The sequence below is a fragment of the Quercus lobata genome, chromosome 11 (genome assembly GCF_001633185.2).
Source record: "Quercus lobata isolate SW786 chromosome 11, ValleyOak3.0 Primary Assembly, whole genome shotgun sequence".
NCBI classification, from domain to species: domain Eukaryota; kingdom Viridiplantae; phylum Streptophyta; class Magnoliopsida; order Fagales; family Fagaceae; genus Quercus; species Quercus lobata.
Window position 1 is genome coordinate 36,853,557 of NC_044914.1, and position 72,089 is coordinate 36,925,645.

The 72,089-nt window shown below is 36.4% G+C and overlaps 2 protein-coding genes and 1 pseudogene across 2 annotated transcripts; all 3 read left to right on the forward strand.

Moving 5' to 3' along the window:
* Window positions 1-28,130: 28,130 nt before the first annotated feature.
* LOC115966799 lies at window positions 28,131-29,756 on the forward strand. Its single transcript, XM_031085956.1, has 2 exons — window positions 28,131-29,549; window positions 29,669-29,756. Exons 1-2 carry the CDS (start codon window positions 28,291-28,293, stop codon window positions 29,754-29,756), a joined length of 1,347 nt encoding a protein of 448 aa, XP_030941816.1. The 5' UTR covers window positions 28,131-28,290.
* A 9,059-nt stretch (window positions 29,757-38,815) lies between these two features.
* On the forward strand, window positions 38,816-40,366 carry LOC115969193. The gene is made up of 2 exons (XM_031088782.1): window positions 38,816-40,097; window positions 40,217-40,366. The coding sequence occupies exons 1-2, from the start codon at window positions 38,833-38,835 to the stop codon at window positions 40,302-40,304; spliced, it is 1,353 nt and encodes a 450-aa protein (XP_030944642.1). The 5' UTR covers window positions 38,816-38,832; the 3' UTR covers window positions 40,305-40,366.
* Window positions 40,367-53,886: 13,520 nt separating this feature from the next.
* Window positions 53,887-67,083, forward strand: LOC115966800 (annotated as a pseudogene).
* Window positions 67,084-72,089: the final 5,006 nt, after the last annotated feature.

Below are 72,089 nucleotides of genomic sequence, written 5' to 3' on the forward strand. Positions count from 1 at the left end.
AATGTTTAAATAAGATTTGTAGTGTTGATTACCAAAAACATGTTAACGGAAACCAACAATAATATTAACTAGTTTATATAGTAGCAAGCAGAAAGATTTACAATTTATCACTCTTCAGTATGGAAGAGGACTAATCCAAAGCTATTCTTAAGTAGCAAAACCAATATAATATTATTATTCAGTAATCTAATAAACTTGGGATGTATGATTTAATTTTTTTGCTACATGGAAGGGAGAACAATTCAAACATTCATAGTTATCATTAAGTTGCATTTTCTCAAATACTTTATATGCATAATTATCAAACACATTAACACATGTAAATAGGAAAAAAAAAGTCATCCCCTCACATAGACCTTATTCAGAAAAAAGTTCTATATAGATGTTTTCCTCTTTCCCCCCTTCCCATAGCTCTATGAACACCATTACACCACATAGCTAAAACAATATTACCACAAATGACACCACTGTATTACCATCCACCAAAAGTGAGAGCATAAGACAATAGACAATGCCAATCAAATAAGCATTTTCACAAACCCCTTGCAAACAATATTTCAAGAGAGTAATCGTATGGGCCAAGCCTATTTATTTGACCTTCCATATAAAATTTTACCAAGATTCAATGAAGCAACATCAAATTTATGAAATATTTAATTACACAAATCCCGGGGGGGGGGGGGGGGGGGAATCTGAGAATAGGGAAGAGTCTAGACCAATAGAGAGAGTAAAAAACTTGTACTACTACAGCATAAATCAAATACTCATATCTCCATTCCATGGCCAAAGAACAAAAAAAGAAAACTCCAATTGAAATTTTCCCAACTTATGCCTTTTTTTTCATCATCTTCTATACATTCCATCTCTTGAATTGTTCATAGATGCCTATCATACTTAGAAACAAGGTGAAAGATTGGAAAAAATAAATAAATAAACACACAAACTAAGTCCCTTAAATTCCTGGGAATAGAGGCCGAGATGAGAAGGAGTGAGTTTAGGGCGATTTGTGGCTGAAACTTTAGGCAAGGAGGAGGAGACAGCATATTACCCAACCTTATTCAGAAGACAGAAAAATAAAAATAAAAATGAGATTTGAAGAGTTTTTATATTTCCAGATTTTTCAATTACCCGCCCATTCACATCTAGATTTTTGAAAAAATTTGAATTTGTTCTAATAGAGCTAACAAACTTACAAGGAGATAGCTATATTGGGCTGACATGGCAAGTATGGTGATGTAACCTCATTTTAGTGAGGTGGCTTAATTTTATGGGCTGGGACTACAAGATCAAGTTGCTGACCTTGTAGTCCCGGACTACTTAATAATTTCCCCTATTTACCTTAGAAAAATATAAATGATTTGAATATCCAACCTAAAAAAAATTATATATATATATATATGTATATTAAATAAAAATTTATTTATAACATTTACCATAGTATCTAAAATTGATGTCATAGTTATCAAATTAAAATACTGGTTGGACGATGCAATGTATTGGTAATGTAAAGGAGTTCAACAAATTTTTTTTAGAGAATTATCTCTTTTATGGGGGGTTTGAAAAGCTCAATTTTTTGAAAATTTTGTCCTAAAACTCTTTAAAGATCCATTTAGGTTAATAGGTTTTTACCCTAAAAAAGACACATGATACTTAACGACAACAACAAAACATTAACCATAAATTGGATTATTTGAATTCAAGTATGAAAAAAATATATTTATAAAAGAAAATATCCATAATTAGTAGTAATATTGTAATGTCTTCTTCTCTATATTTCTCACATCGAAAGCTTTTTATTGGTTTGGTTACCAGTTGAATATGAAATTATTAAAGAGCTTTATAACAGTAGTTTACTTAGTGATAACATCATTTGTAATAAATCTTTTTTCACAAAAACTTTACAATTAAAATTACTCTACCTTAGCGCGGTGGTCATTTTAAAAGTACGGATCATTTTAAATTTGGATTATTTAAAAAATTACTCAGACAATTTCTATTCATATTACAATATTATAATCTAGCCTCGAAACTGAAATCCCATAACAAAGCAACTGATGAACCAATTGCGTACGACCTCGGTTATATATTGTTCTTTTTCCACGAAATTTCATTTTCCAAATTCCAAGTATCTAATCTAAGCAAATCTCTTAGTTGGTTGGTTGGCTGTCGGGAAATTGTACGTGGACCATTTGTGATTACAATTTACAATACATACGTACATGGTACCTATCAATATTTTGTGGATAGTTTTCTTTCTCTACCAATCCAAGTTATCTTGAACTTAATGCAAATGGAAGCTTCCAAGAAGATTTTGTTACCTAATTGTCAAGCTATCTAGGAAATTAGATTACTTGTTACTCGTTAATTAGGTGGTATTTTTAAACTTTTATCAATATAAACGTTATGTATTCATCGATTTTAATTAATTCTTTAATAGGAAAGATATCAGCTTGAAATTTACATTTGCTATTTTTTAACTCCATTTTATATACAAGTATAACTTCAACATTTAACATAAAACATTATTGATAAGAACTGTTTCCATACGTGTAGCACCTGCTAAAACATTATGAATCCTATATTAATATAATAAGGCAAAGTTTGGGTCCAGTGTCTAGTTACACTAGACTCATCTCAATGATAACACATGTCTACTTTTAGTCACATATCTTCATCTCAACAAATTCAATGCACTAATTATCACTAATCCAAGCCAAGTACTATGTATAACATACTATTAATTTGTATAATAAATTAATTAAGCCAATAGCCGTATTTTTTCTTAGGTATGATATTTTAAACTTTAAAGCCTTATTAATGATTGATTTAATGACTTGTGACTTCTTCAAGAGAGTAAACCTCTGATTAAAAAAAAAAAAAAAAGAGTAACCCTCTTCAATACTCCAATGATAAGACTTCTTCAAGGGTTTCTCTATCTCCAAATCTATATGTTTATAATAACTAATAATCGATACGTTTGACTTTTTGTTGACCGTTTCTTATCGCGTCACATGGACAATTGTGCCTTTTGGGGTTTGAACTTACTTCGTCGTTCCAACAAAAAAAATGCCAATAATAAACTAGAGACACAACGTTTGGTCCCTTGGGCAGTAGTTATAAAAAACCAAACAACACCATCTGTTACTTTTTTCTTATGTCTATGCCCTGCTCTTGCTCCATCTCTCCGAAATTTACATTCCCTCGCACACTAAACAATTTCGTCAAATAACTATTCCTCTATTTGCTGAACAAACTCGAACCAAGACTTCACCGGCTAGCAAAGTTCCAAATCATTTTAATGTTTTTAATTTATTTAATTGTTTAAGTAAATACCACACAAAATCTTTGAAAAAAGCGATTTTTTCCTGCCCTCTTTATGCTTATCAACAACTTCAAACTTCATAGCCACAGATGCTTCCATAGAATTATTCATCACCAAGAAACTCCACCAATGGCTTTCCCTCTGCAGTGAGAGAAGAAGCAGTGAACCGTACAAATTGATTCGGGCACTACAATCTATTGAAATTTTTGTCGGGTTTGATCAAGCACATGGAGGAGACCATCAATTTCTACCTGATTAGAACAATTTGTATGTGGCTTGATTTTACTCTATGAAAAATATCTAATAGACCATTGATTTCTCATGAGAAGTCAGATTCCTCTTTGATAATAGAACATTCTAATGTTTATTTATTTATTTTTCAATAGATCATTTTGAAGGTTTTTTCCTCAGTTTTGTATTTTTTGAGTGGATTCATGTTGTTAAACTGTCATTTCAATCCCATTTAAAACATGTACACCATGTGTTTGTCTCACTCACTCCTGCATTTTTGTTTTCATTCCCATTTAGAACATGTACACCATGTGTTTGACAAAATGTCTCACTCACTCTTGCATTTTTTTTTTTTTTTTGATAATTCAATAATTATACTCCTACATTAGTTTAAGTCAACTTCATGGTTTGTATCTTTTTATTTTAGTAGTCAAAGGAATCACTAACTCACTGAAACACCACCCATGTGACAAACCAAAAATGCTATTGACAGTTGACAAACATGGTAGGTGTAACTTAAATGCAACTTGCACGAGTCAATCTAGAACAACTCATAAGTAGTTTGATTCATTCATCAGCACAACAAGCAAACTAATTGCCCAAGAAAATAATATAGAACATTATCCCATTGCTTTCAACGTTTTTCTCCTTCCTCCAATTCTAGAGAAATATTTTGACATATTTTACCAAACAAGTACCTTTTTTTTCATCTTTCCTTTCTATAATAGAAATAGTTTTATTCTATTGTATTCTAACATAGAGTGTAATGTGGGGGGGGGGGGGGGGTTCGTAGCTTTCTCATTGAGTCTAAATCTTTTCAATTAGTTGTAGAGGAAGGGGGTCGTTTTTTCTTATTAAGGATTTTTGAGAGGGGCAAGTTTGCCATGAGATCAGTTTTCATGAGCAAGAATGCAGCCCATTGGCTGATGTTTTGCACCGAACACTCTGTTGTTGGGAAGAGCTTTAAGCAGTTTTTCACTCTTAGAGATGGTGACACTGCTTTCACTCTCCAATGGTGTTCCAACTCCTTAGGCCAGTTCTTGCTGTTATCTGAACTCAAAGCTGGTGGGCCTAGGAGATCGATTATTATACCTGAAGGCAAAGAGAGATATGGTTGAAGGGTTTTTGGTCTAGAACTAAGGAAATTGTTGTTTCCTTCTCAATATGCAGTGGGTGGAAATGGTCCTCCAAAATTCATTCCTCAAGCGCGGAAGTATAACTTGGAGGATCAAAACTCTAGAACTTTTGCTGAAGTTGTGCAAGGCTTTCATGGAAGAACTAAGGATAGAAAGCAGCTGTCACATCTTGAACTCACAACCAAAGAGAAGTTAACACAGCTAGGAAAGGAGAAAAAAGGGGAGAATCTGAAACTCTCAGGTGTAAAAGTTGGGGAAATTCCAGTGAGCAAGTCTGAAAGGTTGGAGGTGGTGGGAAGGATTTGGAGGGAGCAACGGTTGAGTGAGGTGGCTGAGGTGGGTAAGCATAAGCTGGCAGATACTAGGTTACATTTCCCAAGCTTTTTGAATTCAAAAGCTGATGAAAAGGGGAAGAAGTCTGATTTTAGGAGATCTTGCTGGTCAGGGAGAGGCCTTGTCATAGAGGTTGATGTGATAGGGAGGAGACGGGTCTCTTGGGTTAGAAAGAAAGGGGGAGTTTCAAAGATCAGAGGGGTGGCACGTGAAGTGGAATGGGAATGCATCTCTGATGCTTCTAAGGTCCTTAATTGGGCTCCTCAAGGAACCAAACAGGAAGCTCTTAGGCTAAGTTTGGGCCGTGGAATAAGCCCAGTGATGGGTTCTTTTTACTCAGGCTCAAGCTTGTTTGAAATGGGTGAGAGTTCTCTGGCTGGGGAAGGTAAATCAGCCCAGGTTCTGGTAATAGAGGCTTGCCCCAAGGCTCGTCACCAGCAAGGAGCATCGGACCGGAGCGCTATGCCTCTGGTGGTGGCCGATGACCCCTTCGTCACCGGTTCCAGCTCCGACGAGCTCTTGGAGCCACCGGGAAAGGATGCTGGTCTCCCCACTACTGGGACTGGGTCCGTTGAGTCTTCATTGCAGCTGGTGGAGGCCGATGGCCTTTCCTCTGTCGGATTCAGCTCCGACGAGATTCCGATGACATCGGGAAAGGCCGGTGAACCCTGCACCGTCGGTTTTGGTTCCGGTTCTTGCTCCGACGAGTCTTTGATCCCTCCGATCAAGGCTGGCGGCCCCTCCTCCGACGGAATTAGTTCCGATGTGCACTCGGTGTCACCGGGTAAGTCTGATAAGGTGCCATCGTGGTCATCGGCAGAAAGGTTTTTATCTGATTTCTTTTTGAGTTTATCAAGGGTTGGGCTTGTGGGCTTGAGGGACAACATTGGGGCTGAAGGTGGCTGGGGCAGTTGTGTCATCTCCAAGCCGAATGCTGTCCTTGCAATTATGCAACCCAGTTCAGCGGAGTCTCCCACGAAGGCTTTATGTGCTGTTTCTGAGGTGAGTGATTTGGTGGAGGACGAACTGAACAACTCAGATATGGGTTTGGGGGGAGAGGATAGTTTATTAACTCCTCTGTTATCTATCACGCCCTTTGGGTTCTCTTTGGCAGCTGAGTTGAATTGGAGTAATGAGGCAGTGGAGAGTGTGAACATGTTGGATATTTCTAGATGGGTGAAGAACAGACTTCCTGGGTTTAGTAAACTGGTGGGGCTACCTTTGTGCCGGCATGAGAACTTATGTATTGCCTTTCTACAAAAGATTGAGAGGGAGACGGAGGCTGCCAAAGAGTTGAATAGGAAAGCTACTGCTACTAGAAAAGTTGTCATTTTTAAGGAGAAAGGGAAGAGAGAAATGAGGAATTTGCAATCTTCGGTTAATTATGATGGTAGGCAGCATGCTGGCTGCTGAGTTATTGGTCAGTTGGGGTTTTATTGTCTTTATGAATTTGAAAATTCTTTCTTGGAATGTTAGGGGTCTGAATGACGGTCGGAAATGTTTGATAGTGAAAAATTTATTGCGTGATTGGAAGTGTGATGTAATTTGCCTTCAAGAAACTAAGCTTGTTGGCCTAGACAGATAGTTGGTTGGTAGCTTATGGAGTTGTCCTTTTATGGATTGGGTGGCGTTAGATGTTGTCCAGACGGCAGGTGGGGTTTTGTTGATGTGGGATAGGAGGGTCTTAAAGAGGTTGGAGTGTTTGGTGGGTTCTTTCTCTGTGTCTGTTCGGTGGCGTGGGGTGGGGGACGGTTTCACTTGGGCGTGTTCGGGGGTTTATGGCCCAGTTGACAATAATGAGAGGGGTCTAATTTGGGACGAGTTGGTTGGTGTTCAGCATTATTGGAATGTCCCTTGGTGTTGCATCGGGGATTTTAATATTGTCTGTTTCCCTAGTGAACGGTTGGGTTATTCTCGTCTTACTCCGGCCATGGAACTATATTCAAAGTTCATTGGGGATCTTAACTTGATTGACTTGCCTCTGGAGGGTGGGAGATATACTTGGTCTAGCAGTTCAGATCAGCCCTCGATGTCTAGGATAGACAGAGTTTTGGTGTCTCATGATTGGGACGAGCACTTCTTGGATGTGACCCAACGGATTTTACCTCGTCCTGTTTCAGATCATTTCCCAATTCTTGTGGAGGTAGGGGGAATGGCGAGGGGTAAAAGTCCGTTTAGGTTTGAGAATATGTGCCTAAAGTCGGATGGGTTTATTGATAGAGTTCATTCTTGGTGGAATCGTCATTCCTTCTCTGGTACTCCTAGTTTTGTGTTTGCCAAAAAGCTGAAGGCTTTGAAAGAAGATATCATTCATTGGAACCGGTTGGAGTTTGGTCATGTTGGGCGCAAAAAGTCACATTTATTAGAGGCTCTGAAATCCTTTGATGCCAAGGAAGGGGAATTTGGCCTCTCTGATGCTGAGGCTTGTGAGAGAGATGTGGTGAGATCTGAAGTTAAGAATCTTCTCTCTTTGGAAGAAATCTCATGGAGACAGAAATCAAGGATGTTATGGATTAAGGAAGGAGATAATAATACTAAATTTTTCCATAGGGTGGCTAATTCCCGCAGAAGGTATAATAATCTGAGTATTTTGGAGGTGGATGGGGTGATTTATGAGGAGGAATCCGAGGTGGCTGCCTAGGTAGTAAACTTTTATAAAAATTTATATCAGGAGACAGAGGAGTGGAGGCCTTTTGTGGAAGGCTTGGAGTTTGATCAGATAGATGGGTCAGAGAAGGGTTGGCTTGAAAGGAGGTTTGAGAAGGAGGAAATTCTTCTAGCCCTTAACGAGTTGGCTGGAGATAAAGCTCCAGGTCCAGATGGCTTCTCTATGGCCTTTTTCCACCATTGTTGGAGAGTGGTGGAAAGGGATGTCCTAGCAGTTTTTGAGGAGTTCTATCAACATAGTAAGTTTGAGAAATCTTTGAATGCTACCTTCTTAGTTCTTATTCCTAAGAAGAATGATGCTTCCAATATTCAAGATTTCAGGCCTATTAGCTTGGTGGGGAGCTTGTACAAGATCCTGTCTAAGGTTTTGGCGAATTGTTTGAAACTGGTCTTAGATCATCTGATTTCTGAGTCTCAGAATAGTTTTGTGGGAGGAAGACAGATTCTTGACTCAGTTCTTATTGCCAATAAGTGTGTTGATAGTCGAGTGAAGAGTAAGATCCCGGGGGTTATTTGTAAGCTAGACATTGAGAAAGCTTACGATCATGTGAATTGGGAGGCTCTTCTAGACCTTTTGAAGAGAATGGGATTCAGGGAGAAGTGGTGTAGATGGATCCGCACTTGTATCTCAACGGTCTAGTTTTCTATTTTGATTAATAGGGCTCCAACTGACTTTTTTGGGAGCATGAGGGGTCTGAGACAAGGGGATCCGCTATCTCCAATGTTATTTCTAGTCATGATGGAGGTCTTAAGTAGGATGTTGAAAAGAGTTGAAGGTGCTGGCCTGATTAGGGGTTTCAAGGCTGTTGGAAGACGGGTGAAGGGGAATGTGTCTTGCACCTTCTATTTGCGGATGATACTATTTTGTTTTGTGATGCAGAAGTGGAGCAGATCCTTCATGTGCGAATGCTTCTCCTTTGTTTTCAGGCTATGACTGGTTTGAAGGTTAATGTCCTGAAGAGTGAGATGGTTCCAGTAGGGGAGGTTAATAATATTCATGCCTTGGCAGAGATTTTGGGTTGCCGGATTGGGTCCTTGCCTATGACCTATCTTGGTATGCCGTTGGGGGCTTCTCATAAGTCCCCTTCTATTTGGAATCCTATCTTGGAGAAGATTAATCGGAGGTTGGCCGAGTGCAAGAAGTTGTATTTGTCAAAAGGTGGAAGATTGATGCTGCTCAAGAGTACGCTTTCCAGCCTTCCTACTTACTATTTATCTCTTTTCACCATACCGTCGCATGTAACTAATAAAATTGAGAAGATTCAGAGGGACTTCCTGTGGGGGGAGTCGAAGGTTCATTTGGTGGGGTGGGATAAGGTGTGTGCTCCTAAGGTTAATGGTGGCTTGGGTATTAGGAAACTAACTACCTTTAATAAAGCTTTACTTGGGAAGTGGTTATGGTGGTTTGGGGTTGAGGAGACTCATCTATGGAGGAGGGTTGTAGCTTTGAAGTTTGGGGAAGAGTGGGGGTTTTGGTATTCCAAGTTGGGAAGGGGTGTTCATGGGTGTGGTTTATGGAGAAGTATCCGAAAAGGTTGGGAGGTTTTTAGCAAGTTTATCCGGTTTGAGATAGGGGTGGGGGATAGAGTGAAGTGTTAGACAGATCAGTGGTGTGGGGACTCTCCACTCCATCTTTCCTTCCCGGCTGTGTATGTGATTGTTACTAATAGAGAGGCTTCTGTGGCCTTGTCTCTCGAAAGATAGGGGACCGAGTCTCGTAGAAGGTGGAAGGTTCCTTTTCTTAGGGATCCTAATGATTGGGAGATGGGAGAGGTGGATGAATTTCTCCATACCTTGGATTCTTGTTTACCTCACTTCGAGCAAGGAGACCGCATGATTTGGAAATTGTCGAAGAAGGGGGATTTCAACATTCGCTCCTTTTATGACAAGCTTCGAAGTCCCTCTCCTTTTACTTTTCCTTGGAAAGGTATTTGGAAGGTTAAGGCCCCTACGCATGTCTCTTTCTTTGTTTAGACTGCTGCTTGGGAGAAGATTTTTACAGGGGACACTTTACAGTGCAGAGGCTTTGAGCTGGTTGATTGGTGTATTATGTGCCGTTGCAATGGGGAGACGGTGAACCATTTGCTTCTCCATTGTGAAAAAGCATATAAGTTGTGGAGCTTGATTTTCAAATCTTTTGGGATTTCTTGGGTCTTGCCTAGATTGGTTGCAGAAATGCTATTCAGTTGGTGGAACTGGTTTGGAATGCACTCTTCTAGCATTTGGAATTTAGCTCCGTTGTGCCTAATGTGGTGTATTTGGAGGGAGCGGAATTGGCGAACTTTTGAGGATAGGGACAAATCCAATGACCAATTGCTCGCTTATTTTTGTGGTTCTCTATTTGATTGGTCTAGGGCTTCGGGACTCACCTCTAGTGATTCCCTCCCTTTGTTCCTTTGTTCTCTCCTTTGTATTTAGTTCTTTGTTGTTTTCTGCTTGTTTTCTTGTTCTCTCCTTTTTTTTTTGTTTGCTTCTCTCTCTATATTGTTTGTTCTGCCTCTGTTTTCTTGAGGTAGATTTTTGAATATACTTCTTTATTACTTATCAAAAAAAAAAAAAAAAATTTACCAAACAAGTCCACTCATTACACCAGAATGGCACACTAAATGCATTGAATGTACTAATATTGAATTTGAAAGAAAATTATATAGTTGTCCATTATATCAAACATGTTGGAGTGCTTGAAAATATTTTCATTACAAAAAGAATGATGGCTTTGAAAGACAATTATTTAGCTGAACATCATATCAAATATGATGTGCTGTGACATGCTAAAAAGTACAAAAAAAGTACTTCTCTTTGTATTGGAGACTAAATGTGCAGCCATAACTTATACTTTTTACTTGAAAGATGATCCACAATATTTTACCTATGAATAAGCTCAATCTTTATTGTAGGAAAATAATTTCATAATTCTTAAGTGAAATATGTGGGGATAGTGCAGAATCAGTGACACGTGAAATATAGGAGTGCTCAGAAGTGCCAGAAGTTTATAGACCAACCATGATGTTTCCATAGGTATAGTGTTATTAGCAAAATGGGCATGTCATGGAGGTCGAGTTCACGCTAAATATAGCCTAGCTGTTATGGTACAATTAGAACCAAAGGTGGGTGAGTGAAGCTAGACAGCAATGAATTTGTTGCAGATAGCTTCTAATCTTTATATGGAAATTTATGGAAGCTTAGAAAACTAAACAAACAAGAGTGGTTGTTGAAGAGTGTAGATAGAGACTTCCTGTAGGTATTAGGTATGTAATATAAGATAAATTTGGCCATCAAGGAATTGTTTAACAATGCCTATAAAAAAAAAAAGAAATTGGAGAACATAATATGGTATTGTTCAGGGGTAGTTCGTGATAATGGAAGCCATTGTATAGGAGCTATGGCATGCAAAAAAAGTAGGAAATAACCAAATTTCCGTAATGAAATTGTCATGGTTGTTTGTAGTTGTTCCTATGAATGATTATTTGATTTAGATTTTCTTTCATTATTTACTTTTAGGTTTAGTAAGGTCTAGGACGAGTTGTTCACTTATCAAAAACAGGTCTATGATGAGCTGTTCCCTTCACATGTTTTATAACATGTTGTAACTACTCTTTGAACATGAATGACTCATTATAATGGAGAGTTTTCATTTATCGGTTTTTATTAACAATTATTATTACAATTACGATAGTTCATATACAAATTTATTTTTTTGATAAATAATGAAATATCATTAATAAAAAATACTCAAGTACATTAGGAGTGTACATGGATAGGAGTACATCAAGATGGTAAATTACAATGATCAAGAATAACAAAAAGAGAAGAACATGAAAAAGAAGAAAAAACTAAGCACCAATCAAACAAATAGTGGAGTAGGAGAGATTTAATCTTAAGAATCAACCGTTGATAGTTCATATACAATTAGAAAGCTTTTATGCATAAATTATACATTCATAAGAATTTTGCCTGTGCATCACACAGGTTAGTGACTAGTAAAGACTAAAAAGAAAATAATGCTAAGCAACAACAATGGTTATTCTTCACATTATGGTATTTTACGACGTATTCTAATTTGGCTACACATATATAGCTTACTCCTTTTAATTCACTAATTTAGTAGTCCAGCCCAAGTTAGGTTTTTTTGCTGCATTTTTTAGCTTCTCTCCAATTCCTAACATCCTACTTTCATAATATTTTTTTTTATCAAAACTAGCTTGTAACCCATGTATATATATGGAGACATTTTAAAATATTAAATACATTTATAATTCCTATATAAGTTAAATATGGTCATTATATAATTTTGTTAACTCTTAAAAAATTCTTGAAATAATACTCTTTAGTAGAAAATTCAAATTGTTCATACTTGTGTATTTTTTTAGAAAAAATATATATTATTTTATTTCTTAACCTCATTTTTGTTGTTGTGATGTAATAAATTTAACATGTGTGCATTTTTGAAAAAATAAAAAACCAAGATGCTGTCGAGAGAGTAAACGATGTCGTCTAGATGTGTAATAGAGAGGAGTAGAAGACCATGTCTTTGCATGTTGGGCTGCCTAGAACCAACTGCAAGATGAACAATAGCAACCACAAATAAATCACACTATTTGCTTCCTATCCACACCATTTCGTTATTAAGGATAAGAATCTGAGATTTTATAATTATTAGCATTTTTTAGTTCTTTCATGCTCTCCATTTTGCCCGTTCATGTTCAATCCATCTTGAGTCAGGAGATGATATTTTTGCCACCCACAAACCATGTCTTTTATATATATATATATGTGTGTGTGTGTGTGTGTGTGTTATGAGTTATAACCATACTTCAAGTTTATAAATGTGATTTTTTTTTTTTTTTATATAAACCATATTTATATGTATGATAATTGAGTCATATACCAAATTGCACATTTATAAACCTTGAAATTAGCATAATAAGTATAATTTATAAAAGAAATTAAATTTTATAAGAATGCTATATAAAACATTGGTGTTTATATCCTCCAATCAAATGATGTCAAATTAGAATAGAGCAAGAGACAGTAGAGATGCAATTCATCATAAGGCTAATCCATTTATTATTAAAGCCCATTTTTACCACAATTTTTTCAATGAAAACCCATTCAACACGATCATAAGCCTCATTCATGTCAAATTTTACAGCCATATAGCCCTCTTTTCCGTCTCTTTTTTTCCTTCAATTAGTGCATAATTTCAAAGGCAACAAGAACATTATCAGTTATGAGTCACACTAGCACAAAGGCACTTTGTTTTTTTGAAATGATGGAATCAAGGATCGGCTTTAGTCTATTAGTTAGGACTTTTGAGATGATTTTATAAGTTACATTACAGAGGCTAATGGGTCTAAATTCACTCATCTTAGATGGGCTGTTAGTTTTTGGGATAAGGACAATATTTGTTTTGCTTAGATCAGTTAGAGGAGCATTAGAGTTGAGGGTATTTAAAATGATATTACTCACATATTCCCCTATAATATCCCAATATTTTTTATGAAAGATAGCTGACATATCGTCAGGGCCTGGTGCTTTTGTTGGGTGCATTTAACTAATGACGTGGATGATCTCTTCTTTCTGGAATTCTTTTGTCAACTACTCATTCATCTCTTGAGTAATACATCTTTGCACTGTCTTAGCAACCTTCACAACTTTTGTTGGAAAGGATGTTGTACAGTATACGGTAGGAGGCCTAATCCAACTCGGCCCATGAATAATGTCCAGCCTTGAGCCCATTATTCCTCATGGCCATTCTTAAGTGGCCCAAAGGCGTTGGCCCATCATTCGGGAATTCAGTGCACGACAAGATAGTCCTCATACATAGTAACTTGGTACCACCCCTATTCGGCTATACCTCGGCGCACTGGGAGTCCTTGGGAAACCCCGTTGCCGAGCAACATTTGGCGGCTAACACCAGCTCCAACATCCACACTCCTATTCCTAATGCAAAATAACTTTTTGTCAGGAATAATCAAATTGGGCCCCACCCGCACAAGTGATGCCAGAGGGCAATCATTATCAGCCCATTACCATCAGGCTATAAATATGTGAAGAGAAGACAAAGAAGGGTTATACACTTGAGAAGAGGGACTAGAAAAGTGATTGAGCATAAAAAGAAAGGTATTTGGTTAGAGAGGCTAGCTACATTAATGGGTTTCGAGTGAATCTACCCAGGAGCTACCCATAGTGGGAAACCCAAAAACCCACCAAATCAAGTAAATTGAGAGCCCAACTACCAGGTTAGCCCATTTGTGGAAAATTGGGTACGTACAAATGTTGTGAAAAGTTCCGAGAAATAATCAGTGGCAATATTTGCTATCTCCCCCATTTTTTCACACTACTTCCCATTTTTGTCCCATAGCTCTCTGATTTCATTTTTCCTCTTTTTTTATGAAGCCCTGTGGTGAGAGTATTATGTATTTCTATCCCCCATTTTCAGCCAATCAACTCTTGATCTTTGATTCCATCTAATTTCCTCCTCATGAAGCAACTCATTAATTAATCTCTCTTCTTAAACTATCAATTTCTTCCGCTTTGCTTCCAGCTCAGTCTGCTTGAATAGCTTCTTGAAGTAGCTTCCTTTTTCCTTAAATCTTCTTTGAAGAGAACCCTATGTCATTTTGACTCCACTTTGTTAAATTATCAGCACATTCTTTTAGCCCTCTAATTAACTCAATTGGTGAGTGCACACCCAGCCGGCTTTTCCAAGCTTCTTGTATAATCTCCCGACATTTTTCATGCCTAGTCCATGCTGCTTCAAAGAGAAATTGCTTTTGTCTGTGCCTTTGGAGGTATTGTTGGTCTGTTAAGATTAGTGCACTATGATTCGAGGTTGAGTCCACAACATGAATTACCTTGGCTTGGTTGTATTACTTTCTCCATTCAGGTGTTGCAAATACCCGATCCAGTCTTAACAGGGTTCTTCCTTCTCTGAATCTACGGTTGCACCAAGTGAATTCTGGCCCTTCAAAACCCAAGTTAAGAAAGCCACAGGCATTCAATGCTCTTCTGAAGCCATCCATCTACTGTTGGGGTCTTTCTGGCCCTCCATTTTTTTCCAACACAAACAAGATCTCATTAAAATCCCCTAAGCAGACCTAAGGCATTTGATACTAATTACTTAAGAATTGGAGGAGATTCCATGATTCCTTTCTTTGGTTTGTGTCTGGGTTTCCATAAAAACCAGTAATTCTTCATTTGAACCCCGATCTTAGGTTAATGACAGCTGCATCAATATGGTTCCTTGTGTAGCTTTTTAGCTCAACGTCAAAGTCTTTTTCCCATAGTAGGGCAATTCCCCCACTTCTTGCGTTACTAGGAATAATTATTGCATTTGGATTCCAATTCTAGTTCTAACTCTTTCCATTTTTCTGATGCCTACCTTTGTCTCCATCAAGAAGACAATTTTGGGATTCCATCGTTGCACCAACTCGTGCAATGCTCAAACTAACCAGGGCTTTCCAATTCCCCAACAATTCCAATTTAAGGAATTCATAGCTTTTAGTGGTGTTGCCTTGCAGCCACTGCTGTTTGATTAAATGGGTTTTTGTCTCACCTGTGCACAATTTCTTTTGCTTGCCTTCATTTGTTGCTTCTTCCTCATTCCATAGACTTAGTTTAGTGCTTGATAAATTATCTGTTGTTTCCATCTCCATGATATTACTATTGGGTTGGGTTCGAGCTAGCTTATTCAGTCTTCCTTTTCTATTTTGGGCTTTTTCCCTTCCTTATCTCTACCCATTTCTTTGTTATCTTCATTAAGGCATTTTAATGGGCGGTGGCTTCCTAGTGCCCTTTATTTAAATGGTTCCCTTGGCCCAAGTGCATTATGCCACTCTCACAGCCAATGGGAGATTCATAATCAGAACCCAGGCCCATATCCCCCTTCTTTTCCCCACCTTTTCTTTCGTTAGAAAATACCTCTTTTTTCCTAGCCACATCTTTTGAATTTTTTTGAATTTGAAATTGTAATGACCTTTGCATATTGTTTTTGCACTCCTCTGACACTTCAAACAGGTGCCATTTTGCTTTTTCTCTATTAAGATTCCCGCCTGTCTTTTTGCCAATGTTGTCCACTATTTAGCCACCCATTTCAGCCATTTCCGGTGTTTTTTTGTTTCTTAAGTCTCCATTAGAGTTGTTGTCGAATAAGCTCACTGATGCTTTGAGTGGACATTCCTTTGGACCCCCAGTTTTACTACTCCCTTAAGCTAGCAACCATTCTTCGTATTACAGTGGATCACTTGATAGATTACTATGGGTTGTGTAGTGGCGATCATCATGGCCCATCACTCCACAATAATAGCAAAAAATCGGTAGTCTTTCATAGTGGAAGAGAATTTGGGTTGCTTCTTCTTCTGGACTAATCACCGTTCCTCATCTTCTTAATGGTTTGTCAATGGGGATATTAACCCTTATTCTCATAAATTTTGCTTGATCAGCTAACCATGATCTTGTATCAGCTATTATGAAGGCACCCAAGTTGTTCCCAAAATGTCTCCCCAATTTTTCCGTCATCATGTCGAAAGGCAACCCCCAAATTTGGACCCAGAATGGAAAGTGGGAGAAATTGATGTTGTTTGCTGTCATTCCCTCTCCCATCTCTTGAGGAGGAGGAGGTTGTTTTCAAAATTCCATGGTCCATTTGTCTCCACCCACTGGATCTGAAACTCACTTGTGAATTTGATCTAGAGAATGTTGTTCCCCACTTCTACTATTTTTAGGTTTGGACTAATTTTCCACGTTGATCGCAGCGTATTCTTTAGAGCCCGTATGTTCTGCTTTCTATCTGTCAACAGTTCCCCAAATAGACTCAGAGAACATTCTTCAAATGCCTGTGTGCTGTCTTCTTCTACAATAGAGATATGACCCTTTTCTTCCTTTGTTACATCTAGCTCCATAATCAGGATATTACATAGATTCTGAGTGTGGGACCGCTAACAGCTTATGGATGGGAAGAGATTGACTAGAGTTTTGGTTGATGGCATCTATTCTATTCTATTCACTGAGGGAGAACTCACTAGAAACACAAGAGGAAGACTCCTAAGAAAGAGTGGACTTCTACTAGGGAGAGCTTACGGACATGTCTAAATTGATGATAATTTGTGTACTGGAGAACTGTACAATGAAATTAAAATATTTAATCATTTATTCTTGTTAACTTGTTTGACAAGTGCTCACCTTGGTGTTCTTTGTGACAAGATTTTCAAAGAGCCTTATCACTATCAGAGATCTCAAAGTTAAATTCAAATAAAGGGAAAAAATTTTATATGGTCAAATTGCATAGCTTATGTTGATTCCTTAGGATGGTGCTCATCATCAAAACCTAACTCTTTATAACTACATAAAACTCATGACAATTTGTGTGTTCTTAAGAAGAACAAAACATAATATGGAGCTGAGCAAGAAGCATTTTATGTTAATTTCTTTCTTTATCATTCTTTCATCCCTTGGAATTGAGGCTACTAAGGAGCCACCAAGAACTGGCAAGCACTTTGTGATAATTCACGGAGCATGCCTTGGACCTTGGTCATGGTACAAGCTTGTGGCACTACTAAAATCTTCTGGTCACAATGTCACTGCACTAGACTTAGCTACTTCTGGGCCACTTCAAGCAAATGGGCTCCAATCAAGTTCTAACTACTTCAAGCCCCTTCATGGAAGCTCTTCCTTCTCATGAAAGAGTAATCCTTGTTGGTCATAACTTTGGTGGGTTGGCAATTTCTCAAGCCATGGAATATTTTCCAAGTAAGATCTATGTTGCTGTTTTTGTCACTGGCTTAATGGCTAGGTCAACCCCTAACATTTCCACCCTCAATCAAATGGTATTCACTGCCTTAATGCACCTTTTTTTTTTTTCTTTTTTTGTTAATGGTAAAATTACGATATTAATTAGGTTTAATTGGTGTAACTAGTATGTAAGTGCTGATTGTAACCCTTTTACTCTTGCAATTTCTCCCCAACAAAATTCATGAGTTTTTCTTCTCAAAAAAAAAAAAAAAAAATACATGAGCTTTTATACCATTGAGATTCAGGCCCAAGTTAACATTTTAACCATGAATTGAGATGTCGTGCAATGTTTAGGTCCAATTATGAGCTCTTATTAAAGCTAGCACTAGCCCAAATGTTTAGGAGGGTTGAAAAATTATTCAAGCCTCCTAGTTTTACTATCATCTCAACCTACCCATCATCTAAATTTAACCAAAAAAAAAAAAAATCTACCTAAAGAAAATACATCATATAATCAAAAATTTTTTTTGAGAGAGTTTTAATCTATGGCATCCGCTCCTGATGATATCTCTTTATCATCAGACCAAGACACTAATTAGTTTTTGGTGTAGGCGGAGATTGAACCCCAAATCTCTTATACAACTATCAAAGACTTTACCAATTAAGCTAACTGGAACCCACATCATATAATCAATATATATATATATATATATAACCGAAACCTCTGAAACTCCCATACCACTTCAGCATTATTTAAAAAAATATATATATATATATATATTTTGATTTTCTTTCTTCTAAAACCCGATAATACAAAAGCCTCAATCTCATTAAATGCATACCTCCTTTCTTTCTCCTCAGTTGTTTGACAAATCTTCTTCTAACTCTTCCCTACGCAAGTCATCTTTGTCTTCCCATTCCCAATCCGCAGGCTAACCTACACAAGCCATCTTTATTTTCCTATTTGACTTTGAAGACCTTTGCTTTATTCCTCTAATCTTTGTTTTCCTATTTGACTTTGCAAATCTTTGCTTTATTCCTCTAAGCTAAGGATGAGGAGCAAAAGAAGAAGATTAATGCTGAAGCATAACACCCAAATAAACGTACTTATTGCCCAGAAGACTTAATGGGAGACACAGGACAAGCATCTGAAATTCCATTTAAACATGGTACCAAAGATTGTGTTTTACGCAAGGAAGTGAAAATCGTACCGTACCGGCCGGCACTGCCGAAAAAATTCATGCAGGTTACCAAACCGGTACCGAAAACATCTTAAAATGTATCAGTTTAAATACCGGATGTTTCGGTTGATACCAGATGGTTTCTCCTCTCCTTTTCATCGACGTCAACAACTCCTTGTAATAGTGTTTTCATCGTTTCTTTCTTTTAGCTTCTCTTTCTATCTTTTGCTTTCTCTTTTTTACCCTACTCCTTTATTTCATTGCCTAGCTGTACCCCATGTTTCAAAAAGTAAGTGAAAGTATATGGTCTACTCACTAAAAAGTTGTGGACAAATCAATGAATTTATGTGGTTTGTCAACCTTCCAAGTGGCAAATACTAAGCTACTAATTATAAGTTTTGATTTTTTTTTTTTTTCATTCTCAAATTAGTAGTTAATATATATTTATATTGAGTTTTAACACTTGGCTAGAGCTGAGCATATTAATTTGGGATGGACTTCTCATCAAAAATAAATTTGGGATGGACTTAATTACAATTTTCAATATCTTTAATAAATTATATAAAATATTTATTAATATAATAATACAATAGTAGTAAATCCAAAATGGTACACCAGTATTAATCGGTACCAAAACATACCCTTTTTTTGCCAAACAAAAACGGCTTCCAGTATGAAATTGACTCTCTTGGTTTTACAACCATTAATCTTTGTACGTCCCCTTTTATTTTTTTAATCTGGGTTTTCTAATTCTTTTGCTTTATAAATATATAACGATTAACCATAGATCCTGTACCTATGATTGTTTATAATTTTTTTTTGTCATTGTTTAAAGTTTAGACCCATTAAAAATTTTTGTTAATGGTTTTCCATGGATTTTTTTTTTTCCCTTTTCCTTTTTTTTTTTTGGTAAGTTTGCTATGAGCACAAACTAACAGGTGAGAAAAATATTTTATTTTATTTTATACAACTATGAATCACCAAACCATATACCTATAATTGTTTAATGATTCCATTTTTTTTTTCATTATTTAAAGTTTAAACCCATTAAAACTTATTGCTTTTTGTAGGAACATGTATTTTGCTTTTGAATAGTCATATATATTTTTGAATTGTTTGAATAACTTCTAGGCTCTAAATCTTCTAATTCTTTAATTTTGTGTGTGTGTGTGGCATTTTAGAAGTTGTAGAATCCGAATTTTGCTTTAGTTTTTGCAATATTTGAACATGTTTGGTAGATTTCAACAATAAATTTTTCTCTTATATTTCTCTATTACGTAGTCATATATATTTTATTTTATTTTATTTCAATAATCTATAAGAAGTGAATCTTATGATTCTTTGGCCTTTCAAAAGTTTTAACATGTAGATTTTTTTAGTTATTTTTTTGTAATATCTAAAATTATTTGACAAATTTCAATAACTATAGCCATGAATTATTCTTTTGAGGATAACACATCTTTCTCTTATATTTTCCTATTATGTAGTCACATATATAAGTTTTTTTTTTTTTTTTTTTTTTTTTTTTTGTCTATAATTTATAAGCTCTGAATCTTTTGATTTTTTTATAAAAAATTTATACCTTTTGGAATTTTTTAAAATCTATATTTTTTTAGTTTCATTTTTTTTGCAATATCTAAAACTATCCAGTAGATTTCAATAGTTATAATTATGGATTATTCTTTTAAATTGAACCATTCTTTCTCTTATATTTCTTTATCAGGTAATCATATATATATATATATATATATATATATTGTTTTGTTTAAATAATTTCCAAGATATCATTTTAGAAGTTTTAATATTTGAATTTTTGAGTTATTTTTTGTAAGTCATTACACGTTCAAGCAATAACTTTTTTATTAAATTGTAACACAAATTGAAGTCAGATGAGTCTACCACACAAAATGGTAGGTTCCCGTGCGTAGCACGGGTTTGCGACTAGTTATATATAGACCCAAACAAAGCGGTACAACTTACTATACCATATTTACATTTCATTATATATTATTATTTACTTGTCAGAATTTCATAATAGGAAATTTATAGTTGTTAGCATAGTTATTAAACTCGGACCGGACGTTGACCCGATCTATGAGCTGGGTCACTGGTTCAACTAGTGGGTCATAGGTCAAACCGCAGAGTCAATTAAAAAAAATTAAAAAATTAAATGTATATAAAATTAAGTTTGAGAAATCATAACTTGAATATATAAATTTAAAAAAGAAAAAAAAAGGCATATGCCTAAATTAAACTCGCCATTATAATTCAAAATCAATATTTCATAAGCAATAGCATTAGAAGAAACAAACAAATTAATTTATATTTGTCAGTAAAGTTAAGGTCAGCTAAAACCTAAAGCAAAAAAAAAAAAAAAAAATTAAAGTAACAAAATAGTCAAAACTCAAAGAAGAAACAAAGTCACACACTTACACTGCACACGACCAAAAAAAAAAAAAACATACTTAAACAAAAGAAGATAATTGGTGGCATAGAGTTATATGGTCATACTTACATGGAAATTGTTGGCCAAGTACATTTGTTTAGACTTCAAACCATAAAAAAAAAAAAAAAAAAAAATTTATGCACAGTAGCAGCCCATAGCAATAGGTTTTGAGAATTAAAAATTGAAAAGTGATGGTACATGTACAAACTACAAAGTACTAAGTGTGAATTTGTAGGGCAAGGCGCAAGGAACAATTTTTTTTTTTTTTTTTGTGTGAATTTTTTTAGGTTTTCTCTTGTTTAAATTACCATACTATCACACATTTAAATAATGGAGTCGATAAAATGGATCTATTAATGTAATTTTACACAATTCACAAGCCCGACCAAGTTAATAAAACCCAACCAGGTCACATGGATTGCTTAAAACCCAATGGGTTTCATCGAGTTTCATCAGTTTTGACCGGGTTACATACTTTTCAGATCCACTCGATCATCCAGTCTAGTCAATGTGTTGGGTCACCAGTCCGACCGGCTAGAACGAGCCGAGTTTAATAACAACGGTTGTTAGTGATTAACTTTTTTTTTTCCTTCGAGAATCAAGTGATCAACAACTCTATTAAATTTCCTTTTTGTTAGCGACCTACTCTTTGCATTTTGATGCTAATTTTTCTAATAATAAATTTCTTGATAGTAAATTCATAGTTGTTAATGGTCACCTCTTTCTTTCATTCTCTTCTTCTTCTTTTTTCCTTTTTATTTTTATTTTTTTATTTTTTGAGAATTAGGTGATCAACTCTATTAAAATTTCCTTTTGTTAGAGCAATTGCATCAGTCTATGTGAAATTTTCTGTTTATTTTAGCATAAGAACCCACTTTTTTCTATTTTACACAGCCACTTATCAAAAGCTCTCACACCAAATTATCTATTATACACCCTCTTTTATTTAAATAATATCTTTTTTATTATTATTTTATTAAAAGATCTCTCACACTCATGTTTCTTCTCTCACTCTGTCATAAAAAACAGCAAAAACCTTCTCTTAAACTCTCTGCCTCTTTCTCATCCCAGCTCCTCACAAAACTCTCCGCCTCTCTATCATCACAATCTTCTCAGCCGCTTGTCTCAAACCCCTCATCTCTCTCTCAGATTTCTCTCATGGCAATGGCTATGAAAGAGTGAGTGACGGCATACACAGGACTGTAATGATTTGGGTTTGGGTTGATGATTTTTCCGTTGATGGTTAATTTTGGGTTTTCCATTGATTTTTGGTGATTTTGAGTTTGATTTTTCGTTGATTTTGGCTTTGATTTTCTATTGAATTTGTGGTTGGATTTTTATGTGTTGTAAAATGTTGTTGTGGGTTGTGGTGGTTGGGTGGTGGTGGGCAAATGGTTGATCGATTGTGCGAATGAAGAGAAAGAGAGTGTGAGATGAAGAAGAAGGGATAAAGGGTTTGACTGTGAGAGAGAATAAAATATAATAAAATAATAATTTGCAAAATCACAGTAACTGTGCATATATGCACGGTTATTGTAGCGAGGTTGGATATATGCAAAGGTATGAAAGCACTGATGCAGGTCTATTTTATGCTATATTGTGAAAATTTTTGCACATTTTGTATTTTAGACCCACTAATGCAATTGCTCTTAGCTACCCACTCTTTGCATTTTGACACTGATTTGTCTAACAATAAATTAGATGATAGGAAATTCATAATTGTTAGCGATCAACTCATTTTTTTGTTTTTGTTATTTATTTATTTTTATTTTTTTTTGAGAATCAAGTGATCAACTCTATTAAATTTCGTTTTATTAGCGACCTAATCTTTGAATTTTGACACTAATTTGTCTAATAGTAAATTTCTTGATAGGAAATTCCTAGTAGTTAGTGATTAACTCTCTCTCTCTCTTTTTATTTTTTTTTTTTTATTTTTTTTTTTTAAGAATCAAGTGATCAACTCTATTAAATTGTCTATTGGTAGTGACCTACTCTTTGTATTTTGAAATTAATTTGTCTAATTGTTACAGTCTTTCAACCAACAAGGCCCTCGACTTGACAGTCACTGTACATATGACCAAGGCCCAAACAACCCTCCAACCACTTCCATCTTTGAGCCCTTGTACTTGGCATTAGATGTGTTCCAACTAAACCCAATTGAGGTAAGAATTGCTTCTTCTATTTTTAAAAAAATGGAAAATACATTATATTAAATACAAAATTTCTTGTTGAAATTAACATATCAACCTTCCGATCATGATCAACATTGTATGTTACAATTGTTGTAGTATTTGACACTGGCTACCTTGTTGTTGAGACCATTACATTTATTTAGTGATGAAGATCTTTCAAAGCAGCTAATGATGTCCTCTGAGAATTATGAGTCGGTTAAACAGGTTTATATCATATCCGAAAAAGATAAGGTGATAAGGAGGGATCTTCAACTGTGAACAATTGAGAGAAATCTACCCAATGATTTCAGGCTGGGTTTCTTTATACCCGAACCCGCCCCGGGTTGTTTAAGAAATCTACCCCATGATTTCAGGCCAGGTTCAGTTCAGGTCGGGTATGCATAATACCTGAACCTGCTTCGGGTTGAGTTTTTAAAACCCAAACCAACCCCATTTACTTAACAGGTCGGGTTTTACCTGACCTATTAGGGTTGGGTCAGGTCAGGCCAATTTTGTCATTCCTAAAATAAGCTATTAGTATTATGGAACAAGTGATAAATATCAATAATCTTTCAAGGGGAGATACTTTTTTTATTGAATATATCAGTTGTGGAAGTGCAGTTTTCTTTCACTTGTGAAATACTTTTTAATAATAAAATAATTATTATTTGTTCCAATTGACGTAGAAAAAGTGGTGTTGATGTCCTCTATGAAAATGATATTGTTTTAATAATAATTTATCATCTAAACAATTTATAATATTAAAAAAAAAGTTGTACCCCTAAACTTCTGCAATATAAGGAAAAGTGATTGAATCAAATTTATTCATAGCATTGCCTATTTGTGTCTACAGAGTATTATTCTTACGAATTCTGAATGTTATTGGTCCCAAATTTTTTTTTTCTTCAATTTATTACAAATAAAGAGGAGAAGGTTTTAAACCTGGGTAATGTCATTAAAAGTTACAAAAATCTTGTCATTTTCTACCCATTCAAAGATTAAATGCATTTAAAAATACATTATATCAAATACAAAAATCTTGTCACTAAAATTCAATTTATTTTAAAAAGTTCTAAATTTATATACGTGGAAGATGATGAGTTTTTTTTTTTTTTTTTTTTTGAGAGAAGAGAGAGTTTCAAATCTATGACATTTGCTCAAGATTATAACTCTTTATTATCAGACCAAGACACCAATCAATTTTTTATGTAAGCGGGGATTGAATTCTAGATTTCTTATTTATCCATCAGAGACTTTATCAGTTAAGCTAATTGAAACTTACAATAAATAGAAACTTTTATAAAAACTTTACCAGTCCGCTCTTGATAGTGAGTTCATTTTATATATATACATGTGTGTGTGTATGTGTATGTATGTTATATTTAAACCCCTTGAGGAAATTAACAAGATATATATATATATATATTTTTTAAAGAATCAACGAGATAATGAGTTTTTTTTTAGTCAATAAGAAAATATCATAAAAACTAGGAACAAACAAGTCTGTTACAATACAAGCTAGCTTTATCATTAGTTAGGATTCTTTCCACCACAGGCGGTGTATTAAAAAAAAAAACAACAAAAGAGTTTACAACGAGATAATGAGTTAATAATTATGGTGTATGGACTATGGAAAGAAGTATTATTATTATTATTTTTTTTTTGGAAAGGAGTATTATTAATTAATTGCGTATTGAAACGTGTTCATTTTATTAGAATATATACTATAGGACTGTAGTAGATATTTTGGACTTTGGACTTTGGTGTGCTTATTATGGTTTTATAATATATGTATGATAAGACAAATATGGTAATACTAAAAGTCTAAAACCACTATAAAGTATTAAAAATGATATATCAATTAACAAAGTAGCATTTTCTAAAAAAAAAAAATTTAACAAAGTAATGACTTTAAATAAAATATAACCTCTCTTTTTCCTTTTTTTCTCCTCTCAATAGGAGCCTTCCTTCTCACCTAGGGTGAGTTTTCCTTACCCCACTTTCGTCAAGGGCGGAGACCATGGATTCCGATTTTATCGAAAGGCTGCAAAGGATCTCCTCAACAGAAGAGGAGGAAGGATTTATAGTTGTTTAGGTGAACCATCGTAAACAAGTTCTTGATGAATGTTCTTTGAGCTCATTGGGCCACTTCTAGAGCGTTAAACCACTGAACCTCAGAGCGGCAAAAAATCTATTACGTTTAGTGTGGAGGTTAGGGAACGACTTGAAAATCATCAAGGTGGGGGACAAACTGATCCAGTTCAAGTTTTCTCTAGACAACCAAATGAGATGGGTCCTTGATAATGGCTTGTGGTGTTTTGATAATCAATTACTGGTGCTTCGGAGGTGGGAGAAAGGGATGACGGTAATCAATGTTACCTTCCCCAAGGAACAACTTTGGGTACAGGTATAGGGGCTGCCATTTGATCTAATGAACGAAGAGGCAAGAAGGAGGATTAGTGGAAGCTTGGGTGAGGTCTTGGACGTGGATGCCAAATCCATCACCTCAGAATAGGCAAGATTTCTCCGGATTAGTTTTGATTTGCCGTTGGACAAACCTTTGCGAAGGGGAGCTCTGGTGATCAGCCCTGAGGGGGACAAGTTGTGGGTGGCCTTCAAGTACGAGAGAATTGTGGGACTGTGCTACTCGTGTGGACGACTAGGCTAGAAGATGAAAACTTCCCCCATCATAGTTCATTTACTAGCGATATAGAAGCCGTCAACCTCCCTTATGGTGACTGGCTGAAAGCGAGTGGGCGGCATCGGGTGGATGAGCCTCGGGCCAATGAAAGTAGTCAGGCGGCAGGGCATGAATGTGGCGGCGGTGGTACATCGAGTAGATCCTCTCCAAACCTTGGAAACCCTAATCGACTGACTGGGACAACTGACACAAATACGGGATATGCGGCGGATATCGTGGATGAGATTGGTTAACATAGCGTGAAATAAGGGTCTTGGAGCATGCTATTTCAGATCCACAATTAGTGGAGGTTGACCTAATGCAAAGTAGTGTATCCGGAATTGGTGAAGAATCCATAGGAATCAATATGGATTGTCCCTTGACTTCAGCCCATAATTATGAGGGGATAGTGGACGTGCATGGAACAAATGACGTGGTACATGTGAATGGTGGGGACAACAATACAATTGCCCCAGATAACGTGATTACTCCCAATACCAAGCAACCTACATGGACAAGAATAATTAGACTAAAGTCTTATGAGAGTACGGATAAACATGGCGGGCAAATACAAAAAGTGGGCCAAAAAAGGGAGTTTGATGACAGTGAATTGACGTTGGGACCAGAAACTTTAAAGCATGGAAAAAGGATCAAACATGGACTGTGTAACGCTTAACCAAATATATCAACGATGGGGGTTGCCTTGTAGCCCCTCCAAGCACAATGATCATTATGAGCTTGAATTATCGGAGGCTTGGAAACCAACAAACAGTGGAGGTACTTACTAATTTGGTGAAAAGTAAAAGACCCATTATTTTGTTCCTTATGGATACAGAACTAATTTTAATATCATAATTTTTTTTTTAATAACAAAACTCTATTCTTTTTATCGATGTAGCAATGATTTGATTAGTGACACTTTAAAAAGATAATAAATAAGTATTTGAAAGAATGATGTTAGGGATATGATAAATTTTACAACATAAGGTTTACACAGATGTATCACCAATCACAAAAAGTAATTTAAAAATACATTTAATAAGTTGACCTACACAAATCAAACTAATTTTCACATCAATTTGTAAAGGCTTCGAAGTAAAACTCATAGTATTTTTAGCATTTTCCTATTTGAATTATTTCTTGTGATTATTGACACATATTTGTAAGACCTATGTTTTTAAAGTTGTATTATCTCTAGCATTATTCAATTATTTATTTATTTATTATTATTTTTTACTTCTTAGAAGTAGAAAAAAAAAATGTAAAACAATTTTTTCCCCAAATTTCCAAAAAAATAATTTTTTTTTTTTAGAAAAATATATTAATTTTTGCTCAAAATTTTGGGGGCCTTTCTCTAGTAGGGGCCCTAGGTGATGACCTAAGTGGCCTAGGCTTAGGGCGAGCCCTGGGTTCTATTCCCGCAAATGCTTATTTCCTGGAAGAATATATATAATTATTTATGAATATTTGAATTTAAGAGTGCGATTTTTTTTTAAAGGAAATATTGATTTTGGAGGGTGAAAGCACAGAAACAGAATTTTAATTATATAAAAAAATGAAGCGATCGGCTAAGTGATGGGAAAGTGAAATTGAAAAAGAGAGGGCAATGAAAATTTAAAATAATATGTGAAAGAGCATTTTAGATTCTAGTCCTCAAATATTATTAGTATCTTTTTAAATATTTTTTCAGGCACACAACTTCTAATAAAAGTTGCGTAAATTAATGCAGGACTAGACAGAAGAATCCACATATGAGTCTCTTACATTAGTCACGTGATTGACTCATATGTAAAATCTCTAATAATATATTAACCGTCCATTTTTTTGAAAAAATAGTGGATTAAATCTTCAATTTGGGTACTAAATTTCATGTTCAATTGAAAGAGGTAAATTGTTAAAAAAAAAAAAAAAAAAAAAATCTCACACATGAAAACTCCAAAACTAGTTGTTGGAGTTGCCAAATTAGACCTCTTCTAAATCCCAAAACCTAGTCCCTCACTCTTATCTTATGATTGTCCTCTCTCTCTCTCAACTATTAAACCCCTCCACTGATATCACAAATTCAAAATGGTACCCAAAAAGTATTTTTTTTTTTTTTTTTTTGACCTGATAAATTTATTTAGTCTATGGTCTGTTATATTCTCCCGAAAAGCTTGAAACACATTGTGGGCTTTATGCCCGAATGAGCCCGTGCATAATTAATGGACAGTAAATAGCGTATAGCCCATTGATGATTTTTTTTGGGAATATTTAAAGGATTGGAGACACAAGCAAACGGAACCCCAACCCTAAACCCCAAATCGTAATCGATTTGAGCCTCCACACACTCTCAAAATTGAAAATTGTCATCTTTTTATTTTCTGAATCTTCAAAACACAAAACACAAAACACATGGACGGGAAAGGGAAAGGTTTGGCGATGCAATTCGAGATCGCTTTATTTGCTTCAACGTCAGCTACGAGGGATGGAATACAGGCAGAGTGGTATACCATTAAGGTCCCAGATCCTGAGTGTATTTTTCTTCATTCCGTAACTACCGTCGAGAAACCGCTCCGTCCGTTTTCTAAAGTCTGGTTAGCTTGCGCATACAGAGAACATGCAGTGATAGGGACCCGTCTGTACTCTCTTGGCGGCATGAATCCTGATTCTGAACCTTTCGCCGGCGTAACTACCCCCGAATTCGCTCGTTTTCTTAAAGTGCGCAGCTTTGACCTTAGCACTCCTGATGATGGTTGGAAACCTGTTGCTACCATGACTTTTCCTAAGAGGTTCGAACCTCCCTGCCTCGTCCTCGACGATAAGTTATATGTGTTAGGTAGCGTTTCTGCTTCAGAAGTAGAAGCAAAAGGGTATGGCTGGATGGAGGTTTATGACCCCGATTCAAATACATGGGAACCCTTGCCCAATCCTCCTCTTGGGTTTTCACTCTCGGCTCGTTCTCTTGCTTATTACGCTACTCTCGATTCCAAAAAACAGATTCTTGTTGCTCAACATGATCCTGCTTATTACGCTACTCTCGATTCCAAAAAACAGATTCTTGATGAAGATGCGAGTTTGTTTGCTACTTTCTATGTTTATCATGTGATCGATCGATGTTGGACATTACTTGAGCCTCCCAAACGCAAGCTACGTCCTTATTATCATGACCCGGTTCGTGGAAGACGAAGTACTATTGTTGATAACACTATCTATTGGGGTTTCGTTCTAGATGGGATTGTCCGCGTACAGTCTCACAATATAGATGCGGATCTGTACTTCCACGGACGTTTGGACATTAAGCGATTTTTTGAGGATGGTGAATTTGCAGTTGAGTATTGTCCGAAGTTACCTTTGCTCCATGTTGCTGATCAGACATTCTGCCTTTTAATGTTCACCTTTGTTGCTAAAATGGAAGAGGAAGACAGTGGGGAAGACAGTGATATCGAACTTTTTGAAGACAATGGTATTATATTTCTTAATTGTATTGTACTTGATATCTCGCTAAATCCATTTAAAGATGAGGGCAAGCAACAGTCTAAAGAAGAGTTCGATGAAATTTATAAATATCATTTCATGGGGGATTCCAGTAAACAGCTTAATATTTCCCTTGTGTCCGTCCAAAAGTATCCCGTGCGTAATGGTAGCTTCTGGCTCAATGATGCTGTGTTGCTGTAAGTTTATTGCTCTGTCTCTCTCTCTATTTTGCACTTTCCTCTTTCCACAGTCATTCTAAATGTTTTTTGTTTTAAATATATATAAAGTGCTCAAACAAATTGGATCTGACATGCAGAGATCGCCCAACTTATATGCCAATGAAGAAGACACCAAAGTTATCACATGAAACAAGTGTAATGATTAAAGATAATTTAAGATTGTAGGTTGTTTCTTTGAAAATTATATGTATTAAGAAACAGGTATATACTATGTTCCATGTTTATTCGCATGTACCTCACACTTTCAAATTTTCCTAAAGGAATCATTTTTCTTTATTTATTTATTTGATGATTGGTGCTAAGTTTTTGAATATGTGAATAGTTGGGAGACGTATATTACCAAATTCTTTGAGATTATGCATGCACATTTTTTATCAGTATTTTCACTTTCACTTTCACCCAAAATATCATTTAACTTCTTCTCACATGGGTTAATTTACTCCCATCAACCAATCATCCATTATGTATGATGAGATAGAATCCAATAGAGACAAAAAAGACACTAAACTTCCTTTTCTTCACTTTGTAGTCATATGGGTTCAAATGCTTTAACAGAGTATACATTATAAAATTTGGTCTAATGAGCTATCATCTATTGCTTCTCAAGTTCCTCAAAGAGAGGAAGACACTAGGTCGTTTAGTTTGCGTTTGTGTTTACGTCAGATGTGTCTGCGTTTTTGGCCTTTTTTTATTTTTTAAAGGAGCAGTAGGCAAATGAACAGTAACCCACGTGTGAACAATAATTTTTTTAATTATTTTTAGTTTTTTGTTTTCAACAAAATAAGCGGTATCCAAACGCATACTAGGTGTTGTAAAATGATGCTCAACTTTTGGGAAAACAAAATTTAAAGAATGGAGTCACTTCTTGGAGGTTCTATTCCTACATATGCTTATTTACAAGAATAATATATATAATTATTTATGATATTTGAATCTAAAAGTGCAATTTTTTTTTTTAAAGGAATATTGATTTTGGAGGGTGAAAGCACAAAAGCAGAATTTTAATTATATCATAAATGAAGCGATCAATTTAGTGAAGGGTAAGTGAAACTGAAAAAGAGAGGGCAATGTGAAAAAATATGTGAAAGAGCATTCTAGATTCTAGTCCTTATAAATTATTAATATCTTTTTAAATATTTCTCCAGACACAGCTCCCAATAAAAGTTGCATTAACTAATGCAATTAACTAATGCAGGACTACACAGAAGAATCAGTCACGTCACTGAGTCATATGTAAAATCTCTAATAATTTGTTGACTACCCACTGTTTTGATAAAGTACTAGATTAAATCTTCAATTTGGGTACTAAATTTCATGTTCAATTGAAAGAAATAAATCCTAAAAAAGAAAAAAATCACACATGAAGTGTCCATTGGGGAAAATTCTTTTTATTAAAAGTATGGCAGATAAAGCCAAAAGCTAAGTTAATTGAAATAGTACAATGAGACCCATAAATAGTAGCAAAAATAAAATATATAGTAAAAAAAGCTGGCTTTTTCAGCCAATGATTGTCTATTCTCACTTCTAAAACCCCAACCCCAATGCTCTCTCTCTCTCTCTCTCTCTCTCTCTCTCTCTCTCTCTCTCTCTCTCCAAATACAAATATCAACCCCATCCACCAATATCACAAATTCAAAATCCAACAATTTCAAAATTCTCCAACAATTTAATTCTCTGTTTAGAACAAACCCTGATAAATTTTTTTGAGATAAAAGATAGAAATTTTATTAGATAAAGTATGAGAAAACATTACATAAGAACCTTGTAACATCAATACAGGGGAAACTAGAACTACTTTGCAGAAAACAACCGATTATGCAGAAAACAAACAATGTGCAAAAGCAACAATGTACAGAAAGCACATTGTGTAGAAAAAGACACTGTACAAAAAAACAACCAAATATGCATAAAACCATACAGTGCAGAAACAACAATGTACAAAAAACAAACATTGTGTAGAAGAAAAACATTGTAACAGAAATAAATAGAACAAATCACTGAGTAGCTACCAGCTTTTGATACTCCTATAGAAAACCAATTGCTCCATCAAGAATAACCTTTGGATGGGTTTGGATATGCTCAAAATAAAATTTATTTCAAACATTCCAAATTGCCCAAACAATCACTATTCAACTATAAATTTATTTCGGGCCTAAAAACCAAATAAGGCCACAATGTGTTTCAAAGTATATTTTTCGGGGAGAGGGGGAGAAGATATGTATTTGAGAAAGAAGATATTGTGATTTGATTTTTTTATTTTTTTGAGAAAGTAATATTGTGAATTGATGTATGATTATATATTTCTAAATATACATGTAGGCTATATAATATGTGGGTGATGTTACTTTGTAATAAAAAGAATGAAGAGAGAATAAAAATAGAAAACAAATTTTTAGTGGCTTGAGGGAGCAGTAGGACCAAAACGAGGGATGGAAGATTAGCACTTGGCAGACTAGGGGCTCTCTGTGAGCAGGTATGTTATTTTATAGAATGGGAGAATGGTTTTTTTCTTTTATTTTTTTTTTATTTTTTTTTACTCTATTAGTGTCAAAATGGGCAGTTTTTTCACGAGTTCTGAAAACTAAAATTATTCTAAAACAATCTCATAATAATCGTAGTTGTTGTGGCTGTTAACGTTTTCCTCACCCCATAACCAATGAAATCCATGCAGCTTAAACAATTGAACTCTGGAGGCTATGAGGTCATTTTGGTGTCTTCAAGTGCAGTTGGTCTTGGACTTGGTAACCCTTTGTTCTTTTAGCCTTCTCTTATTTAGGATATATCTTAAAATTTTCATTCTTAATTTTCCTTGTGCTCGTAAATTTTATTAGCATTATATTGGGAACAATTTGGTATTGTTATAACTGTGTTTATACTCTATATCTGGTTTTGCTTTAATACCTTGGAATGCTGTTTGAAATTTTCTAGCTAAGAATCTTAGCTATTAGTTTTTGATCAATGACAACATATATGGAGGATAGTACCTGTAGGTGCACAATTTGGAGCCCAAACCCCTATTTTGTAAGTCTTGGTCCAAAGAACCCAACACAGTAAATTTTTTGTAGAGTATGGATCAAAGAACTAGATTTTAATAAGTTAAACGGGGTATTGCATGGAATAAAGTAACACATGAACAAGAACAAAAGCCATTATATTGAAAAATCACACAATCTGATAGGGCTAAAACTTAATTTGCGTATACAAATCAATGCAGTGGGGTTCCTTTGCATGCTACAGTACTCTCTTTTCTTTTTTCCCTTCTCCCTTTCTTATGGGGGCTTCTACACATTATATAGGCATTTTCTTATCATTTGGGCTTTACACTTGTCGATCATCCAAACCTCCACTTGAGCATCTGTCCCATCAGACACCACTTTCAGTTCTTTGTGAGTTGCGGTAGTTAAGGTAGTACTGTTCAGGGGTCTTCTCCACATTAATACGGCCAGGAAAGTAGTTGTAGTGCATTCAAAGTGGTGGTGGCAGCTTTTGCTTAGATATTTTGTGTTTCCTTCCTTTTCACGTATTTAAGGGATGGGCTTTAGTAGCTTGGATGCCCTTTCGCTCCGGATTTTCAGTGTCCGAGAAGAAATTCCTCCTCGGGCCTGTTTTCTTTGTTTCCAGTGATATGTTTAACATGGATTGCTTAAGCCACGTTAACTCCTCGGATGGGCTGGTGTCCTCGGACAGGTCCAAGGCCCAACCTGTTACTTTAGGCCATAGTAGGGCAATTCCCCCACTTCTTGCGTTACTAGGAATAATTATTGCATTTGGATTCCAATTCTAGTTCTAACTCTTTCCATTTTTCTGATGCCTACCTTTGTCTCCATCAAGAAGACAATTTTGGGATTCCATCGTTGCACCAACTCGTGCAATGCTCAAACTAACCAGGGCTTTCCAATTCCCCAACAATTCCAATTTAAGGAATTCATAGCTTTTAGTGGTGTTGCCTTGCAGCCACTGCTGTTTGATTAAATGGGTTTTTGTCTCACCTGTGCACAATTTCTTTTGCTTGCCTTCATTTGTTGCTTCTTCCTCATTCCATAGACTTAGTTTAGTGCTTGATAAATTATCTGTTGTTTCCATCTCCATGATATTACTATTGGGTTGGGTTCGAGCTAGCTTATTCAGTCTTCCTTTTCTATTTTGGGTTTTTTCCCTTCCTTATCTCTACCCATTTCTTTGTTATCTTCATTAAGGCATTTTAATGGGCGGTGGCTTCCTAGTGCCCTTTATTTAAATGGTTCCCTTGGCCCAAGTGCATTATGCCACTCTCACAGCCAATGGGAGATTCATAATCAGAACCCAGGCCCATATCCCCCTTCTTTTCCCCACCTTTTCTTTCGTTAGAAAATACCTCTTTTTTCCTAGCCACATCTTTTGAATTTTTTTGAATTTGAAATTGTAATGACCTTTGCATATTGTTTTTGCACTCCTCTGACACTTCAAACAGGTGCCATTTTGCTTTTTCTCTATTAAGATTCCCGCCTGTCTTTTTGCCAATGTTGTCCACTATTTAGCCACCCATTTCAGCCATTTCCGGTGTTTTTTTGTTTCTTAAGTCTCCATTAGAGTTGTTGTCGAATAAGCTCACTGATGCTTTGAGTGGACATTCCTTTGGACCCCCAGTTTTACTACTCCCTTAAGCTAGCAACCATTCTTCGTATTACAGTGGATCACTTGATAGATTACTATGGGTTGTGTAGTGGCGATCATCATGGCCCATCACTCCACAATAATAGCAAAAAATCGGTAGTCTTTCATAGTGGAAGAGAATTTGGGTTGCTTCTTCTTCTGGACTAATCACCGTTCCTCATCTTCTTAATGGTTTGTCAATGGGGATATTAACCCTTATTCTCATAAATTTTGCTTGATCAGCTAACCATGATCTTGTATCAGCTATTATGAAGGCACCCAAGTTGTTCCCAAAATGTCTCCCCAATTTTTCCGTCATCATGTCGAAAGGCAACCCCCAAATTTGGACCCAGAATGGAAAGTGGGAGAAATTGATGTTGTTTGCTGTCATTCCCTCTCCCATCTCTTGAGGAGGAGGAGGTTGTTTTCAAAATTCCATGGTCCATTTGTCTCCACCCACTGGATTTGAAACTCACTTGTGAATTTGATCTAGAGAATGTTGTTCCCCACTTCTACTATTTTTAGGTTTGGACTAATTTTCCACGTTGATCGCAGCGTATTCTTTAGAGCCCGTATGTTCTGCTTTCTATCTGTCAACAGTTCCCCAAATAGACTCAGAGAACATTCTTCAAATGCCTGTGTGCTGTCTTCTTCTACAATAGAGATATGACCCTTTTCTTCCTTTGTTACATCTAGCTCCATAATCAGGATATTACATAGATTCTGAGTGTGGGACCGCTAACAGCTTATGGATGGGAAGAGATTGACTAGAGTTTTGGTTGATGGCATCTATTCTATTCTATTCACTGAGGGAGAACTCACTAGAAACACAAGAGGAAGACTCCTAAGAAAGAGTGGACTTCTACTAGGGAGAGCTTACGGACATGTCTAAATTGATGATAATTTGTGTACTGGAGAACTGTACAATGAAATTAAAATATTTAATCATTTATTCTTGTTAACTTGTTTGACAAGTGCTCACCTTGGTGTTCTTTGTGACAAGATTTTCAAAGAGCCTTATCACTATCAGAGATCTCAAAGTTAAATTCAAATAAAGGGAAAAAATTTTATATGGTCAAATTGCATAGCTTATGTTGATTCCTTAGGATGGTGCTCATCATCAAAACCTAACTCTTTATAACTACATAAAACTCATGACAATTTGTGTGTTCTTAAGAAGAACAAAACATAATATGGAGCTGAGCAAGAAGCATTTTATGTTAATTTCTTTCTTTATCATTCTTTCATCCCTTGGAATTGAGGCTACTAAGGAGCCACCAAGAACTGGCAAGCACTCTGTGATAATTCACGGAGCATGCCTTGGACCTTGATCATGGTACAAGCTTGTGGCACTACTAAAATCTTCTGGTCACAATGTCACTGCACTAGACTTAGCTACTTCTGGGCCACTTCAAGCAAATGGGCTCCAATCAAGTTCTAACTACTTCAAGCCCCTTCATGGAAGCTCTTCCTTCTCATGAAAGAGTAATCCTTGTTGGTCATAACTTTGGTGGGTTGGCAATTTCTCAAGCCATGGAATATTTTCCAAGTAAGATCTATGCTGCTGTTTTTGTCACTGGCTTAATGGCTAGGTCAACCCCTAACATTTCCACCCTCAATCAAATGGTATTCACTGCCTTAATGCACCTTTTTTTTTTCTTTTTTTGTTAATGGTAAAATTACGATATTAATTAGGTTTAATTGGTGTAACTAGTATGTAAGTGCTGATTGTAACCCTTTTACTCTTGCAATTTCTCCCCAACAAAATTCATGAGTTTTTCTTCTCAAAAAAAAAAAAAAAAAATACATGAGCTTTTATACCATTGAGATGGGTCCTTGATAATGGCTTGTGGTGTTTTGATAATCAATTACTGGTGCTTCGGAGGTGGGAGAAAGGGATGACGGTAATCAATGTTACCTTCCCCAAGGAACAACTTTGGGTACAGGTATAGGGGCTGCCATTTGATCTAATGAACGAAGAGGCAAGAAGGAGGATTAGTGGAAGCTTGGGTGAGGTCTTGGACGTGGATGCCAAATCCATCACCTCAGAATAGGCAAGATTTCTCCGGATTAGTTTTGATTTGCCGTTGGACAAACCTTTGCCAAGGGGAGCTCTGGTGATCAGCCCTGAGGGGGACAAGTTGTGGGTGGCCTTCAAGTACAAGAGAATTGTGGGACTGTGCTACTCGTGTGGACGGCTAGGCCAGAAGATGAAAACTTCCCCCATCATAGTTCATTTACTAGCGATACAGAAGCCGTCCACCTCCCTTATGGTGACTGGTTGAAAGTGGGTGGGTGGCATCGGGTGGATGAGCCTCGGGCCAATGAAAGCAGTCAGGTGGCAGGGCATGAATGTGGCGGCGATGGTACATCAAGTAGATCCTCTCCAAACCTTGGAAACCCTAATCGACTGATTGGGACAACTGACACAAGTATGAGATATGTGGCGGATATCGTGGATGAGATTGGTTAACATAGCGTGAAATAAGGGGTCTTGGAGCATGCTATTTCAGAACCACAATTAGTGGAGGTTGACCTAATGCAAAGTAGTGTATCCGAAATTGGTGAAGAATCCATAGGAATCAATATGGATTGTCCCTTGACTTCAGCCCATAATTATGAGGGGATAGTGGACGTGCATGGAACAAATGACGTGGTACATGTGAATGGTGGGGACAACAATACAATTGCCCCAAATAACGTGATTACTCCCAATACCAAGCAACCTACATGGACAAGAATAATTAGACCAAAGTCTTATGAGAGTACGGATAAACATGGCAGGCAAATACAAAAAGTGGGCCAAAAAAGGGAGTTTGATGACAGTGAATTGACATTGGGACCAGAAACTTTAAAGCATGGAAAAAGGATCAAACATGGACTATGTAACGCTTAACCAAATATATCAACGACGGGGGTTGCCTTGTAGCCCCTCCAAGCACAATGATCATTATGAGCTGGAACTATCGGAGGCTTGGAAACGAACGAACAGTGGAGGTATTCACTAATTTGGTGAAAAGTAAAGGACCCATTATTTTGTTCCTTATGGATACAGAACTAATTTTAATATCATCTTTTTTTTTTTTTTTTTTTAATAACAAAACTCTATTCTTTTTATCGATGTAGCAATGATTTGATTAGTGACACTTTAAAAAGATAATAAATAAGTATTTGAAATGATGATGTTAGTGATATTAAATTTTACAACGTGAGGTTTACATAGATGTATCACCAATTACAAAAAGTAATTCAAAAATACATTTAATAAGTTGACCTACACAAATCAAACTAATTTTCACATCAATTTGTAAAGGCTTTGAAGTAAAACTTATAGTATTTTTAGCATTTTCCTATCTGAATTATTTCTTGTGATTACTGACACATATTTGTAAGACCTATGTATTTAAAGTTATGTTATCTTTAACATTATTCAATTTTTTTGGACTTCTTAAAAGCAGAAAAAAAATATGTAAAACAATTTTTTCCCCAAATTACCAATTTTTTTTTTTTTTTTTTTCAGAAAAATATATTAATTTTTGCTCAAAAATTGGGGGCCTTTTTCTAGTAGGGGACCCTAGGCGATGACCTAAGTGGCCTAGGCTTATGGCCAGCCCTAGGTTTTATTCTTGTAGATGCTTATTTATTGGAAGAATGTATATAATTATTTATGAATATTTGAATCTAAGAGTGCAATTTGTTTTTGAAGGAAATATTGATTTTGGAGGGTGAAAGCACAGAAACATAATTTTAATTATATATAAAATGAAGCAATCGGCTAAGTGATGGGAAAGTACAATTGAAAAAGAGAGGGCAATGAAAATTTAAAATAATATGTGAAAGAGCATTTTAGATTCCAGTCCTCAAATATTATTAGTATCTTTTTAAATATTTGTTCAAACACAACTTCTAATAAAAATTGTGTAAATTAATGCAGGACTAGACAGAAGAATCTCTTATGAGTCTCTTGCATCAATCATGTGATTGACTCCTATGTAAAATCTCTAATAATTTGTTAACCGCCCATTGTTTTGAAAAAATAGTGGATTAAATCTTTTGGGTACTAAATTTCATGTTCAATTGAAAGAGGTTCGTTAAAATAATAATAATAATAATAATCTCACACATGAAAACACAAAAACTAGTTGTTGGAGTTGCCAAATTAGACCTCTTCTAAATGCCAAAACCTAGTCCCTCACTCTTATCTTATGATTGTCCTCTCTCTCTCTCTCTCTCTCTCTCTCTCTCTCTCTATTAACCCCTCCACTGATATCACAAATTCAAAATGGTACCAAAAAAGTTTTTTTTTTTTTTTTTTTTTTTGAGACCTGATAAATTTATTTAGTCTATGGTCTGTTATATTCCCCCAAAAAGCTTGAAACACATTGTGGGCTTTATGCCCGAATGAGCCCGTGCATAATTAATGGACAGTAAATAGCGTATAGCCCATTGATGATTTTTTTTTTGAATATTTAAAGGATTGGAGACACAAGCAAACGGAACCCCAACCCTAAACCCCAAATCGTAATCGATTGAGCCTCCACACACTCTCAAAATTGAAAATTGTCATCTTTTTATTTTCTGAATCTTCAAAACACAAAACACAAAACACATGGAGGGGAAAGGGAAAGGGAAAGGTTTGGCGATGCAATTCGAGATCGCTTTATTTGCTTCAACGTCAGCTACGAGGGATGGAATACAGGCAGAGTGGTATAGCATTAAGATCCCAGATCCTGAGTGTATTTTTCTTCATTCCGTAACTACCGTCGAGAAACCGCTCCGTCCGTTTTCTAAAGTCTGGTTAGCTTGCGCATACAGAAAACATGCAGTGATAGGGTCCAGTCTGTACTCTCTTGGCGGCATGAATCCTGATTCTGAACCTTTCGCCGGCGTAACTACCCCCGAATTCGCTCGTTTTCTTAAAGTGCGCAGCTTTGACCTTAGCACTCCTGATGATGGTTGGAAACCTGTTGCTACCATGACTTTTCCTAAGAGGTTCGAACCTCCTTGCCTCGTCCTCGACGATAAGTTATATGTGTTAGGTAGCGTTTCTGCTTCAGAAGTAGAAGCAAAAGGGTATGGCTGGATGGAGGTTTATGACCCCGATTCAAATACATGGGAACCCTTGCCCAATCCTCCTCTTGGGTTTTCACTCTCGGCTCGTTCTCTTGCTTATTACGCTACTCTCGATTCCAAAAAACAGATTCTTGTTGCTCAACATGATCCTGCTTATTACGCTACTCTCGATTCCAAAAAACAGATTCTTGATGAAGATGCGAGTTTGTTTGCTACTTTCTATGTTTATCATGTGATCGATCGATGTTGGACATTACTTGAGCCTCCCAAACGCAAGCTACGTCCTTATTATCATGACCCGGTTCGTGGAAGACGAAGTACTATTGTTGATAACACTATCTATTGGGGTTTCGTTCTAGATGGGATTGTCCGCGTACAGTCTCACAATATAGATACGGATCTGTACTTCCACGGACGTTTGGACATTAAGCGATTTTTTGAGGATGGTGAATTTGCAGTTGAGTATTGTCCGAAGTTACCTTTGCTCCATGTTGCTGATCAGACATTCTGCCTTTTAATGTTCACCTTTGTTGCTAAAATGGAAGAGGAAGACAGTGGGGAAGACAGTGATATCGAACTTTTTGAAGACAATGGTATTATATTTCTTAATTGTATTGTACTTGATATCTCGCTAAATCCATTTAAAGATGAGGGCAAGCAACAGTCTAAAGAAGAGTTCGATGAAATTTATAAATATCATTTCATGGGGGATTCCAGTAAACAGCTTAATATTTCCCTTTTGTCCGTCCAAAAGTATCCCGTGCGTAATGGTAGCTTCTGGCTCAATGATGCTGTGTTGCTGTAAGTTTATTGCTCTGTCTCTCTCTCTATTTTGCACTTTCCTCTTTCCACAGTCATTCTAAATGTTTTTTGTTTTAAATATATATAAAGTGCTCAAACAAATTGGATCTGACATGCAGAGATCGCCCAACTTATATGCCAATGAAGAAGACACCAAAGTTATCACATGAAACAAGTGTAATGATTAAAGATAATTTAAGGTTGTAGGTTGTTTCTTTGAAAATTATATGTATTAAGAAACAGGTATATACTATGTTCCATGTTTATTCGCATGTACCTCACACTTTCAAATTTTCCTAAAGGAATCATTTTTCTTTATTTATTTATTTGATGATTGGTGCTAAGTTTTTGAATATGTGAATAGTTGGGAGACGTATATTACCAAATTCTTTGAGATTATGCATGCACATTTTTTATCAGTATTTTCACTTTCACTTTCACCCAAAATATCATTTAACTTCTTCTCACATGGGTTAATTTACTCCCATCAACCAATCATCCATTATGTATGATGAGATAGAATCCAATAGAGACAAAAAAGACACTAAACTTCCTTTTCTTCACTTTGTAGTCATATGGGTTCAAATGCTTTAACAGAGTATACATTATAAAATTTGGTCTAATGAGCTATCATCTATTGCTTCTCAAGTTCCTCAAAGAGAGGAAGACACTAGGTCGTTTAGTTTGCGTTTGTGTTTACGTCAGATGTGTCTGCGTTTTTGGCCTTTTTTTATTTTTTAAAGGAGCAGTAGGCAAATGAACAGTAACCCACGTGTGAACAATAATTTTTTTAATTATTTTTAGTTTTTTGTTTTCAACAAAATAAGCGATATCCAAACGCATACTAGGTGTTGTAAAATGATGCTCAACTTTTGGGAAAACAAAATTTAAAGAATGGAGTCACTTCTTGGAGGTTCTATTCCTACATATGCTTATTTACAAGAATAATATATATAATTATTTATGATATTTGAATCTAAAAGTGCAATTTTTTTTTTTAAAGGAATATTGATTTTGGAGGGTGAAAGCACAAAAGCAGAATTTTAATTATATCATAAATGAAGCGATCAATTTAGTGAAGGGTAAGTGAAACTGAAAAAGAGAGGGCAATATGAAAAAATATGTGAAAGAGCATTCTAGATTCTAGTCCTTATAAATTATTAATATCTTTTTAAATATTTCTCCAGACACAGCTCCCAATAAAAGTTGCATTAACTAATGCAATTAACTAATGCAGGACTACACAGAAGAATCAGTCACGTCACTGAGTCATATGTAAAATCTCTAATAATTTGTTGACTACCCACTGTTTTGATAAAGTACTAGATTAAATCTTCAATTTGGGTACTAAATTTCATGTTCAATTGAAAGAAATAAATCCTAAAAAAGAAAAAAATCACACATGAAGTGTCCATTGGGGAAAATTCTTTTTATTAAAAGTATGGCAGATAAAGCCAAAAGCTAAGTTAATTGAAATAGTACAATGAGACCCATAAATAGTAGCAAAAATAAAATATATAGTAAAAAATGCTGGCTTTTTCAGCCAATGATTGTCTATTCTCACTTCTAAAACCCCAACCCCAATGCCCTTGTACCCTCATCTCTCTCTCTCTCTCTCTCAGCCAAATACAAATATCAACCCCATCCACCAATATCACAAATTCAAAATCCAACAATTTAATTCTCTGTTTAGAACAAACCCTGATAAATTTTTTTGAGATAAAAGATTGAAATTTTATTAGATAAAGTATGAGAAAACATTACATAAGAACCTTGTAACATCAATACAGGGGAAACTAGAACTACTTTGCAGAAAACAAACAATGTGCAAAAGCAACAATGTACAGAAAGCACATTGTGTAGAAAAAGACACTGTACAAAAAAACAACCAAATATGCATAAAACAATACAGTGCAGAAACAACAATGTACAGAAAACAAACATTGTGTAGAAAAAAAACATTGTAAGAGAAATAAACAAAACAAATCACTGAGCAGCTATCAGCTTTTGATACACCTACAGAAAACCAATTGCTCCATCAAGAATAACCTTTGGATGGGTTTGGATATGCTCAAAATAAAATTTATTTTGAACATTCCTAATTGCCCAAACAATCACTATTCAACTATAAATTTATTTCGGGCATAAAAACCAAATAAGGCCACAATGTGTTTCAAAGTATATTTTTCGGGGAGAGGGGGAGAAGATATGTATTTGAGAAAGAAGATATTGTGATTTGATTTTTTTTTATTTTTTTATTTTTTTGAGAAAGTAATATTGTGAATTGATGTATTATTATATATTTCTAAATATACATGTAGGCTATATAATATGTGGGTGATGTTACTTTGTAATAAAAAGAATGAGGAGAGAATAAAAATAGAAAACAAATTTTTAGTGGCTTGAGGGAGCAGTAGGACCAAAACGAGGGGATGGCAGATTAGCACTTGTCAGACTAGGGGCTCTCTGTGAGCAGGTATGTTATTTTATAGAATGGGAGAATGGTTTTTTTCTTTTGTTTATTTTTTATTTATTTTTTAACTCTATTAGTGTCAAAATGGGCAGTTTTTACACGAGTTCTGAAAACTAAAATTATTCTAAAACAATCTCATAATAATCGTAGTTGTTGTGGCTGTTAACGTTTTCCTCACCCCATAACCAATGAAACCCATGCAGCTTAAACAATTGAACTCTGGAGGCTATGAGGTCATTTTGGTGTCTTCAGGTGCAGTTGGTCTTGGACTTGGTAACCCTTTGTTCTTTTAGCCTTCTCTTATTTAGGATATATCTTAAAATTTTCATTCTTAATTTTCCTTGTGCTCGTAAATTTTATTAGCATTATATTGGGAACAATTTGGTATTGTTATAACTGTGTTTATACTCTATATCTGGTTTTGCTTTAATACCTTGGAATGCTGTTTGAAATTTTCTAGCTAAGAATCTTAGCTATTAGTTTTTGATCAATGACAACGTATATGGAGGATAGTACCTGTAGGTGCACAATTTGGAGCCCAAACCCCTATTTTGTAAGTCTTGGTCCAAAGAGCCCAACACAGTGAATTTTTTGTAGAGTATGGATCAAAGAACTAGGTTTTAATAAGTTAAACGGGGTATTGCATGGAATAAAGTAACACATGAACAAGAACAAAAGCCATTATATTGAAAAATCACATGATCTGATAGGGCTAAAAACTTAATTTGCGTATACAGATCAATGCAGTGGGGTTCCTTTGCATGCTACAGTACTCTCTTTTCTTTTTTCCCTTCTCCCTTTCTTATGGGGGCTTCTACACATTATATAGGCATTTTCTTATAATCTGGGCTTTACACTTGTCGATCATCCAAACCTCCACTTGAGCATCTGTCCCATTAGACACCTCTTTCAGTTCTTTGTGAGTTGCGGTAGTCAAGGTAGCACTATTCAAGAGTCTTCTCCACATTAATGCGGTCAGGAAAGTAGCTGTAGTGCATTCAATGTGGTGGTGACAGCTTTTGCTTAGATATTTTGTATTTCCTTCCTTTTCACGTATTTAGGGGATGGGCTTTAGTGGCTTGGATGCCCTTTCGCTCCGGATTTTCAGTGTCTGAGGAGAAATTCCTCCTCGGACCTGTTTTCTTTGTTTCCAGTGATATGTTTAACATGGATTGCTTAAGCCACGTTAACTCCTCGGATGGACTGGTGTCCTCGAACGGGTCCAAAGCCAAACCTGTTACTTTGGGCCATAGTCTCCACAGTACCAATGTGTAGCACAACAAAAGAAGGCTTTGACCTTTTTTTCCACTAGGCCACCACTATTCCTTGCTCAATGATGCTTTGTTGCTGTAAGTTTATTGCTCTCTCTCTCTATTTTGCACTTTCCTCTTTCCTCAGTCATTCCAAATGTTTTTTTGTTTTAAATATATATAAAGTGCTCAAAAAAATTGGATCTGACTTGCATGGACCGCCCAACTTATATGCTAATGAAGAAGAAGCCAAAGTTATCACATGAGACAAGCGTAATGATCAAAGATAATTTAAGGTTGTAGGTTGTTTTCTTGACGATTATGCATTAAGAAACAGGTATACTCTGTTTCATGTTTATTTGCATGCACCTTACACTCTCAAATATTCCTAAAGGAATCATTTTTCTTTATTTATTTATTTGATGATTGGTGCTAAGTTTTGGAATTTGTGAATAGTTCAGAGATGTATTTTACCAAATTCAATTAGGTTTGAGATTATGCATGCACGTTTTTTTTCAGTATTTTCACTTGCACTTTCACCCAAAACATCATTGAGGTGCCAGGGTCGTTTTGACCTAACGGGAACACCTCGTCATCTAGTGTGTCTGCGAAGGGGCGGGCTACGATGAGGTGTTCCCGTTAGATCAAAATGACCCTGGCACCTCAAGTGAAGAAAGGAATCCATCGACCACCTCACCTTCTAAAAGGGATAAGGATTTGGACACGAATAGGTTAAAGGGTGATTCTACTAATGGCCTAGTTGGTGCTGAACCCCCAACCCAATCTATCATAGGTCCTGATGGACTTAGGGAGTTTATAATACTTCCCTTGTGGATGGTCAACGACTTCATTTCTACCGTTAAAGAGTCGCACTTCAAAACACTTAGGGAGAAGTACCAAATACCCGATCACATACCCCTCCATCTACCCTACAAATAGAGAAGTGTTATTATGAGGGTGTCGAAGGCGTCAGAGTCTATGAGCAAATGCTGAAAGCAGGGCTTAGATTCCCCCTGAGCACCCTCCACCATCATCTCCTTCAATACTTAGGGTTGGCTGTCACCCAAATCACCCTAAACGCTTGGAGGGTTTTCCTCGGTGTGGAGGTCTTGTATGGGGCCATGTCCGACGGGGCACATAGGTTGATGGTGGAAGAATTTTTCCACTGTTACCATCCAACTGAGATCGTTCAATCCAAGGGCATGTACAGTTTTGTGCCCAGGAGCCCTTTGTTGAGGTTCGTGTGCGACACCCCTGACTCTAACAGGAACTAGAAGAGTCGCTGTTTTTTCATAAAGGGTGACAAGTGGATGTGTCACCCTGGTGACCAAGAGTTCATGCCCGTCAACAAAACATGGGGTATAATGCCCCTGTCTGGTATGCATTCGTCTGTATTTAGGTTTTTCATTGTGTTAGTTTTACTTGTTACTTTAACTGCCTCCTTTTGCAGCTTGGGATTGTCAACAAGTCTCACTTGAGCAGTGGAGCTTTTTGAAAAAAAAAAATTTAACAAAACCAAGCTGTTAGAGATGACGTGGGCTAAGTTAGCCAACTTAGATACTCTCCACTGGTATTGTGACAGACTAGAGCCCACAACAGCTGCCCAACGCTATGACCGTCAAGTACACCAATGTAAGTCCGTTGCCCAATACTTTGGTTTCTTTGTTTTAAATTATCTAACTCCTGATATTTGTCCACCTTTGTGCATAAATGGAAGACAGCAAGAGAAGGGCTTTCATCAAGCAGCAAGTTGCGAAGAAAAAACAAGAGGAGACTCAACCCCCTAAGGGGATAGGTTTGGCCAACCCATCTACCAAAAGGAAGTCATCGAAGAAGACTGACCATCTTTCAAAAAAGCCCAAAGTTGTCCATGAGTCCATTGTGGGGTTAAAGGCTGAGAACAAGAAGATGGTCACTCTGATAGGTCCAGGAAAGGGCAAGGGACTCATGATGGGCCCTGTCCACACCGAAAAACCACCCGTCCTCCTCTGTGAGGCCTCTAAGTATACGCTGGAGCAGCTCTCGTCCATAATCACAACTGACGACTATGAGGACTTAAGCAACCATGCAACAGAAGCTATGGAGGAAACGAGCCTTTTTAGCATTGCACAAGTAATTGTGTCCGTCCCCATTCTCTTTTTCTTTCTTTTTCCTGGTTTCTAACCCTTATTTTGTTTCCAGGCGATGCTAATGATGAAAGGGTTACCTAAACCACGAGCCAGCGCTAAACCATGTTAGGGCGAAGGCGAGTTTGACAGAAGATAAGCTTGCTGAATCTGAAGGCTTGGAAGACGGTTTAGGAGAAGAAGTTAGCTCTGTCAGAGCAAGTTCGAGGTGAGTTGGAGAAGCAGACGGAGGTACTACGGCAGATTCTTGAGGATAAAGAAAAAGAGATCCAAACTGCCAACAATCAGCTCCGTCAGGCCAAGGAAGAGGCGACGCAAGAGTATCACGACTCCGACGCTTACTTGACAAAGCTCGGTGGTACTTATGCAGACGGCTTCGACGACTGCCTCCATCAAGTCAAAACTTCTTTTCCAAACCTAGATTTGTCACATGTTACTATTGACGCCCAGGCCCAAACCTCAGTTCAGCCCGTTCACTCTGAGAACACAGATGAATTATTCGCTAATCATGCCCTTGTTGACAACCTTCTTGGTGATGGAGAGACTGCTCCTATTGAAAGTCAAATCAAACTCGTCGATGACAGCACCTGTCAACCTGATGAAGTTCAAGTTGTAGAAGAGAGAGATGAGGATACTCCCGTCCAGCAGTAATTTTTTTATTTTTTATTTTTCATTTTTTTATGGCTAATATGTAAAGATTTTGAAGAACAGTTTATGCCGTTGCTTTCTGTATCTAGACTTCTCCCTTCATGGGCTTTCGTAATATATTGATTACTTATTATAAATTATCCGTCTACTTTTATTCCTGTAGATGAATCCGTTCAGTTTATGGTTATATAAATATAACTCATTCTTTAGGATGAATCCATCTACCTTGTAGGTTTAAGCAAAAAAATTTGAGCCTGACGAGCTCAAGTCGTCCTCTTGGGATGATTCGTTTGCTATATGGACTTTGTAAATTTGAGCTATTATTTTTGGGATGATTTCATCCAATTTAAGGACCTATTAAATATAAGCTCTTTCAAGATGAGTCTATCCACTTTATGGACTTGAAGTTGAACCTGTACACTTTTATGGACTGATCATCCTCTTGGATGAACCTGTCCTCTTATGGACTTGTGATTTTAACTCGTGTGGTTGAACCCATCTGCTTTATGAACTTGCCATTAGCCAGCATCCTTTAGAGATGAGACCCGTTCACTTTGGGCTTGTCATTAGTCATCCTTTGAGGATGAAACCCATCCACCTTGTGGACTTGAATCCGTCCACTTTATGGACTTATAATTAATCATCCATAACTTGAATTCGTCCACTTTATGGACTTATCATTAGTCATCATTTGAGGATGAAACCCGTCCACTTTGTGGACTTGAATCCGTCCACTTTATGGACTTACCATTAATCATCCGTTAAGGATGAAATCCGTCTATTTTGATATTTGTAGAAATGTAGATATAAACATGTGGCATTTCTGAATAACTTGTCTTATTATTATGGTAATTCATGGGTAAAAATTGTTCTTAAAAGATAAAAAACTTGCCCTTGGGCTTAAAAGAAACTGTAGACAATAAAAATTAAACTAAAAGGAAATAAACTGGAAATGGGGAGTGTCGTCACTCGTCTACTAGTAGTACTTCTTTAAGTGCTCTATGTTCCATGGGTGATGCAACGTTTGCCCATCCAATATCTCCAGGTGATATGTTCCCTTCCTATGCCATGATGTAACTATATATGGTCCTTCCTAGTTAGGTCCTAACTTTCCCTGGGAGGTGTCTTTTATGGCACCCATCACTTTTCTTAGGACAAGATGTCCAACCTGAAAGTCCCTGTGTCTGACCCTGGAGTTGTAGTGCTTGGCTATGAGATTCTGGTATCGTGCTAACCTGCTCGGCTATTGCTCTTACTTCATCATTCTTGCTTTCGTTATGGTTTCCTACCTAGTAGCTTGTAAGTCCCACTTTAGCTGGGATGACTGCCTCACTTCCGTATGCTAGACAAAATGGGGTTTCTCTTGTAGAAGTCCTCACCGTTGTCCTGTAAGCCCATAAAACACTTGGTAGTTCGTCCAGCCATATACACTTTGCCCCCTCGAGCCGAGTCTTGATGATTTTGAGTAAGGATCGGTTCGTGACCTCAACTTGCCCATTGACCTGTGGATGGGTGGGAGATGAGTAATGGTTCTTGATCCCCAGTTGTGAGCAAAAATCTCTGAATGTGTCGTTGTCGAATTGTTTCCCGTTGTCCGAGACCAGCACCCCAGGTATACCGTACCTGCAAATAATGTTTTTCCATACGAAGTTTCGTACATTCTTCTCAGTAATGGTGGCCAAGGCTTCTACTTCTACCCACTTGGTGAATTAGTTTATACCAACTACCAGGAACTTCAACTATCTAACCACCACTAGGAACAGGCCCATGATATCCAACCCCTATTAAGTGAACGGCCATGGGGCCGTCATTAGGGTGAGCTCCTCTGTTGGTTACCTGATGAGGTTGTCAAATCTCTTACATTTGTCGTAAGCTTTGACATATACCTGGGTATCCTTTTGCATGGTTGACCAACAGTATCCTGCTCGGATTAGTTTGTGCACCAACGATCGTGACCCAGAGTGATTTCCGCAAACTCCTTCGTGGACTTCTCTCATGACATAGTCTGCCTCCTCGGGAACGAGGCACCTCATGTACGGTCAGGAGAAGCCCCTCTTATATAGGACGTTTTTAATCAAAATGAAGTGAGTTGCTTGAACCTTCAACTTCCTTGAAGCCTCCTTATTGTTTGGTAGGGTACCATCCTTTAGGTAGAAGGCTATTGGTGTTGTCCAATAGCTCTCGGACCCTATCTCCTGCACACTGGCATTGTCTATTAATGATGAGACTTGTATGAAGGATAATACTTGATCGGGGATGATCATACGCTCCACCGAAGTAGCTTTAGCAAGTCGGTCAATGCTCTCATTCTCCTCCCTTGGAATTTGAACAAACTTTACTTGGAGGTTGCTAACTCGATCCTTCACCTGCTCGAGGTACTTCTTCATCTGTTCATTCTTGCAATCATTGTCGCCATTAACTTGGCTGGTTACTACTTAGGAATCGCAGTATATGACCATATTTTCAGCTCCTGCCGCCTTGGCAAGGTCCAACCCCGCTATCAAGGCTTCGTACTCTACTTTGTTATTGGGAATAGGGAAGTCAAAACGGACCATGCATTCGATCTTATCTCCTTCTGAGCTGTGAAGTACCACACCAGCTCCACTTGCTTGCCTATTGGAGGATCTGTTTGTGTGGATACTCCATTGTGGGATCTCTTCTGCCCCCTAGCCTTCCACGAGAGTGAATTCTGCAATGAAGTTAGCTACTACTTGCCCCTTTATGGCTATGCGTGGTCGATACTATATGTCGAATTCACTCAACTCGACTGCCCATAATGCCATCCGTCCTACAGCTTCAAGACTACTCATAGCTCTACGCAGGGGCTTATCCGTCAGGACGATCACAGGGTGTGCCTGGAAATACCGCTTAGCTTTCGCGTTGTAGTTACTAACGTGAAAGCAAGCTTTTCCATCTATGGGTACCTCTCTTCTGCTCCTCGGAGTGCTCAACTTGTGAATTATACGAGCTTCTACACCCCATCTTCTTCTCTAACTAAAGTTGCGCTGATAGCAGCCGGGGAGACGGCCAGGTATAGGAACAGTTCTTCCCCGAGCTTAGATGGGCTTAGTAATGGCGGAGAAGAAAGATATGCCTTCAGATCTTTAAACGCTTGCTGTCATTCGGTCGTCCATTCAAATGACTTCCTCGATGTGCGGAAGAAAGTTAGGAATTTATCCGTTGCTCTTGAGACGAACCTGTTTAATGCAGCTATTTTGCCGTTCAAGCTTTGCACTTCCTTGACCATCTTTGGTGAAGCTAACTCCATTATGGCTTGTATCTTTTCTGGATTGACCTCAATACCCCTTTAGGATACCATGAATCCTAGGAATTTTCCTGCCGTCACTCCAAACACATACTTGTTCGGATTCAGTTTCATGTTGTACGACCGAAGGGTGTCGAATGTCTCTTAGAGGTCGTTCAAGTGGTCGTCCTCTAGTATGCTTTTTACCAACATGTCGTCCACGTAAACTTACACATTCCTTCCAATCTGATGCGCGAACATTCTGTTCATCAGCCTTTGGTATGTGGCACCCGCATTCTTAAGTCTGAATGGCATCACTTTGTAGCAAAAGAGACCCTAACTGGTTACAAATGAAGTCTTCTCCTGATCCTTTCTCTCTAATGAACAAAGAAACACAAAGGACCAAATAGTCTTTACTTACACAACTTTTTATATCTTGTTTTTTCACTATTTTGGAGAGATTGTGATTTGGTGAGTAGAAGAGAAAACAACCAAGTCTTACCAGCTTTATCTCTCCCTTCTTTCCAACCAAATAATCTCCTAACTATTTCCTCTTTTATTTTCCACTTACTTTTTTCCATCCTCCCCAAAATCATCCCAATCAAACATGCCATAACAGTAGCTTTAGTATCTTTTGGGTAAAGGGAAGGAACCAAGATTTTAAGTTAGGGGGCGAGAGCATAAGTAAAAAAATAATCATGAAAATTGAAATAAACATCCATTTAGTATTAATAAACTATCAATAAATAAAAAGATACAAAATTACTATTTCCTAATACATTACAATGCAATCAAAATATGTACACAAAATCAAATGTATATATTGATTTAGGGTCTTATGCGATTTTACAACATTTGATGCTAATGTTCTTAGAATGAAATCAATGTAAAATTGTATTGGACGGGGGCCAAGATTTTTGAGAGAGGTGTTTAGAATATAAAATTGTAGAGAATATATATAGTTTTCTTTTTTGGGGTTGATTGAAATTTGAAGAGCTTTAGGAAATAAAAAAATGTTTTGGTAAATATACCTAGTTAGAGAGAGAGAGAGAGAGAGAGAGACTTAGGAGGAAATAGCTGGGCAAGAGAGGCACAACATAGGAAGAGCAGAGTGATCATTTCACCGTAACTTTAGCAATTGCTTTAGTTTTTTAGGAAATCAAATATTTGGTAAAGCCAAGTTACGAAACCTTGGAGAGAGAAGATGAACGTGTTTTGGTTCTTCTCTCATGCTCTCTGTATGTACCTCTTTTTCAATTCTCAACTTTCATCTTCTTCATCACTATTATATGTTGTACTTTTTGTTTGTGTTCTCTCTCAGGCCGTAGTGGCACACCTTTTGTTTTTAACCATTTTAGCAATTGTTCTAAGCTATGCAATTGATCGGACAATTTCCAAGATGAGTCTAGGCTATCTAGAATCACTACATGTTATCATTATGTCTGATAAATTTGTGTGGTGAAAAAAATATATTTTAAACTTATATTTTGTCTCTTTGCACAAACTAGAATAAGTTTGTTGTTGTTATAACTTATAAGGCTACTTATTATTATTCACTAGCGATTTTCCTAGATGGTAATTTTGTTACAACAACAATCAAGTCTTAATCCCAAATTTTGGTCGACTATAAATCTTCAACAAATTAGTATGAATCAGCCACATATATTGAGAGATGCCCCAATGTGGTCCTTGTAGATCAATTCATAATAAAGTGACTAAATTTTACCATGATCGTCATCCTACTACCACAACCCTCTTCCTTTGTATATATGATACTAAGCACAGACACAAGTGGGGGGATTAGATGATCATATTATTAATATTATCATAAAATGATAAGTGACACAAGAGGGATAAGACACGCGTGACAACTAACAAGTCAAGGAGGGCTGCAAAGACAAAGAAATTGCATGATTAACGCATAATGGATGAGATAAAGGTTCCTTATTAAAAGCGCTATGAGTAGGGGCGCCATTTATTATCTTTTTAGGATTTTAACAGAGAATTTAACACCTAATGATAACACCGTGGACAAATATTTTAGAAGTCAAAGATGATACACCATGTCACAAATAACCATATATTATAACCATCAAAATCTTAAGGGTAAACTACGTATTTGGTCCCTATCTTATACACTATATTTCAATTTGATCTCTAACCTTTCAATTATGTCAATTTGGTCCCTAACCTTTCAGTACTGTGTCAATTTAGTCCTCGCCGTTATCTTTTGGATGAAAATTGATGATGTGTCTGATGGTTAAAACAAAAAATTAGCTTTCATTGATGTGACAATAAACTTAAATTTTATTTTGGTCATTTGCCATGTCATCAATTTTTATTTAAGATATAACAGCAAGGACTAAATTGACATGACATTAAAAGGTTAGGGACCAAATTGACACAATTGAAATGTTAGGGACTAAATTAAAATACGGTGTAAAGGTTAGGGACTAAATATGTAGTTTACCCAAATCTTAAATATAAATAGAGGCTCACGTTTTGAGAAAAAAAAAAAAAAAAAAAAAAAAAGACACCTGAGATGGAAAAAAGATACAGATGGTATTTCACTTCATCAATTACTGTAGCTCAGAGCATTCACATCAGCTCTTGGATAATTGTGTATAAATGTGTAAAATACATATTTTGATCATTTTTACACGTTTTGAAGCAAAAAACACACTGCATCAGTCTTTGTTAACTCGTGTAAACCCATGTATAATTTTCAACGAGCTACAGTACCCGTGTAAATTTACACGGATACTGTAGCATGTGTATATATTATTTTACTAATTTCCGTTCGCACCAATTTTTCTCTCTCTTCTCTGTGCACAACAACCTCAGCTCCTCATCTTGTTTTCCTCAGATGCGCACAAATACATCACACAAATAAATCAACACAGAAACACACCCACACACAAACAAACCCACACAGACAAACCAACAGAGAGATATGGGTTGCCGGTGAAGAAAGGATTTGGGTCGCCGAGCTTGGTTCGTGGATCGGCCGGTGAAGAAAGGATCTGCGTCGCCGGAGCTTGGTTCGTGGATCGGTTGATGAAGAAAGGATCTGGATCGGCCGGTGAAGAAAGAATCTGGATCGGCCGGTGAAGAAAGGACCGGTGAGGAAGTAATCTGGTCGATCGTTTTTGGGAAAGAGTGAGAGAAGGGAGAAAAGAGAGAGACAGAGAGAGACAGAGAGAGGTCTTTTTTTTTTTTTTTTTTTTTTTGCTGAATAGAGAGAGAGGTCTTTCAGTTTAGGAAAAAAGAATAAAGAGGGAGAGTGAGAGCGCGCATATAGAGCTGGCAGTTGAGTGAAATAATAAAAAAAATGAGAAAGATGAATATTTTATTAAAATATCTTGTAAAATAGAAGAACTGATGTGGGTGTTTTATATAGATGGTAGTGTAAAATAGAAAAAGTAGGTTTTTTCGTGTAAAATAGACAGAAAATTTAGAAGAACTGATGTGAATGCTCTTAGTATCGACATAGTTGTTGCATCATATTAGCCTTTGGATAAAAAATGTGGGAAGACTGTAGCTGATGGACATGCAATTTGATCATGATTGATGATGGTTGAAGTAACAATTGGCTATTCATGCAAAAAAGTTATGGTGCTGGCTGGTATTGTCATTATATATATTCTTATTCCATTCATTGATTTTTTTCCATTTCTTAATCTCTTTTTTGTTTATTTATTTTTATTTTTTTAGAAGATCATACAAGTACAATCAGACTTAAAACGAACAGCCATAAACCCTGCAAGTTGCAACTGTATGGGCCTCTTCTTGACAAGCTTTCTTGGATCCTTAATGGGCCCCCATATAGTTAAGTCCTAGAGTGAATAAAAATACATCTTACCAAAACTTTATCAGTAACTTTACCATAGTTTTTGAGTAGGGTTGTGGTGTGACTTTGTGTTAAAACTTCTTTTCCCTCTTCCTTTTGTGTGTTTGTTTCTCAAAAAAAAAAAAAAAAAAAAAAAAAAAAAAAATCAAATGTTTCTGTAAAGCCAAGTTGCAAAACCTTAAAGAGAGAGAGAAAAAGATGAGTGTGTTTAGAGAAGATAGCTGGGGTAGAGAGGCACAACACAGGAAGGGAAGACTGGATGATCTGTTGTTGGAAGAATTGGTTGATGGGTCTTCTTATAAGAAGCTCTCCAATGGCAAATACGCCTGCCTTGTTTGCTCCGACTCTCCCATCCTCGATTCTCCTCTCATTCTCTCTGTACGTACCTTTCTTTCAATTCTCAACTTTCATCTTCATCATCACCATTATATGTTGTACTATTTGCTTGTGTTCTTTCTTGGGTCGTAGTGGTAGCATCACACCTTTTGTTTTTAACCTTTTATTACTAATGATTGTTCTAAGCTATGTAATTGATCAGACAATTTCCAAGCATGAGTATTGTGAAAAACCATTTTTTAACTTGTATTTTGGCTCTCTGCACAAACTAGAATAAGTTTGTCTTGTTCTAAGGTGGCTTACTAATCAAGTGTGATTTTCCACGATGGTCATATTGTTACAACAACAAGACGTAAGCCTTTAGTCATAAATTGGGGGTCGGCTATGGATTCTTAACAAATTAGTCCGAGTCTCCTGCACGTATTAGGGAATGTCCCAACGTATATCTGTGGTGGATCCTATTAGAAATATGTCATTAAATGATTAAATTTACCATATTCCAATAGCTTAAACTTTTGGAACAATAGATAATTTAATATGGTATTAGAGTAGAATGGTCTTTGAGTTCGATTCCTGCAGATTAGATGGTTATATTGTTAGTATTGTAATAGAATGACAAGTTGCAGATGAGGGATGAGAAACGTGTGACAAGTCATAGAGGGCTGCAAAGGCAACAAAGTGGCATGATTTACACATGATGGATGAGATGGCAATTCCTCATTAAAAGCAATATGAGTGAGGATTGCCATTTACTATATTTTCAGGATTTTAAAAGAGAAGTTAACCCGTAATGATAACACAGTGGACAATTTCCAAGCAAAAGATGCCTTCTCAGACTAAGAACTCTTTTATTTTGCTTAGTTATTTCTTGTTTAGTGCGCTTTGAAAAAAAATTTAAGGCGTAGATGCAAGTAAGTAGTTTTATGTGTCGTAGTTAATTACTTTTTTTTAAGGCGTAGATACAAGAACTGGCAGACACTTTGTGATAATTCACGGAGCATGCCTTGGACCTTGGTCATGGTACAAGCTTGTGGCACTACTAAAATCTTCTGGTCACAATGCCACTGCACTAGACTTAGCTACTTCTGGGATCAGTCCACTACAGGGCAAATGGTCTCCAATCAAGTTCTAACTACTTCAAGCCCCTTCATGGAAGCTCTTCCTCTTCATGAAAGAGTAATCCTTGTTGGTCATAACTTTGGTGGGTTGGCAATTTCTCAAGCCATGGAATATTTTCCAAGTAAGATCTATGTTGCTGTTTTTGTCACTGCCTTAATGCCTAGGCCAACCCCCAATATTTCCACCCTCAATCAAATGGTATTCACTGCCTTAATACACTTTGTTTTACTTTTTCATTTTAATGGTAAAGTACGATATTAATTAGGTTTAATAGATGTAACTAGTATGTAAGTGCTAATTGTAACCCTTTTACTCTCTGCAATTTCTCCCCAACAAAATTCATGAGCTTTTTCTTCTCAAAAAAAAAATTATAAAAAGAAAATACATGAACTTTTATACCATTGAGATTCAGGCCCAAGTTAACATTTTAACTATGACTTGAGATGTCGTGCAATGTTTAGGCCCAATCATGAGCTCTTATTAAAGCTAGCACTGGCCCAAATGTTGAGGAGGGTCAAAAAAATTATTCAGGCCTCCTAGTTTTACTATCATCTCAAACTACCCATCATCTTTTTTTTTTTTTTTAAATCTACCTAAAGAAAATACATCATATAATTATATATAGACCCAAACAAAGCGGTACAATTTACTATACCATATTTACGTTTCATTATATATTATTATTTACCCGTCCAAATTTCATAATAGGAAATTCATAGTTTTTAGCATAGTTATTAAACCCAGACCGGACGTTGACTCGATCTATGAGCTAGGTCACTGGTTCAACTAGTGGGTCATCGGTCAAATCGTATGGTCAAATATATAAAAATTTAAAAAATTAAATGCATATAAAATTAAGTTTGAGAAATCATAACTTGAATATATAAATTTAAAAAAGAAAAAAAAAAAAGGCATATGCCTAAATTAAACTCGCCATTATAATTCAAAATCAATATTTCATAAGCAATAGCATTAGAAGAAACAAACAAATTAATTTATATTTGTTAGTAAAGTTACGGTTAGCTAAAACCTAAAGCAAAAAAAATAAAAAAAATAAAATAAAGCAACAAAATAGTCAAAACCTAAAGAAGAAACAAAGTCACACACTCACACTGCACACACACAAAAAAAAAAAAACAAAAAAAAAGAAAAAAGAAAAAAAGAAGAAGATAGTTGGTGGCATAGAGTTATATGGTCATACTTACATGCAAATTGTTGGCCGAGTACATTTGTTCATACTTCAAACCATAAAAAAAATAAATAAATAAAATTATGTGCAGTAGCAGCCTGTAGCAGTAGGTTTTGAGAATTGAAAACTGAAAAGTGATGGTACACGTACAAACTACAAAGTACAAACTGTGAATCTGCAAAGGCAGGGCGCAAGGAACAATGTTTTTTTTTTTTTGGATTTTTTAGGTTTTCTCTTGTTTAAATTACCATAATATCACACATTTAAATAATAAAAGAGTCGATAAAGTGGATCTATTAATGTAATTTTACACAATTTACAAGTCCAGTCAATAAAGTGTATCTATTAATGTAATTTTACACAATTTACAAGTCCGGTCGGGTTAATAAACCCCAACCGACGGATTGCTTAAAACCCAACGGGTTTCATCGATTTGACTGGGTTACATACTTTTCTGATCCAATTGATCACCCAATCTGGTCAATGCACCAGGTCACTGGTCCGACTGGCTAGGCTAGGTCGAGTTTAATAACACCAGTTGTTAGTAGGGATGGCAATTTTGCCCTGCTTCACTTAACCCGCCCCTCCTTGCTTCGCTCCGCGTGGGTTTTCTCCGCCCCACAAAGGTGGTGGGGCGGGGATGGAGCAAGATTTTAGCCCCACACTACGAGGTAAGGTAGGGATGGGTTTAGACTTTTTAGACACACCCCGCACTGCCCCTCCTCGTCCCCACCCCGCCTTGCCCTGCGTTGCTAAGGGTTATAATTGTAAATTTTTCATACCCTAAAATCTTACTATCTAAACAAACATATCAATATTAACTTATTTTATTCTACCTGATAAGCCACAAACTAAATGACCCATTGTGATAGAAATTAACTAATTAATTAGCCAAGTTATTAATTAATCAATTTATCATGCAAACGCGTGGTAGCACAAACAAATCACTAATAAACTAAATATGTAGCGGAAAATAAATAACATGGTGATTTGTTTACGAATGGGGAAAACCTAACGGCAAAAACCTCACTAGGTGATTTTCAGGTCACCACTCCCGAAACTCCACTATTATCACAACAAGCGGTTACAAGTAAAGGAATCCAAGTACCTTACCAAACTACAGTTGAACCCTTACCCCAATACCCAATTGGACTTGTTCTGTAGTGACAGTTCCCCTTTCAGATGCATGACTTCCAAGTACGTGACTAACCAATTGCGCGGATCCCAATACGCAACTTCAATCACCAACTAAGAAGGTTGTTAGTTGCAAAGTTTTTCAGTTTATCCACACAATGAATATCAAGAAGATGCTTGGTCACAAAACCCTATGGTGCACATACACAGCAACTTCTTCAAGAGAAAGAGATGAACTAGGATAAGAACTTCGTCTCCGGTCACAATTTGCTTGAACAGAGTTTGCTCAAAACTTGTGCAACTTGTGAACTCTTTGATGGCTCTTAAACTAATCCTTTTATATGTCTAGGGTTAGGAGAAAAGAAAGCTCAAAGACACATTCACGGATCCCAAGAAAATCTGATTGGAATTCTAAGAATCTTAAATCTCGACAGATAGCAGCTATTGAGCAACTGTCGATCAGGTGTCGAGCAAACCGAATGCAGAACAGCTTCCCTAAGCTCGATAGATGCAGCTGTCGAGCCTGCTGTCGAGATTTAATGATTTTGCACTCTGAACTTGTTTTCTTGAACAGACTTGAAGGCTTCAATACTTGATCTTGAAACAAGGTTTCTTAAAGTATTTAAAGACATCCTAAATCTACCCAAATACAAGTAAAGTGCGTTTTGTCAAAGGATAAGCCAATTACATAAAATCATGACATATGTTCTTAACATGTGAAACACATATGTCCTAACAATCTCCCCCTTTGGCAATCTATAACAAAACCACAACAAACAAATGAACATATGAGAGAAGTCATAAATCACTCAACTCATATTCACTTATTGAATACAATAAAATCTATCCTAACACAAACTCTTGAAAAACTTTGCAAGAAGAGAGTTTATGGCAAGTAGATTTTGACAACCTGTATATCTAAAACACTTTAAACAAAACTCATCAAGGCATCTTTGTGTGAAACAGAAATAATAGATTGCATACAAGTATAAGAAACATGTATATAAAGGGAGAAAAGAAACAACACATGAAGGGGTAGGTGAAAGAAAAACATACATCAATATAAAGAAATAGATAAGTACAATGTATGTCTATAAATGGTCACAAGACCTCATGTATAAGAGTAATGTATTTAAAAAGAAAGAAAAGAAAAGATACATACTATCCTCACTACATCCCTCAAAATGTATCAACACTCCCCCTAACAAAATGGTCCTATACTAACTCTCCCCCTAAGATAGACTACTCTCATACCAAAACTACTTCCCTTTTTTGTCACGAGTGACAAAGGGTAAGAGTGTCAAGTGGACATCTCATCGGTAAAGCTAGCATCTCCATCAACATCATCCAAAGCATCATCGTCATCGTCATCACCATCATCATCATCCTCATCCTCAGAAGCAGAAGCCATGGGAGAAAGTGGTGAAGGAGTAGCCTTAGGAGCAAAACCACCCATGGACGCCTGTCGCCGTGCAATACGATCGACACAAATGTTCACCTGATACAACTTCGTAGAGAGAGTATCTAGGCAAGCTCAATGTGCTGCAGCTGCGCCATGAAGGAGGAGCCGATGTGGATGGAGCAAAATGGGATGAAGCTGAACGGGAGGAAGGAGCTGCTGAATCCAATTGCCGCAACCAAAGCTGGGCCTCGCTACGTTTAATGGTAGCGTAATCTATGGCACATATGACAGTAAAATGGTCGGAAGAGGGAAAAGGAATAGAAAAATAGCGTAAGATCCTCTTGATAGTGGAAGGAAAGATGAGCTTATCACGGGACGCTAAATCTAGATGAACATCTATAATAGACAGAATGAAATGAGAAGGGAAGTCTATGGTAAGATGCTCAAAAAGAGACAACAAAATTCGAGCACGAGACTCTGTGATGGAGTTGTAGTGAGAGAGGGGATGCAAAACAAAAGTCATCACCATGTTCATGAATCTAGGACCTTTAGCAAAAGGTCGACATGGTGTAAACAGACGCTCGCCCCAAGCAGTAGGGCGCTCAAAGAAAGCAGACATGAGCTCATCTCTGGACACAGTCCTCAGATGCTCACAACTAGGATAGTCAGGAAACTCTATCCTAGGGACCTGAAGCAAATCCGCAACAAGCTACGGTGTGATAGGAATGCACATACCTCGAATGCGAGTGAAGAAAAGAGGTACTGAACGATTAATCTCGTGCATGTTGGAGTAGAACTCCTGGATAAACACGAGAGGACAGGTGATCGGGACGTCACACAATGATTCCCATCCCCTACTGTGAATGACAGAGGGAAGGTCGGTGTCGGCAAAGTCCGTCAAAATGACTTGGTGTTCCGAATGAATGCCTCGTCTAGAAAAGTTCTCCGAAAATGCCTTAAAGGCATCATCATCACGGAACCGGATATGAGATAGAGTAGGATTAGACGATGAAGAAGCACTAGAATGAAGAGGATTCCAGGCTAGAGTGGATTTACGCTTAGGTGCCATAGACACGACTAACGTAAACTAACAGAGAGGGAGAGAAAGAAAGACAATCAGAAAAGTCCCAAGCAATTTCAAAATATATCAAATACATTGAAAAGGAGTACGTATGCATGAGAAATGCATGAACATGTGACATGCAAAAGAAATTGCATCATGGACTCAGCCCAATCCAAACCTATCAGCACACAAACAGATAGCATACATCTAAATGCATGGCAATACCATTATAATGCTAATGTGATGCAATGTATGGGGTTTAAACACATTTAAGTGAAAACTCATCCCAAAATTTCAATGAAAGCTCATCAATTTTGAAAAACCCCAAAATTTTTCAAAAACCCCAAAACCTAAGTTTCAAAACATGAAATGCATGAATGAGAAAGGATTAGAAGCTTACCAAGTAAAAAGAAACTTGAAAAAGCTTGAAGAATCCTTGTGGAACAAGTTTGGAGTGAGATGAGAGTGTTTTGGGAGAGAAAACAATGAAGTATCGAGAGAGAGATCAAAGAGAATGATTTCCGGATCGCACAGAGGCCTTATAGAGTAGCCAGTAAATCTCGACAGATGCAGGTATCGAGAGGTATCGAGGGATTTGTCGAGGAGGTGTCGAGAAAATGCTTGTTGACAGCTGAGGTGTCGAGGAGGTATCGAAGAACAACACATCAGAATCAAGAATAGAAGCTCGATCGATCCACCAGGTGTCGAGAAGCTATCGAGGATACAAACCCAATCTTGATCGATCCACCAGGTATCGAGGTGCAGGCGAGATTGCGATAAGAAAAAGTTTTAGGAAGCTCGATAGATAGCTAGCTATCAAGGAGGTATCGAGGAGGTGTCGAGCCAGCTTTTAAAAGCAGTTTTTCAAGATGTGAAAAACACAGACATGAATGCAATCCAACATGCAACTTAATCAACGATCCAATCAACAAATTAAGCTTTCAAAATCATCTCTCAAATAAAATTTAAGCACATGGATCTCCAAAAACATGCACACACATTAAACAAGTCTAACCAATTTTATATTTCAAAAACAAGTCAAGACAGTTTAGTGAGCATATATTAATACATGTAAAATCTCGTGATAACCAAATCACATTGTACCTGCACATGTATCAAGAATAGCAAAGAATATTGCATGTTGTGTGTGAAAAACATCGCAAGATTGCATAAGTGTATGCATGTTATGACGATTTGAGATATGAGAAAATCACTTTAACTCACACACAATCATAACTGCTTGATGGGGACTGTCACCTTTGAGGTACATCCTATAACTCTCACATCTCCTAGAATACACGCTTGCAATCATTTTTAAAGAATTTTTGATCTTTTTGCTTTTAATTTTTCTTTGCATATTTTTCTTTTAAACATAACATGCATGGGCTTATTAGAGAGAGAAAAGAAATACCCAATGATATTTGACATTCCAATTTTGTTATGCCGAAGCATACAGGTGTTATATTATGATTGGCGGGCAATAGTGGTGAGATGGTTATTTATGCCTTTCTCTCAGGATTTTTTAGTCATTCCCATCAAAAAGAGTGATATGCGTGTTAAGTTTAAGAGACAACTTAATCGTACTCATCACAAACACGAGCCACAAAGCTCATTTGCTTAGTTGTGCATAGAGATGCTCATCTAAGCTACAAATGATACAAAATTTAGAAGATTTTATTTCAATGGTCATCCAAGGTACACAAGTACCAAAGTACACAAAATACACATTGTTTTTTGTATTTTTTTTTTTTTCTGATTTTTCAAAAAAAAAATTTATATGAAAAACAAAACAAGCAAAAACTGAAAAATAACCAAACAAAAACAAGTTAAACAACCAAAGCATAAAAACTAGACTGACTCAAAGCATGAAATCAAAACACCTAAGTAATGCACACACAAAAACAAGAAGAGAGAGAGAAAAGTGACAGAATCACTTGGAGCCCTTTTCCTTCCACACCTTGGAAGAACCTTTCCGTCTAACAAACCCTTGAACCAGCGGTGAAGGGGAAGAATTAAAATCGTTCAAGTTCAAAAGGAACATGAGGGTTTTGAGAAGATCTCCAAGGGGAGCAAGAAAGGATTGAAGCTGATTCTGGTTCCCAGATGCTATCATGTCGTTGCTCTGTTGAGTGGCAAGCCACATGTAGCAATTTGGTCGAGTATGACCAGCAGCTCCACAATGATGACAGAGATGCTGCTTCTTTTGTTTAAGATTTTGAGAGTTAGCCTTCTTAGCCCTAGGGTTTTTAACATCTTTCTTCTCAAGCTCAGGGGGTGCTCCTAAGATATATTTACCCTTGTCTATGTTCTCACTAGTTAATTCAGTTTTGATCTCATTGTTCTCAGTTTTAACATTATTAGCATGAGGAACAAAAACAGTAGTACTAGAAGAAGTAGTATTAGAGGAAGAAAGTCCATACCCTAAACCTGTTCGATTTGAAGCAGATTTCTGAATACTTAGCATCTCATCCAGCTTTGCGCTTGAAGTCCTTTCCAGTTGAGCTCTGACTTGACATAGCTCTGCTTCAAGCTTCTTGGTCTTTTCAGCCAAGAAATTGTTCTCAAACCTCAGCGCCCCAATAGTTTGATTAGCCTCATCAAACTTTGTGGAAAGCTCCTCATGGTCAAGTTCCACATCACTGAGCTTCTTGGTGGTTAGCCTATACAATTTCTCATGCTTCTCAGAAAGCTTGTACAGTTTCTCATAGGCTGTATGGATGTCATCTTGATCATCCATCTTCTCAAATTTGGATTCCACCAATTTCTCTTCTTCAACCACATTTTCAACAATCCCATCATTAGGATTGACAGTGGCCATGAAGGCATTTAAGATTCTGTCATCCTTATTATCGGAATCATCCTCAAGGTCAGTGTTGCTTAAGGTAACAGCAAGTGCCTTGCTCTTCCCAATGCTCTTAAGGTATGTAGGACACTCATGCTTCATGTGACCGAAGTCTTGACACCCAAAGCACTTAGGTCCTAAGGGAACAGTGTACTGACCACCTTCCTTAGCATCCTTCTTCCCTTTGTCTTGGCCTTTAAACTGAGAAGAACTGGATTGCCTGCGGTCCTTGTCAAAACCCTTTCCATTGGCGTTCTTCATAAACTTATTGAACTGCCTGGTAATGTAGGACTTCATCTTGGAATCTTCATCATCAGAAGATTCATCTTTTTCACTGCTCTTGGCCTTCAGTGCCATACTCTTGCTTTTACCCGACTTGCCTATTCTTGTCAACCCTAGCTCGTAGGTCTGCAAGTTTCCAACCAGCTCAGTTAGAGGAATCTTGTCAATATCCTTTGATTCCTCTATTGCCGTAATCTTGGCATGAAATCTCTCGAGCAGAGATCTGAGCACTTTCCTCACAATCTTGGGTTTAGGAATGGTTTCCCCAAGATTGAAGGCTGAGTTCACTATGTCCTTTAGCTTGGCATAGAACTCATCGAAAGACTCATCCTCCTCCATCTTTATCTCTTCAAAGCTTGTAGTGAGTCTCTGAAGCTTTGACTCCTTAACAGCCTTAGTATCCTCATAGGTTGTCTGGAGAATGGTCCAAGCCTCCTTGGCAATTTCTGTTAAGGATATCTTCTTGAACTCCTCATTGGTGACTGCATTGAAAAATGCATTCAATGCTCTACTGTTGAAGTTTGCTGCCTTAATCTTGACATCATCCTAGTCGGCTGGCGCTTCTGTAGGCTTAGTCTAGCCACTCTCCACAGCTTGCCACACTTTCTCATCTAAAGACTGCAAGAAAGCTCTCATGTGTACTTTCCAGTATGCATAGTTAGTGCCATCAAATAAAGGAGGTATGATTAATGACTGTCCTCTATCCATTAACCCCTAATGGATCAATCACAGCAAAGATTAAACCCTAATCAGAGTGTACCTGCTCTGATACCACTTGATAGGCCACAAACTAAATGACCCCTTGTGATAGAAATTAATTAATTAATTAATTAGCCAAGTTATTAATTAATCAATTTATCATGCAAATGCGTGGTAGCACAAACAACTCAACAATAAACTAAACATGCAGCGAAAAATAAATAACACGATGATTTGTTTACGAATGGGGAAAACCTAACGGCAAAAATCCCACCGGGTGATTTTCAGGTCACCACTCCCGAAACTCCACTATTATCACAACAAGCGGTTACAAGTAAAGGAATTCAAGTACCTTACCAACCTATAGTTGAACCCTTACCCCAATACCTAATTAGACTTGTTCTGTAGTGACAGTTCCCCTTTCAGATGCACGACTCCCAAGTATGTGACTAACCAATTGCACGGATCTTAGTACACGACTTCAATCACCAACTAAGAAGGTTGTTGGTTGCAAAGTTTTTCAGTTCATCCGCACGATGAAGATCAAGAAGATGTTTGGTCACAAAACCCTACGGTGCACATACACAACAACTTCTTTAAGAGAAAAAGATGAACTAGGGCAAGAACTTCGTCTCTGGTCACAATTTGCTTGAATAGAGTTTGCTCAAACCTTGTGCAACTTGTGAACTCTTTGACGGCCCTTAAACTGATCCTTTTATATGTTTAGGGTTAGGAGAAAAGAAAACCCAAAGACACATTCACGGATCCCAAGAAAATCAGATTGGAATTCTTAAATCTCGACAGATAGCAGGTGTCGAGCAGCTGTCAATCAAGTGTCGAGCACACCGAATGCAGAATAGTTTCCTTAAGCTCGATAGATACAGTTGTTGAGCCAACTGTCGAGCTTTAATGATTTTGTACTCCGAATTTGTTTTCTTGAACAGACTTAAAGACTTCAATACTTGATCTTGAAACAAGGTTTCTTAAAGTATTTAAAGACATCCTAAATATACCCAAATACAAGTAAAGTGCATTTTGTCAAAGGATAAGCCAATTACATAAAATCATGACATATGTTCTTAACATATGAAACACATATGTCCTAACACTACCCAATGTGGTTCTCTGCCTTTATTTAAACAAACTATACTATGAGTTTTTTTTTTTTTTTTTTGGTGATTGTCTTGTTAAAACGCTTGGATATATTATTCAATTTTTTCTAAAAATTGATTTGATTTGATGGGATAAATTTAGTTGTAATTTCAAGTATATTTTTATTAATGAAATAGGTTTCATTAAAAAAAATTGTACTAGTTATCAGACAAATCAACAAGAAGTAGAGTTTTACGGGGTGGGGCGGGGCCCTAAGGGGTAAGGATGGGGTGAAAATGTTTTCTCTATCATGCGGAGCGGGGAAGAGATGGGGCAAGACAAAACCACACGAGGAGGGGACGAAGACTCCATCCTTCAGCCCCGCCCTGTCCCGTCCCATTGTCATCCCTAGTTGTTAGTGATTAACTTTTTTTTTCTTTTTTTTCCTTCGAGAATCAAGTGATCAACTTTATTAAAATTTTCTTTTGTTAGAGCAAATGCATCAGTCTGTGCGAAATTTTGTCTATTTTAGCATAAGAACCCACTTTTTCTATTTTATACAGCCACTTATCAAAAGCTCTCACATCAGTTTATCTATTATACACCCTCTTTTATTTAAATAATATATTTTTTTATTATTATTTTATTAAAATATCTCTCATACTCATGTTTCTTCTCTCACTCTCTCATCAAAAACAGCAAAACCCTTCTCTCAAACTCTCCACCTCTTTCTTGTCCCAACTCCTCGCAAAACTCTCCACCTCTCTATCATCACAATCTTCTCAGCCACTTGTCTTAAACCCCTCATCTCTCTCTCAAATTTGTCTCATGGCAATGGCTATTAAAGAGTGAGTGACGGCATACACAGGACTGTAATGATTTGGGTTTGGGTTAATGGTTTTTTTGTTGATGGTTTATTTTGGGTTTTCCATTGATTTTTGGTGATTTTGAGTTTGATTTTGGCTTTGATTTTCTATTGAATTTGTAGTTGGATTTTTATGTGTTGTAAAATGTTGTTGCGAGTTGTAGTGGTTGGGTGGTGGTGGGTTGCGTTGGTTAAGTGGTGGTAGGCAAACGGTTGATCGACTGTGCAGATGAAGAGAAAGAGAGTGTGAGATGAAGAAGAAGAAGAAGAGAGAAGAAGGAAAAAAGTGTTTGACTGTGAGAGAGAGTAAAATATAATAAAATAATAATTTACAAAGCTACAGTAATTGTATGCACGGTTATTGTAGCAAGGTTGGATATATGCAAAGGTATGCAAGCACTGATGTAGGTCTATTTTATGCTATATTGTGACAATGTTTGCACATTTTGTATTTTAGATCCACTGATGCAATTGCTCTTAGCTACCCACTCTTTGCATTTTGACACTAATTTGTCTAATAATAAATTAGATGATAGGAAATGCATTTTGACACTTTTTGTTTTTGTTTTTTTTTTTTTTTTTTTTTTTTTTTTTTTTTTTTTTTTGAGAATCAAGTGATCAACTCTATTAAATTGCCTTTTGTTAGCGACCTAATCTTTGAATTTTAACACTGATTTGTTTAATAATAAATTTCTTGATAGGAAATTCATAGTAGTTAGTGATTAACTCTTTTTTTTTTTTTTTAAGAATCAAGTGATCAACTCTATTAAATTGTCTTTTGTTAGTGACCTACTTTTTGTATTTTGACATTAATTTGTCTAATTGTTATAGTCTTTCAGCCAACAAGGCCCTCGACTTGACAACCATTGTACATATGACCAAGGCCCAAACAACCCTCCAACAACTTCCATCTTTGAGCCCTTGTACTTGGCATTAGATGTGTTCCAACTTAGCCCAATTGAGGTAAGAATTGCTTCTATTTAAAAAAAAAAAAAAAAAAAATAGAATGGAAAATACATTATAAATACAAAATTTCTTGTTGAAACTAACATAACAACCTTCCGATCATGATCAACATTGTATGTTACAATTGTTGTAGTATTTGACACTGGCTACCTTGTTGTTGAGACTATTACGTTTATTTAGTGATGAAGATCTTTCAAAGCAGCTAATGATGTCCTCTGAGAATTATGAGTCGGTTTAACGGATTTACATCATATCCGAAAAGGATAAGGTGACAAGAAGGGATCTTCAATTGTGAATGATTGAGAGAAATCTACCCAATGATTTTAGGCCAAGTTTCTTTATACCCGAACCCACCCCAAGTTGTTTAAGAAATCTACCCAATGATTTCAGGCCGGGTTCAGGTTAGGTATGCATAATACCCGAACTTGACCTGAACTTGCTTCGGGTTGAGTTTTTAAAACCCAAACCCGCCCCATTTACTTAACAGTTCTGGTTTTACCCAACCTATTAGGGTTGGGCCAATTTTGCCATTCCTAAAATAAGCCATTAGTATTATGGAACAAGTGATAAATGTCAATAATCTTTCAAGGGGAGATACTTTTTTTTATTGAATATATCAGTTGTGGAAGTGTAGTTTTCTTTTGCTTGTGAAATATTTTTTAATAATAAAATAATTATTATTTGTTCTAATTGACATAGAAAAAGTGGTGTTGATGTCCTCTATGAAAATGATATTGTTTTAATAATAATTTATCATCTAAACAATTTATAATATTTAAAAAAAAAATTGTACCCCTAAACTTCTGCAATATAAGGAAAAGTGATCGAATCAAATTTATTCATAGTATTGCTTATTTGTGTCTACAAAGTATTACTCTTACGAATTATGAATGTTATTGGTCCCATTTTTTTTTTCAATTTATTACAAGTAAAGAGGAAGAGGTTTTAAACCTAGGTAATGTGATTAAAAGTTACAAAAATCTTGTCATCTTCAACCCATTCAAAGATTAAATGCATTTAAAAATACATTATACCAAATACAAAAATCTGGTCACTAAAATTCAATTTATTTTAAAAAGTTCTAAATTTATATACGTGGAAGATACACTACAACAAAATGTAACTACAGTGACAAATTTTAGTGAGGAAAATTTTTTCGTCACAAAAAAGTACCATATAGTGACAAAATTTATATTTCGTCACTAGATATTAAAAAAAATAGTAACCTTTAGTGACGAAATTTAGATTTCATCACTATAGGGTATGCTAAATTCAGGATGCCAAACAAAAAGGGTAGGCGGGAAACAAATGGATCTACAGCGACAAATTTTTTCGTCGCTAAAAGTTCTATTTTTTTTGTGACGAAACACTTTCGTCACTAAAGGTGCTGCTAGTCATGCTATTAGTGATGAAATGCAGATTCGTCGCTAAAGGCATGACCAGCAACACCTTTAGTGATGAAAGTGTTTCGTCACAAAAAAAAAAAAAAAAAAAAAAGAACTTTTAGCAACGAATCAATAGCGACGAAACTCAAGTCATCACTATAGATTTCCTTTATATATCAATTAATCAGCTATTTTTTCCCTCACTCATTCGACGAAACCCACACACCAATACACTCTCTACCTCACACCGATATGCACACTCCAAGTCGCCGACGACGCTTCGCCTTCCTTAGCACTGGTGACACTTTGCCTTCCGTCACTGCCATAGCCTCAGCTCGCCGTCACCGATTCATCCTTCATGACGATTCATCCTTCACGACGATTCAAGCGCAATCGCGACGCTTTAGCTCACCGGTGACGCCCTGATCGCGACGCTTCTGGCAACTCTTCATCCTTCGGTGACGCTTCATCCTTCGACGACGCTTCATCCTTCGGCGACACTTCCGGGTATTTTTTTTTTCTTTTGAGTTAATTTTTTTTGTTAATTTTTGTTTCTAAATGCTTGATGTTAATTTTTTTTTTCCTTTTTGTTTTTTTTTTTTGTTTTTTTTTTTTTTTTTTTTTTTTTTTTTTTTTTTTTTTTTTTTTTTTCTTGTTTGAGATTTGTTCTCTAGGGTATTGATGCAATTAATACATAAATGTCTTTGAAGATTTAGGAAGATTCATTTTCAAAGTAGCAAATAGTACCAATCCACACTTGCAAATGCATGGCTGATGTGCTTTGAATATAAATATTGCAATTTACTGATTTAGGGTAACTCCCACATATTTCTAATATGGGTCAAATGTCATTGAAAAAAAAAATTGATGTATGGTTATGAGGCTTACACTCTTCAATGTTAACTAAACAAGTTCAGTTAATAAGTTTGTAGGTCTTAATAGGCATTTTTGTTGTGCGATTTCAATGCGTATGGAACTATACATGAGCAAGGTTAATAAGCACAATAATTAATCAAAATTCAGTGCAGGGCTAAATAGATGTGATTATTGAACAAGATGAATTTGTAATTAATCAAAATTCATGGGCATTTTTGTTTTTTTGAAGTCTCCTGTTAACATCTTCAAAATCTCTAATTTAGGTGGTTGGCAATTGGTAATGGCCTATATTCTGCCTAGTTCTACCTAAAAATGCAATGCGGGATAATCAAATTCTTGTAGGATGTTGAACTGTGCAAAATCTGATTTGAAGGTTATGACATTGATTTATATAATAGTAAAAGGGTTTTTTTTATTTATTTATTTTTTATTTTAAGATTTCATGAAAAAAAGAGATGAAATTTGTTTTAATAATGCTGACCCACTCAAAGTGATTTTTCTAGATCTTCTATTTGCTGTGGAGTACAATTCTCAAGCAAACCTCCACAACTCATCAAAGAAGACTTTTAAAAAAAGAAAAATTCTACTCTAAGTGCCTATCTCTATTTTTATTGTATCCTATATAGTTCTTGCTTCTTTTTTCTTCTCTACAAATTTACAAGCAGTACTAGAAATCTCACCGGCTGATTTCCTTCAATTTCTTTAAGTTTTCTCATAGTCCACTGATCCAAAACACAAACATGATGATGCTTAGAAAAAAGAGAAGTGAACTGAATCTTTTTGGTGAAGAGAGCTTTGTTGGTCACATGCCTATATCTTTGACTTCCTATTGGATTTCTTGCTTTTGGAGCATATCTTTAATTTTGTTTTTTTGGGGAAGATTTTCTCTCTTTCTGCATCACTTATCAAACCTATGTTTCAAGGCTATACCACTGTTTAGAAACAGGAAAAATAATAAAGAATATGTATTTTAAATTTGGTTCACTAAAAGTTATCTTTCTTTTATCTCCAGCTCTCTTTCTCTTTGGTGGTTGAAGAAATTGTGAGGAGCAAGGTGAAGAACACAAGTTAACTTTGGATTTTTTCTGAAAGTTGTAAACTTAACTTGAGCAAAGTAAGTATATTCTAGTTAAAAACTTATAAAACTCTATATATACTTGTGATGTTGGAAATTTGTTTTATGGTGAGTTGTTGTGTTGGAGCAAGTGAGTGGCTTGCACGGTGTTATAAGGTGATTTAAATCCATATTGGGAGTGTTTTTAATTTCTTGCAAATGTGAATGAAACTTGTTGATTAGTAGCAATTGTGTTCCTTTATTCAATTTCAATACTTGTAAGCATTATAGTTGTGATGTTTGTGATTGGTTTTGTGGTGGGTTATTGTGTTGGAGCAAGCGGGTGGCTTGGGTGGTGTTATAAGGTCGTTTAAATTCATATTTGGAGTGTTTTTAATTTCTTGCAAATGTGAATGAAACTTGTTGATTAGTAGCAATTGTATTCCTTTATTCAATTTCGTCCTTTAAATTCATATTGGGAGTGTATATTTGTGTGTGCAATATATATTTATTGAAGTATTAATATAGACTTGTGCATTCATGAATAGGATATAACTTTATCTAAGTAGCTTATAGATTTAGATGTTAGAATACATTATGCATGAATTGTCCTTATTTTATTAAAGTAGCATTCATCTTGTAATTGTAGTCAAACATGGACAAAAGTTGGATAACAATGGGTAAGACACCCGATGGCAGATTAAGTCATCCATATATTGAAGGGGTCAATGCATTTATTAATTTTGTAAGAGTAGTTGTGGACTTGAGTGGTAATATTCCGTGTCCATGAATTCACTATGGGAATTGCTATCGACAATCTCCTAATACTATGCGTATCCATTTCCTTCATTGTGGGATTATGCAATCTTACATTAATTGGTATAATCATGGAAAACCTCATGTATTGAACGAGAACATTCATGATAATGAAATGTCTGATAGTGATCATATGGATGGTATCGATGCCTTGGTAGGTGACCAAATTAGAGGGGAACCAAGAAATGTAATCGAAGATGAGGAGGTGCGTCATTTTGACAAACTTGAGGAAGATGCAAAGCGTGAGTTGTATCCAGGTTGCACTGATTATAGTATCTTGAAGTTTGTTATTGAGATGTTGAATGTAAAGGTAATGACCAACTTGAGTAATAAGGGACTTGATATGATGCTAGAATTGCTGACAAAGGTTTTACCGAAAAGTAACTTGGTTCCAAGGTCAACTTATGAAGCAAAGAAGATATTACGTGACTTGGACATGTCATACGAGCATATAGATGCATGCAAAAATGATTGTGCACTATTTTGGAAGGAAAATGAAAACCTTGATAAATGTCCGGTGTGTGAAGCGCCTAGGTACAAGGACACACATGCCCGAGGTAAGATGATTCCTCATAAGGTATTGCATTACTTCCCGTTGACACCGAGATTGAGGAGATTGTACATGTCAGGCCAAAGAGCTAAGAACATGAGATGGTATATAGACAAATGTGTAGACGATGGGATAATGAGGCATCCGGCTAATAGTGAGGAATGGAAGGAGTTTGATTTGCAACATCCTGATTTTGCCCTCGAACCTCGCAATGTAAGGCTGGGGTTGGCTACAGATGGATTTAAACTTTTTGGGAATATGAACAACAACTATAGTATGTGGCCTGTCATACTTATCCCCTATAACCTACCGCCTTGCTTGGTTATGAAAGAGCCATATTTATGTTGTCCTTGCTTATTCCTAGTCCCCATCAACTGGGAAATTAGATTGATATTTACTTGAAACCATTGGTTGATGAGTTGAAGGAGTTGTGGGAAGAAGGTGTAGAAACTTATGATTATTATAATAAAGAGCATTTTCAGATGTGTGCAACTTTGTTGTGGACAATACATGACTACCTTGGATTTGGTAACGTGTCTGGGTGGAGGACAAAGGGTTATCATTCTTGTTACACTTGCAACGATGAACCATATTCAGAAGTTTTGGAAAGTAAAATTGGATTCATTAACCATCGAGCTTATTTGCCTATGCAACATCGTTGGAGACATAGCCGGTTGCATAATGGTTTATCGAAGACACGGAAGAGATCTTTAGAGTTACAAGTGGGAAAA

Bases quoted from the DNA above. Each gene is read 5' to 3' on its own strand.
- LOC115966799 (XM_031085956.1), top strand. From the start codon at position 28,291: ATGGACGGGAAAGGGAAAGGTTTGGCGATGCAATTCGAGATCGCTTTA. The intron at 29,550-29,668 runs GTAAGTTTATTG...TCTGACATGCAG, and splicing joins CTCAATGATGCTGTGTTGCT to AGATCGCCCAACTTATATGC.
- LOC115969193 (XM_031088782.1), top strand. From the start codon at position 38,833: ATGGAGGGGAAAGGGAAAGGGAAAGGTTTGGCGATGCAATTCGAGATC. The intron at 40,098-40,216 runs GTAAGTTTATTG...TCTGACATGCAG, and splicing joins CTCAATGATGCTGTGTTGCT to AGATCGCCCAACTTATATGC.